Source organism: Bombina bombina, chromosome 5, assembly GCF_027579735.1.
Source record: "Bombina bombina isolate aBomBom1 chromosome 5, aBomBom1.pri, whole genome shotgun sequence".
NCBI lineage: Eukaryota > Metazoa > Chordata > Amphibia > Anura > Bombinatoridae > Bombina > Bombina bombina.
This window is the reverse complement of record NC_069503.1, coordinates 488,519,014-488,591,102: the sequence shown is the minus strand read 5'-3', so window position 1 is coordinate 488,591,102 and position 72,089 is coordinate 488,519,014.

Sequence of the window (72,089 nt, the reverse complement as noted above, 5' to 3'; positions counted from 1 at the left end):
AATAACAAAGACCCCCAAAATAAAAAATGCCCTACCCTATTCTAAATTACTAAAGTTCAAAGCTCTTTTACCTTACCAGCCCTAAACAGGGCCCTTTGCGGGGCATGCCCCAAAGAATTCAGCTCTTTTGCCTGTAAAAAAAACACATACAATACCCCCCCCCCCCCAACATTACAACCCACCACCCACATACCCCAAATCTAACCCAAACCACCCTTAAATAAACCTAACACTAAGCCCCTGAAGATCTTCCTACCTTATCTTCACCATACCAGGTTCACCGATCGATCCAGAAGAGCTCCTCCGATGTCTTGATCCAAGCCCAAGCGGGGGGCTGAAGATGTCCATGATCTGGCTGAAGTCTTCATCCAAGCGGGAGCTGAAGAGGTCCATGATCCGGCTGAAGTCTTCTATCAACGGCATCTTCAATCTTCTTTCTTCCGGATCCATCTTGCAGACCTCCGACGCGGAACATCCTGCTGGCCCGACGGACTACCGACGAATGAAGGCTCCTTTAAGGGACGTCATCCAAGATGGCGTCCCTCGAATTCCGATTGGCTGATAGGATTCTATCAGCCAATCGGAATTAAGGTAGGAAAATTCTGATTGGCTGATGGAATCAGCCAATCAGAATCAAGTTCAATCCAATTGGCCGATCCGATCAGCCAATCAGATTGAGCTCGAATTCTATTGGCTGATCGGAACAGCCAATAGAATGCAAGCTCAATATGATTGGCTGATCGGATCAGCCAATCGGATTGAACTTGATTCTGATTGGCTGATTCCATCAGCCAATCAGAATTTTCCTACCTTAATTCCGATTGGCTGATAGAATCCTATCAGCCAATCGGAATTCGAGGGACGCCATCTTGGATGACGTCCCTTAAAGGAGCCTTCATTCGTCGGTAGTCCGTCGGGCCAGCAGGATGTTCCGCGTCGGAGGTCTGCAAGATGGATCCGGAAGAAAGAAGATTGAAGATGCCGTTGATAGAAGACTTCAGCCGGATCATGGACCTATTCAGCTCCCGCTTGGATGAAGACTTCAGCCGGATCATGGACATCTTCAGCCCCCCGCTTGGGCTTGGATCAAGACATCGGAGGAGCTCTTCTGGATCGATCGGTGAACCTGGTATGGTGAAGATAAGGTACGAACATCTTCAGGGGCTTAGTGTTAGGTTTATTTAAGGGGGGTTTGGGTTAGATTAGGGGTATGTGGGTGGTGGGTTGTAATGTTGGGGGGGGTATTGTATGTGTTTTTTTTACAGGCAAAAGAGCTGAATTCTTTGGGGCATGCCCCGCAAAGGGCCCTGTTCAGGGCTGGTAAGGTAAAAGAGCTTTGAACTTTAGTAATTTAGAATAGGGTAGGGCATTTTTTTATTTTGGGGGTCTTTGTTATTTTATTAGGGGGCTTAGAGTAGGTGTAATTAGTTTAAAATTGTTGTAATATTTTTCTGATGTTTGTAAATATTTTTTTATTTTTTGTAACTTAGTTCTTTTTTATTTTTTGTACTTTAGTTAGTTTATTTCATTGTAGTTATTTGTAGATATTGTATTTAATTAATTTATTGATAGTGTAGTGTTAGGTTTAATTGTAGATAATTGTAGGTAGTTTATTTAATTGATTTATTGATAGTGTAGTGTTAGGTTTAATTGTAACTTAGGTTAGGATTTATTTTACAGGTAATTTTGTAATTATTTTAACTATTTTAGCTATTAAATAGTTCTTAACTATTTAATAGCTATTGTACCTGGTTAAAATAAATACAAAGTTACCTGTAAAATAAATATAAATCCTAAAATATCTATAATATAAATATAATTTATATTGTAGCTATATTAGGATTTATTTTACAGGTAATATTTAGCTTTAACTAGGAATAATTTATTTAATAAGAGTTAATTAATTTCGTTAGATTTAAATTATATTTAACTTAGGGGGGTGTTAGTGTTAGGGTTAGACTTAGCTTTAGGGGTTAATACATTTATTAGAATAGCGGTGAGCTCCAGTCAGCAGATTAGGGGTTAATGTTTGAAGTTAGGTGTCGGCGATGTTAGGGAGGGCAGATTAGGGGTTAATACTATTTATTATAGGGTTAGTGAGGCGGATTAGGGGTTAATAACTTTATTATAATAGCGGTGCGGTCTGCTCGGCAGATTAGGGGTTAATAAGTGTAGGCAGGTGGAGGCGACATTGTGGGGGGCAGATTAGGGGCTAATAAATATAATATAGGGGTCGGTGGTGTTAGGGGCAGCAGATTAGGGGTACATAGGGATAATGTAAGTAGCGGCGGTTTACGGAGCGGCAGATTAGGGGTTAAAAATAATATGCAGGGGTCCGCGATAGCGGGGGCGGCAGAATAGGGGTTAATAAGTGTAAGGTTAGGGATGTTTAGACTCGGGGTACATGTTAGGGTGTTAGGTGCAGACGTAGGAAGTGTTTCCCCATAGACAACAATGGGGCTGCGTTAGGAGCTGAACGCGGCTTTTTTGCAGGTGTTAGGTTTTTTTTCAGCTCAAACAGCCCCATTGTTTTCTATGGGGGAATCGTGCACGAGCACGTTTTTTAAGCTGGCCGCGTCCGTAAGCAACTTTGGTATAGAGAGTTGCAGTGGCGTTAAATTATGCTCTACGCTCCCTTTTTGGAGCCTAACGCAGCCATTTTATGAACTCTCAATACCAGAGGTATTTAAAAGGTGCGGCCAGAAAAAAGCCAGCGTTAGCTACGCGGGTCGTTACCGACAAAACTCTAAATTTAGGCCATAGATTTTCAAAAATTCGAATTCTCTCTACGTTTAAAGGAATATTTCAAAGGGGTTAATAATCATGAACAAATGTATCCTTTTACACAGAAGAGCAAGTTTTACCCACCCAACAATAATTCCAGCATCAAAAGCTTTTGCCATCTTGTAACACAGGATGTAAACAAAGTTAAAATGCAGACATTTCCTAATAATTTCTCTTCTGATGAACGAGTGGCCATAAAACTACTAGCAGGTGATTTGGATATAGTTATCCATCACGCTGATAAAGGAGTGGCCATCATTGTTATGAATTCTGCAACAACTAAAACACTGCATTCTAGCTATCGTGTTTACGCTCCTCGTGCTAATAATAGAACTCCACTTGTAATTGACGCCAAAGTTGGGCTCTCAATCTCTATCCTTGTGTAGGCAAAGCAGTTGAATATGTGTTGGAACTTTTGGATTTAAGTCTTTCACTTCATTATTTACATTTTGAACATCAATAACTACCAAGAAATAATGGGGACAGAGATGAGGTCAAATGTAGCCCCATCATCTGACAATCTTTTTATATAATTTTATCAGCTGAATATGATGCATATAATGGACAAACCTGAGGTTGCATTTCATTAACTTTATATTAACGATCTGTTCATTATTTGGACAGGTACCAATAACCTGTGTGTTTGGTTCAAACAGCTCAACTTCATCAACCACCCAGTAAGATTTAAGATGAAGTAAAGCAGCAAAATGATTGAGTTTATGGATCTTTGAATCTTTAAGAAAGGAAAACAAGTTGAGCACAACTTTTTGTTGTACACTACCAGCTGTCATAGAACATCACTCTTAAAGGCAATGTCAGAGTGCCAGGGATCAGACTGAGACTAGAAGTGCAAAAATAATAACACCTTTATTAATAACAAAAAATAATAAAAAGTCCACAAGTCAAATAACAAGCCAAGAGTCAAAGCCAGAGCTGGTAGTCAGATGAGTCGAGTCAGGAGCCAAAGCGAGTTGTCAGACGAACAAGGAGAACAGCAGAGTCAGGAACAAGCAAGGGATCAGGAACCAGGAGGGACGTCAGACAGCCAGGTAATACACAGGAACTGGAACTCACAAACAGGTCTGAGATAACGCAAGGGCAAAGCATCCTGAACAGAGGCCCTTTAAATAATAAGTGATGACATCACAATTCTGAGACTGCAACCTGTCTCACACGGATGATGTACACCAGTCTGGCCATAAGAGGGCATGCAGGAAATGAGCAGCATCACACACTCTGCACCAGACTCAGCAAGAGAGGTGAGTAAAATGGCTGCCAGCAGCACATGGCAAACAAAGCAGGGAAAAAACCCTGACAGTACCCTCCCCTCAACGACCCCTCTCCCACAGGAGGACAAAAGGCTTATTGGGGAAATGGGCATGGAAGGCACAGAGGGGGGCGGGAGAATGAACATCAGAGGAGGGAACCCATGAACGTTCCTATGGACCATAGCCCCTCTAGTGAACCAAATGCTGTATGTGGCCCCTGGACATACGAGAGTCAATAATGCTGCTGACCTCATATTCTTCATGGATGCCAACAGAGATAGGATGGGGATGAGGCAACACAGTGGTAAACTGATAACAAACCAATGGTTTCAAGAGGGTGACATGAAAAACATTGGAGATGCACATTGCAGGAGGAAGGTCAATAGTGTAGGCCGCAGACTGACCCGTCGGAGTACTCGAAAAAGGACCAACATTACAGGGAGCCAGTTTATTGGAAGGCACACAAAGGTTCAAGTTGCAGAAGGACAGCCAAACCCTCTCACCAACCTGGTAGGAAGGCACGGGCAGACGCCTACGATCAGCCTGGAACTTTTGGCACTGCATAGAACGATGAAAGCAATCCTGAATCTGCACCCACATAGAACAGAGTTGCCGGAGATGCTCATCAAAAGCTAGAATGCCTTGAGACATGAATGAATCGGGCAACAAGGATGGTTGAAACCCACAATTCACCATGAACGGGGATAACTGGGAGGAAGCATTAATAGCACTCTACCCAAGGTAACAGTCCAAAACAATTATTGTGGTGATCTGAGACATAGCAATGGAGGAACTGTTCCAGAGCTTGATTAGACCATTCCGCACCCCATTGGATTGAAGGTGATATGCCGAAGAGAAGGAAAGCTGGATCCCCATTTGAGCACAAAAGGAACGCCAAAATCTGGAGACAAACTGGCTACCCCAGTCCAACACTATCTCCTTGGGTAACCCATGTAAACAGAAGACCTCCCGGGCAAAAATTGAAGCAAGCTCCTGAGCAGTAGGCAGCTTCTTCAAGGGAATGCAATGGGACATTTTAGAAAAACGGTCAACCACAATAAGGATAACAGTATTGCCACTGGAAACAGGGAGTTCGACAATGAAGTCCATGAAAAGATGGGTCCAAGGGTGCTCACCATTAGCAATAGGTTGAAGAAGACCCACAGAAAGACGATGAGGAGTCTTATTCTGTGCAGGAGGCAACATACGCAACAACATCAGAACGAAGACCTGGCCACCAGAATTGTCGAGTGACAGACCAAATCATTTGGTTCTTGCCCGGTGACCTGTGGCTTTAGGATAGTTGTAAGTGTGCAAAAGTTTAGTTCAAAGATTCTCAGGAACAAAGCACTTACCACTAGGTTTCTCAGGAGGTGCATAGATTTGTGCAGCCAGGATCTCCTCCCCCAAGGGAGATGTCAAATTAGTACGTATGGTAGCCAAAATATGGTCAGGAGGTATAACTAGAGTAGGTACAGACTCCTCCTTGGCCAGAGGCGAAAATTGTCGAGAGAGGGCATCAGCCCTAATATTCTTACTACCAGGCAGGTAGGAGACCACAAAATTAAACTGAGACAAAAATAGCGCCCATCTGGCCTTTGTCGACAAACGTTTTGCTTCGGATAGATAAGTTAAATTCTTGTGGTCAGTAAGAATGAGCACTGGTACGCTAGTACCCTCGAGAAGATGCCTCCATTCCTTGAGTGCCAAAATTATGGCCAGTAATTCCCTGTCACCAATTTCATAATTGCATTCCACTGGAGACAATTTCTTAGAGAAGAAACCGCATGGATGCAAGGAACCGTCAGACGTAGGATGTCTCAGATGCATCGACCTCAAGAACGAAAGACAGGACAGGGTTAGGATGAGCCAGAACTGGAGCAGCAGCAAAGGCAGTCTTAAGACTATCAAAGGCCTTAATGGCAGTAGGTGACCAATGCAGTGGATCATTCTCTTTACGGGTCATGTCTGTGATAAGTTTAACCAAGGAAGAAAAGTTTTTAATAAACTTTCTATAGTAATTGGCGAAGCTCAAAAAACGTTGAATAGACCAAAGACCAACTGGGTGAGGCCACTGCAGAACTGCAGACAACTTGTTAGGATCCATGGAGAACCCTGCAACAGTGATAACATAACCTAGGAAGGTTACTTGAGTCTGATGGAACTCACATTTCTCGAGTTTACAAAACAGGCTGTTCTCACGTAGTCTCTGAAGAACCCGTGTAACATCAGAACGATGAGCCTCAAGTGTGGGTGAGTGTATGAGGATGTTGTCTAAGTACACCTCAACACACACTGTTGCAAAATATCTCATAGGACATCATTATTAAGTTCCTGGAAAACAGCAGGAGCATTACGTAGGCCAAAGGGCATTACAAGATATTCATAATGCCCGCTCCTGGTGTTAAATGCTGTTTTCCATTCGTGGCCCTCCTTGATCCTAACGAGATTGTACGTTCCTCTCAAATCAAGTTTAGAAAAGTAGCTCCCTTGAGGCGGTCAAAGAGTTCCGTAATGAGAGGAATAGGGTAAGCATTCTTAATGGTAAGACAATTAAGACCCCTATAATTGATGCATGGTCTTAACTCGCCACCCTTTTTCTTCACAATGAAGAAACCAGTCCCTGCAGGATTTGCAGATGATCCCCCACGACAGAGCATCGGCAACATAATCCTCCATAGCACAATTCTCCACAACAGACAGAGAGTAAACCCGACCCCGAGGAGGAATGGCTCCGGGTTGCAGGTCAATGGCACAATCGTAAGACCGGTGAGGAGGCAACATACCAGCACGCACCTTGTCAAAAACATCTAGGAACTTTCGGTACTCCTCTGGCAATTGAGATACTGAAGAAGTGCACAAGACCTTAACTAGTTTCTGAAGACAAGTGGAAATACATTGCGGAGACCATGAAAAAATTTCGAACCTGTGCCATTCGAGACTGGGATTGTGCTTTTGAAGCCAGGGATAACCCAGAACAACTGGAAAATGCAGAGAGTTTATCACCTGGAACTGGAGGGCTCCAACAGCCATGGATAACAGAGAGGTTTTGTGAGTAACGAGTGCGGGATGAAGGGGCCTGCCATCAATGGCTTCAATAGCAAGCGGAACAGACCGAGGCAAAACAGGAATGGAGTGCTTTGATACAAAAGCACTGTCAATGAAATAGTCCACAGCACCGGAGTCAACAAGAGCCTGGGTGACTATGGAGGAGTCCACTGCTTGTTAAATCTACCCCAGAGCTTTTTCTAGACATCAATGTGATATTTGATAAACAACAGGGAAACATAATAACTGAAACTGCAGGGAATACTTTTCTTAGAGCTGACTCACATAACCCAATACATTTAAAAAAAGGCAATCCCCAAAGGTCAGTTTATAAGATAAAAAATAAATTGCACAAATCATTCAATATATCAAAACCAGACAAATGAATTAGCACAAAGATTAGAAATTTGAGGATATGATACTAAGGATTTAACAACTGTGAAAAATTATATAGACAAAATGGATAGAAGTGTATTATTACAAGATAAAATAGCAGCCTAAGATGATTGAATCATCTCCTCTTACTTTTGTAACTACATAGAGCAAACAATTCAAATCCATTTGAAATATCATTCACAAATTTAGTTCTATCCTAGAGAGGGATCCTCTGTTAAGCAACATCATAAAAGAGAGAGGAATTAGAAGTGTATCCAGGAGATCCAAAACAATAGGATATTATGTAACTAGAGATTTCTCTAAATCTAATAAACAAACCTGGTTGGAACCTTAAAAGGATTCTATAAATGTTAGGGAAACCATATGTAAGAGCTGTGAATATGTAAATAAAGGAAACATGTTTAGATCAACAAATACACAAAAAGCATTTGATAGAAGAAATCATCTCACATGTAATTCTAGATATGTGATATATTTGACTACGTGTAGAGCATGCAAACACAATATGTAGGTCGCACTACTAGTGTTCTCAAAAATCAGTTTAGGGAGCATTTGCTATCTATTAAACCCCTGTGGCATGAAATTTTGCATTACATGGCCTATCACTTGATAAAAAAAACATTAAGATATGTATTTAGTTTCCAGGCTATTGATGCAGTTCCTATGAACTGTTTAGGTGGTGACAGATTGTCAGCATTAAACAAAAAGGAAGCTTTTTGGAAATGTATTTTACAGACAGGTACTCCAAAGGGCAGCAGTGAGGTATTTGACTTTTTGTTGGAGAATGATATATTTTTTGCACAATTTATTCCCCTACATGACTACTTCTCTCCCCTCTTTCTTCTCCTTTTTTCAACAGGTTTTCCTTGTTTTATAAAGAAACTTTTAACCTTGGTGGTATGGTTATTTCTTGGATTTGCTCCTGTTTTCATAAAATTAGCATCTTTTTCACAGATAACATTCATAAAGATTTTATTTACTCCCTACACAAACAAGTCATCATTCGTCATTTTTTATATATTTCTTTCCATGTTTTTATTTTTTTATTTTTTTATTCTTCATCTTTATTTTGGTCGCTTTGGAATGGTCAAATCAGCCTGCAGTTCAATTTTGAGTGGTTGTATTCACATTTTTAACAATAGTTGTAATGTTTTCAACATGAATAGAATATGCTGAGGCAACACATATTGCTACTGTGTTTAGACATAGCAGATTGTATCTATGTTTAATAGAACTTATAGATGTTTATATGATACAATATATTTATACTATGCTACAAATACGTTTGTTATATTTACAATATTGCCTGATTTACATGTAACATTTTATGATGTTATATTACTTTAAGACCTTCAGTTCTAAACAGAGATGTAACTTGGAATGTTGAGTACTTAGTATTTAAAAATAGGATGCAAGGTTCATACTGTGTCCCTGACAAAATGCCTCTGGGCAGAAAACATGTAGGACAGTTTCTACTGTCAGGCTATTTTGAGCCTGAGCCTGATAACCTTTAAGCGAGTTAGACCTGTCGCATTATCCGATGTCCTAACTTAGCACGCCTGAGTCTTTTGCTTGCACAATTACTTTTTATTTTCAACTTGCAATACCAGCACTAACCTGGGAGGGCTAATTGTATAATAAAACAAAATAAAGAAGAGGTGCATTATTCTGGCACTCTAACGCTACATAGCACAATAGTATATTCAGTACAATATGTGATTAGGAAGGAAGGAGAAGCCTATAGAAATTAAAACTTAACCTTTAATAACATCTTAAAAAAACACATGCTAAAACACCGTTAAAAACATATAAAGATGCCTGCCATTCCCCAGAAAAAAGAAAGAAGAAAAAAGATTACCAATATAAGGCAAGATTTTACAAGTGGAAAGTATAAAGAAACAGAAGCGCCACATGGCCCACTATTGTATGGATACGTGAGAAATGGTGTGTAGACTGTTTAAACTCACATTTAGTAGAGGACATCTCTTGGTGCAAATAGAGCAGGCTGGAATCAAACAGTCACCCAGCAGACTGGCCTCCGGTGTGGCTCAAATTACAGTGGATCAGGATACGATATCCAAAAGGTGGTACATCAAATATCAGGGTGTAAATTGGAATAAATGGTATGGCAGCAATTTGTAAGTGCAAAACTTACTTGATATATATGAAGTGTATATATTGGTTGCCATGACATGCGTAATTGGCTAACACACAACCCCTCCCCTCAGGTGATGTGTTTACCATATTGTGATGCATTTAAATTGTATATACTGGTTGCCATGACATTCTTAATTGGCTAACACACTCCCATTTCAGGTGTTGCTCAATGTAATAGGATTATTTGTATGGTATATATGGAAAGTTTGTTTTATACTTTTTTATTAAGCCTGATGAAACAGTCACTGGAAGACTGAGAAACGCGTTCCTTGTTTTTATCTGTTTTAAAATAAAGTACGTTTTGCACTTACTACTTGCTGCCATACCATTTATTCTGATTTACACCTTGATATTTAATGTACCACCTTTTGGATATTGTATCCTAAACCATTGGAGTTTGAGCCACACCGGAGGCCAGTCTGCTGGGTGACTGTTTGATTCTATCCTGCTCTATTTGCACCAAAAGGGGTGCTCTACTAAATGTGAGTGTAAACATTCTACACACCATTTCTTACATATCCATACAGTACTGGGCCATGTGTCGCTTCTGTTTCTTTATTCTTTTCACAGATTGACGATCCTGGATCTTGGCCTTGATCCACCCACATACAGCTGCTTGGACCTGGATCTGCCCCTGGGGTCCCTTTTCTAACACCTTGCTTTTGTTTTATGGAACTTTGTTACTTTTGATATATATTTTGGGACCTATTAATTGCATTCTGTTATATTATTTGGCCTATCATTAGATAGGTTATATCACTGTCTATTTTGTTAGATATATTCCATTTCTACAAATTAATTGTTTGCTCTGACCAGGGGTGCCCTCCATATTTTTTTTCTATTTAGCAAGATTACAAGTGGAGCACTAATTAACGCTCCCGCTACAGCATTAACTGCTATTGGGCTAACCCAAAGAGCGCAAAAACCCGAACTTAGAATATTGCGTGTGCGTTAACATATTCCCCCGTAGATGTCAATGGAGCAAAAAAAGTGGAACACAAACCTAACACCCTACTTGCTCGCAAACCCAATTGCATATTCTCATATGAGCTAAACCGACATAGAAATATGAATCTTTTACATTCCAATGTTCTTCACATATGTTCTAGTTATTCATAAATAAATATTTATATATATATATATATATATATATATTGTGGAAGAAATCAATGCTTCAACAATTGCCTTAAGTTTACTTTGGATTGTTCAACAAGTGTTATTTTCTAGACACAACTGTCTATAAAAAGATTCTGTACTTATCACTGATATTTGTAGAAAATCCACTGATCGCAACACGCTGTTACATTTCCAAAGTTTTCATCCACAAAAGGGTTTTTAATTTTATTCCGAAAATCCAGTTTTACGCAATGTAAAAGATACAGAATTGCAAGATGTTAGATTGAAATAAATGGCTGAAAAGTTCTTAGCTAGGGGTTACCCAAAGGAGAGTGTTACAAAATGTGAGATTGAAGTTAAGAGTAGATTAAGTAATGTAACTGTGAACCAAGACAAGGAAAATAGATTGATTTTTGCAACTGAATACAGTGACCAAAGTGATGAAATAACATCTATTATTAAGAAACATTTATACATTTTGAATAAATCTTATCCTAATGTGCAGGGATTTACGAAACCTCCTATTCAATCTTTTAGGAGAGTAAAAAATGTAAAAGACAGATTGGTTAGAGCTGATGTAGGTAGTAACAGAACCAATAAAGTTAATTATTTAACCACCCCAAATAAAGGGTCTTACCCCTGCTTAAAGTAAAGGTCCATTTTGATGAATTAGTGCCCGGTTTTTAGTAAACCGATTAAAAACAAGGGCACTTTAATTCATCAAAATTGACATTTCACTGTTTTCTTCAAAAACTTACCTTTCAATCTTGAATTCCGCTCCAGCGATTCCCCTGGCCGTCAGAAGTTTCTGCAGACGTCAAAAATGACGAATCAGGCTTCCTCCAATCACAGCTCCCCCTCCCGGGGGAATCTTGGCCTGATGCAATGCTGTGATTGAAGGAAGCCGGATTCGTGATTTTGGACCCGCGAAGACGGCTTGCAACAGGCGGAGGAAGTGCTCGAGTGGCTGCCAGGATTAAAAGGTTTTTGAAGAAAACAGTGAAATGTAAATTTTGATGGATTAAAGTGCCCTTATTTTTAATAGGTTTATTAAAAACCCGGCACTAATTCAGAGAACAGGGACCGCTCCCACCACCCCATAAAGAGGTTGTTGAAAGAGGGCGCAATTTTTGTGCCCATAGCAGTCCCCCTTCTCTGCACATAGAAAACCCCCTCAAACATAAATATAATTATATCATTCTCTGAATTGTACCCTAGAGGTACTTGGGTACGTAATTTATAGATCCCATAGATCTCTTGTTTGGATAACATATCTTATTTGTTTCCTCCACATTTTAATTGTTATTACATTATCAAGCTATCTAAAAGACACAACACATGTGTTAAATATAATTGAAGAGTTTGTTTGGAATGATAACTATAGTTGGCTGACTATTGGCTGACTACTGATATAACCTCTCTGTATTTATCTATACCTCATGAACTAGGCCTAAGAGCGATTGGATATTTTCTAGATTGTGAAAACTGTTACAGTGATGGCTTTAAAAAATATCTGCTAGAGGTCATACGCTTTTTGTTAGAAAACAACTACTTTTGTCATTAAAATAGCCTAAAAAGTATTACTTATAACCTAATACCAGAATATTTGTAAACTATGAATTATGTAAGGAACAAATTGTCAAAATAAAACTTTTACATCTCAAAATATTGTAATAATAAAATAGGATGCTCTAATATAATTGTATTGAAAGGTATTGATCTAGACCGATTTTGGTATATTTCATGCCACCATTTCCCTGCCAAATGCGATCAAATAAAAAAACATTAACTTTTTCACAAACTTTGGGATTCTTGCTGAAATTATTTACATACTGCATGTGCATTCATGGCAAAAAAAATTGTAAAAGCTTATCTGGGATCCCTTTTGTTCAGAAATAGAAGGCATATATGGCTTTGCTATTGCTTTTTGGTAATTAGAACGCTGCTAATTGCAGCTGCGCACCACACTTCTATTATTTGGCGGCAGTGAAGGCGTTAATAGGAAGCTTCTAAGGTTAATTTTAGCTTTAGTGTAGAGATTACCCTCCCACCTTACACTTCCCACCCCTGATCCCTCCCAAATAGCTCTCTCTCACCCCCCACTGGTCACCCCCATCTTTTTTTAATTACATGGTTTTTTTTTGTTTTCTGCAGTGCATGATCCTCCCTTACCCTCCAACCTCACTGATCACTCCCAAACAGCTCTCTAACCCTCCCCCTTTTAACTATTATCCTCCATCTTAGGTACTGGCAGCTGTCTGTCAGTACCTATAAAATGCTTTTTGTATTTTTTTTTTGTATTTTATTTTCTGTAGTGTAGTAGTCCCCCACCTCCCCCCATCTGCGATCATTAGTTAGGGCCCTTTACATCCCCACCCCACATTTTTTCTGTGGTGTAGCACCCTTTCCCTCCCATCCCTCTCCATTTATTTATATTTTTTTATTGTAGGGCCCTCCCACTCCCTCCCCACTCCGCTGCTGGACTGCCTACTCTCCTCCCTGATTCCCTCCCACACCTCCCACTGGCACCAGTAGATGATCATTACAGACAGTGACACAAACAGTGTCCCCGTTTGTAACGATCTGGAATCTGCCATCATATGCATTGATCATGCTCTAGTTCCATATGCGGGCAGATGCCTGGAGCAGGGGAACTCCAGATCTCTGTTGTAACTAAACAGCTGAGACTGCTGGAGCCTCCTGAAGCTCATACATATACACACACGTTGTGCGGTACGATAGCCAAAGTACTGCACGACGTATATATACGTCCATTTGGGTGAAGGGGTTAATATGAATATTGCATAAGTATGTTTTTTCATGTTTTTATCTACTTAACTGCAAAGGGCTCCAATGCACTTATTTATATGTCTATATATGTGTACATATGCATTTATGTGTTTATAAGTGTATATATGTCTGTAAATACACATATACACATATAAATACATAAATACATATGTACACATATATATAGACATGTATATATACATAGACATGCATCTTTAGAGATGTATATGTATGTATCTCTATGTTAAAGCCCTTTGGCTGCCTTTTTTTCTAACACCTGAGACCTCATATCTTTGAGTATTTATCACTTTTTTGTGTAGTGGTGTTATTATGTGTGTAACTGGGCTTTGTAATGTATTTTTGATGTGTTTTGAGGTAATCATTCAAGCGTAAATTGCGATTTTTCTCACGCATTCACATTACTTTAAACTAACAGTGCAGTTAAACTTGCGCACAAGCGAACGCAAAAACACGATTTTGCTTGTGTGCAAACTATAGCGCTCCGATAATAATCCGCCCCTAAATATTATTCCAAATAAGAGCAATCCGGAGATCAGCACAATGTGGGTGACTATCCCCATTACCAAGTGTACTACAAGTACAAAAGATCCCTTTGACTACCTAAATAGTGCCAAAATGACCCATCTGAACTATCACAGTACTCCTTGGTAATTTTTTACTAACGCTCGGTATCCCTGTGCTGTATCTCCTAAAAAAATAGCATAATGTAACAATAGATCGTGTCTATACCTCATATATTTGATAATCCAAAAATACAATTATAACAATTAAATTAAACTGCGGCAGTGCAAACGCCTGATCCTCGTTTATCCAATTCTTTGTCAAAGGTGACGCCGACCAACTTCCAACAGTTATAAAGGGACTGAGAGCCAATCAACATTAAGTAGGCGTGATTACGCCTTATGTAATAACCAATCACATCAACCGTCACCACGTAGGAACAGTCATAAGGACGGGCTTTAGTACAAGTCACAGATAACAACACAAATGTATCAAGTAAGAACAATGTATACATTTATAATACAACAATAATAATTGCTGTAATTGACCACGTTGTTACATATAAGGAGAATACCGCACATAACACATAAGCATTCTTTTAGTGCTAATGGTATACCATGAGTGATGTTAGTGCTCATGAGCGATAAAAATGTATTGCTCCACTTGTAATCTAGGCCATAGTCAGCCAAATGTCTGAAGCCACCAATCATCAGCTAGCTCTCAGTAGTACATTGCTGCTGTTGAGCATACCTAGTTATGCTTTTTATTAACTGATACCAAAAGAACCAAGTAAATTTGCTCATTGAAATCAGTTTGAAAAGAATATTAAAATTGCATGCCCTATCTCAAACGTAAAAGTTTAATTTCGACTTTCATATCCCTTTAAGCACAATTTGTATCTATCCTATTTATTTATTTTTAACTGAAAATGCGTTACTACACAGCTTATGCTACCATGGAAATGATAAAGGCGATTACCAAATGACAATAAACAAATGAAGTTAATTTAATAAACCGTAGAAAAATATTTTAATGAAATGAAATTTATTAATTAATTATATTTTATTTACATATGGTCTCCGGAGATGATATCTCAGGGTCTTTTTAAAGAGATTTTTTAAGAGTTTTGGGGGAAAAAAATCACTATCCTTAGTGATTCCATCAAAAAATCACATATCTATCTTAAATAATAAAAATAACTCAAGCACAGATATAAATATTAACCATATCTTTGGTGAATAAGTCTCTTTACATTCTTCTTTCTGCTCAGAATTATAGACCTGGCATACATATGACATTTACATCTATTTTACTAATATATCATTATATAATGCAGGTGATTAAGCATCTATTTTTGTGTTATTAGTATTCATTATACATTACTTTATCCTTTAATTTAAAAATTCTTATACACTTTTAGCTTCTATCTTGTCTAGACAATACTTTTCATTGCCATACAAATTAATAATATGCCAGAATTATCCTATGCTTAATGCAGCTGTGCTCTGTATTGACTCTGAAAATTAAATTTACTCTACTGGGCCATTGACAGCTGGGTCTTGGGCACATTTAATGGATTTGATATGGGTCTGCAGTTTGTGCCTGCAAGCAAAAAGATGATTATTATTTTCATAAAAATGGAGACATCTTTGTTTCAGACTAAATTAAAATGCTCAGTTTTTATGCAGAATCTTTGGAAAAAGATGCAAGATGAAGCATTTTTATAAGTATAAAAGAACAAAAACATTATTTTTTTCACAGACTGATGATATATATTTTTATTGGTTTATATAACACTCTTGTAATTCAGCATATATTTAAATAAATAAAAGCAATTTACTGTGCAATATAGACAAATGATTTAGGAAGGAAGATATCATGCTAGATCTATAAAATAGTCAAGCTCAGATGAGATTCATTTAGTTACAGCTAAATCAATAGATTGTACTATTTTACCACAAATATGTATATGAAGTCACATTTACATAATTTTGCTAGCAATATCTGTCATCTCAGATGACATAGAACAGTCTACTAAAGTGTCTCCATTTCAAAACTTTTATGCAAAATTGTATTTTGTAACATACTTTGTCTTCTTTAAAAGGAGACAGTTGCCAAGAACTCTATAAAACAGTACAATTATTATTTTATTTTTTAAAATCGCTCATCAGCTGATTTGATGTGATTTGATTATTATTGGCCAAACATATACTGCATTTGTATAGTCGGTATTTCACTTTGCATGACAATAAGACACAGAGGCCAATTTAACAAATGTCTTGCGGACCTGATCCGACAGTGCGGATCAGGTCCGCAAGACATCGCTGAATTCGGAGAGCAATACGCTCTCCGTATTCAGCATTGCACCAGCAGCTCACAATAGCTGCTGGTGCAACGCCGCCCCCTGCAGACTCGCGGCCAATGGGTCGCCAGCAGGGGGGTGTCAATCAACCCGATCGTACTCTATCGGGTTGTATTGTGGCGATTCCTCTCCGCCTCATCAGAGCAGGCGGACAGGGTTATGGAGCAGCGGTCTTTGTGAGGCTCGCCAGAAACACGGGCCATCAAGCTCCATTCGGAGCTTGATAGATAGGCCCCACAGTCTCAGTTTTACAACACTGTACAGGCATGTGTTGTCCCAAAATTATACAAACATACAAAATAAAGTTTATATAACTAATTTAAAGTGAAAGTAAAGTTGAATGAATGAGTGCCCGTTTTTTTAAAATACTATTAAAAACAGGGACACTTTCATTCATTAAACTTTTTAAATACTTACCTTTTCCTTTAGCAAACCTGGACCAGCGTTCCCCCGCTCGCTTCTCATTTGTACTTAGCACCTCAATGATTAAACCGGCTTTCTCCAATCATGATGTGGCCTCACGAGATCGACGCTCTGGGGTGCACGCCATGATTGGAGGAAGCCTGTTTGGTCAATGCTGAGGTAAATACAGAGGAGCTGTGGGGGGAGGATTGCCAGTCCGGGTTTGCTAAAGAAAAAAAGTGAGTATTTAAAAAAAAACAAAAAAAAACGATGCAATGTAAAGTTTAATGAATGAAAGTGCCCCTGTTTTTAACAGTATTTTTATAAACCAGGTACTCACTCATTCAATTTTACATTCACTTTAATAAAGATTTTTTTTTTTAACCCTATTGGATGCTGAAGTTACTTTGGACATTAAACAGCTTGGCTCAACTGCAATGAAATGGTTACTACCCATAGTCTTCCTGTATTTACTTCTGTGCATGAAACTCTCTTCAAAGTTGATCTCCCTGTAGAACACCTTAAATTAGACATGTGCATGGCGAAAAAATTCGGTTCGGCTCGGTTCGGATTGATTTAGATTTTTTCGAATTTCGGTTCGGAGCGATTCGAATTCGGAAGAATTTGAATCAATTGGTTCGGATTTGTTTCGGAATCATTCGGATTCGAATAAATTCGGTTCGGATTTGTTTCGGATTCGGTTCGATTCGGTTCGATTCGGTTTGATTCGGTTGGGTTCGGTTTGTAAATTCGGAATTTCGGTAAGTGTTAGGTGGGATATTAGACTAGTATTATCATATTATGTACTAAATTCGGCTGAATTCGGTTCGATTTGGTTCGGTTCAGAATTTCGGTAAGTGTTAGGTGGGATTAGACTTATACTGTACAATACTAGTGTAATCCATGGGCATCCGAATTTACCGAATAAATCCGAAGTAATTCGGATTTATTCGGTAAATTCGGCAGTATTTTAATTCGGAAATTCGGTTCGATCCGAATCGCCGAATTTTCAGAATTTTCCGAATTTCCGAATCGATCCGAAACGAATCGCACATATCTACCTTAAAGGTGTCAAATGCTGAAGCTGTGCCTCTTCATATGGGGTGTTGCCTTTTTGGAGCACATGCATTCTCACAATCTATGACAGAATTGGTGCAGATTCAAAGATCAATGATATTGCTGGCTTTTTGACAGTTTAACCATTTGCTTCGGGTTACTTTGCGTGACACAGAATGTGAGCTTCTCATTTTTGCATTTAACCGAGTTTGCAAAGTTGCAAAAAAATATATGAAAACATGAACTCAGGAATAATATAGAGCAATGTAGCAGCTGCAAAAATGTAATGTATTGTGCATAGTAACTTTAAGCGCATGATGCTTATTGTCAAAAATCTGTAAGTACGCACTGCTTTAATCACTGGGTGTGAGAATATCTCATTTACAAATGGCAGAACACTGTATAAAGAGTTGGAGCTTAAAGGGACACTGAACCCAATTTTTTTCTTTCGTGATTCAGATAGAGCATGCAATTTTAAACAACTTTCTAATTTACTCCTATTATCAATTTTTCTTCGTTCTCTTGCTTTCTTTATTTGAAAAAAAAGCATCTACACTATTTTTTTGGTTCAGAACCATGGAAAGCACTTGTTTATTGGTAGGTGAATTTACCCACCAATCAGCAAGAACAGCACAGTGTGTTCACCAAAAATGGGCCAGCATCTAAACTTACATTCTTGCATTTCATATAAAGATACCAAGAGAATGAAAAGAAATTGATAATATGAGTAAATTAGAAAGTTGCTTAAAATTGCATGCTCTATCTGAATCACGATAGAAAAAAATTGGGTTCAGTGTCCCTTTAAGCATCTGGAACCTTTAATGTGTTAAAAGGGAAATTGATTGATTGAATGACCCTAAGACATCGGACATGCTAGGTTTGGATAATTATGTTAACAGTTATAGAAAGTTGGGAGTTTTTGAACAAGGGGAACAATAATGAGCTCAGTTATACAGTAGAGAGATTTAGCTTAAGGTATTTAGAGGACATCCATGATGAAATATTAGATAGACAGTCAGTGACACAAGTTTGCAAGGAAGGGGCTAGGTCTGGTGCAGAGAGGTAGATTTTGGTGTCACCAGCACACAAATGGTATTGAAACCCATGGGACATTATTAAGGAACTTAAGAATTAAGTATAGATTGAGAAGAGAAGGGGATGCAGGACAGAGCAATATGGTATCCCAACAGAAAGGGGTAAAAGGGTGGAAGATGCTTTAGAGAATGCTACACTAAAGTTTATATTTATTTAAAAAGCAGGAATGTAATGAATAGGAGCCGGGCCATTTTTGGTTGAGAACCTGGGTTATGCTTGCTTATTGGTGAGGAAATGTAAGCCTCCAATAAGCAAGCGCTATCCATAGTGCTGAACCTAAAATGGGCTGGCTGCTAAGATTTACATTCCTGCTTTTAAAATAAAGATAGCAATAGAACAAAGAAACATTGATAATAGGATTAAAATGTCATTCTCTATCTGAATCATGAAAGAAAAAAATTGGGTTCAGTGTCCCTTTAATGATTGCTGTCTATGTGGAGAGTTGGGGCGAAATCTAGATTGAAATGCATCAAAGAGGTGTAATGCTCATGCGATATTTCTCTATCAGACCAAACTTGGCCAGTAGTCTTCTTATCCCGGCGTCAAGTGGAAGGAAAGGAAATATCCCAGAACAGAGTGAGTTTATGAAATGAGGTAAGGTATACCCACAGTAGACAGTTCAGGGGTATACCAATAGAATGGTCAGACAGGCAGAGTTCAGCAATGATAAAGCAATCCAGCAATACAAGGGTTAGGCAACCAGAGTGGTCAGACATGCAGGAGACCTCCCAGGTGTATGGGAAAGCGGCAATAGCAACATAGATCAATCCAGCACTCAACGACCTCTGCACGCTACTCCAGAGACCCACTCAGTGCTGACTGATGTTAATTTGAAAATTGGAGACCTTAAAAAAGTAATTGAAGAATGTAAGCGGTCTAAGTTTGCTAGAGATGAGAGTGATTATTTACAAAATTGGGTCTATAAATGGAAGTATGACCCGGAAGGCGCGGTATGTAGATCTACTTCCGGTTTCCCCAGACGCCGTAACTGCTATCAAGCAAGAAGAGGTAGTAGTTCTGGATCTTCGGATGTGTCCCAACCTCGGAAAGATGGACACAAGCACCTTGGTGACAAAGAGGAAACAACAGAGGCTGTTACGATCAGCAAGAGGCAAGCAAAAGTAGCCTTGAATGATGCCAACAAAGTTCCGGTAACAAATAATTTCTGAGGACACAATTTGGAGGACACTGTAGTTAACATTTCAAGTGTTGAACTTTCACAAAATGAACTGTATACTCTGAATAGAGGGATATCCTTTTGTCCTAGGAAGGACTGTGACTTTTTCCAATTAAATAAAAATCTGTTTAGATTCTTTAGAAATCTAAGATTAAAGAGCTTTATGCGTAACCCAACATATGGGGAAATTTCAAAAAGAGAATAAGCTGTTTTCAATCTAGCACAGTTAGGGTTAAAGAAAAAAAGCTCTTTTTTACCTCCACAAAGTAATCATAGTGTTGAGACATATATTAATTTGGTGAAAAATGATGTAGCTAAATTACAGGAGAAAGTCATTAAGGACAAGAATTGTAGGAGGGATATGACATTATGCAGAGAAAAAGATAATAAAATTAAGCATATAAAGAGTAACTTCTCCGTTAATGATGTAGCTGCTTTAAAATCTTTAAAGTCAAGAAATGATATTATTTTGAAGAGAGCAGACAAGTGTGGGGCTATTGTTGCTTTAGATAAAAGCTACTATGTAGAAGAAATCAAGCAACAATTAAATGTACCAAATGAGTATAAAAAAATTGCCTTTTAACCCTGTGTTCTCTATTCAAAAGGAATTGAAAAATATATGTCTAGGGGCTTTGAAATATGGTCTAATTGATAAGGATATGTATAATTTTTTGTATATAGATCATCCCTGTACTCCGGTGTTATACACCTTACCAAAAATTCACAAGAATTTGCATGCCCCTCCAGGACGCCCAATTGTTGCAAGTACTAACTCAGTTTTATCTAATGTGTCAATTTTTCTGGATCGTATTTTGAGACCCTATGTAGAAATGATAGTTAATTTGTAAAGGATACTGGAGATTTTCTAAGAAAGATTGACACATTGGGAATGGAAACAGAAAAGTATTTATTATTCAGTTTGGATGTAGAGAGCCTATACACCTCAATTACCCATGAAAGTGGATTGGGGGCTGTTGAAACTGTATTAAGTAATAACGAAAATCAACCCAAGGCTCAAATACATTTTTTATTACAACTGCTAGAACTGATTTTATATTGTGATTACTTTCTGTTTGAAGATGACTATTTTTTGCAGATACAAGGCACTGCCATTGGGTCCAATGTCGCCCCAAACTATGCAAATATATTTATGAATGTTTTTTAAGAAAAATTTGTCTTCACTAATCCTGGTTTTCATCAGTATGGCGCCTGTTGGTGGCGCTATATAGATGATATATTTGGGATATGGTTCGGCGACGTTGGATCCCTATTGGCCTTTGTGAATGAATTAAATGGGGCTAATTTCAAACTCACATGGAGTGAAAGCGATATTACATTCCTTGACACTAAAGTAATAAAAAAATGGAGGGGATTTAAAGGTAGATCTAGTTAGGAAAGACACAGATAGGAATAGTCTTCTTCATTTTGAGAGCGCTCATCCTCTACCTTTTCTTAAAGCCCTTCCCCGTAGTCAGTTTTTAAGAGCATGCAGAATTATTACTGATGATAATCTCCTGAGAGTGATATTTAAAGAAATGGCTGATAGATTTGTAAATAGAGGATACCCCCCTGCAGCCATTGATATAGAAATGAAGCATGCTTTATCCATTTCTAGAGAGACTCTGTTGAGTCCTATGAAGAAAAATAAAAAGGAGTGTTTAGTTTTTGTTTCTGAATTCAATTCACAATCTAATCAGATCCAACGTATCATTAAAAAACATTGGAAATTAAGGAGTTCCAAAATTTTCCTATCTCTGCATATAAACAAGGCTTGAATTTGAAACAACAATTGGTTAAAGCTGATGTTGGTTCTAATATAAAATCTAAACAAAATTATATTACTTTTAAAAATGAGGGGTGTTATCCTTGTCTTAATTGCTCATGTTGCAATAACATGATTAAAAGTCCAAACTTTTTCCACCCAATCACAGGAAACATTTTAAAATCAAAGGTTACCATACATGTTATACATCATTTGTGATTTATTTGATTAAATTTTCCTGTGGGCGGAGCTATGTAGGAGAAACAACAAGGGTCATAAAAGATAGGATAATTGAGCATAAAAGTAATATTAGAACTAAGAACATTAAAGCCCCTGTAACTCATCACTTTATTGAAATGGGTCACTCAATAGGTCAATTGAGGTTTCAGATAATAGAAAATGTTTTGATGCCACGTAGATTAGGGGATAGAGAGCTCCTGTTAAAGCAGCGTGAATGCTTTTGGATCTGGAAATTAGGAACGATGGAGCCTAATGGGTTAAATAAAGATTGGGATATGTCTGTATTTCTGTAAATGGCGTTATTTGATAAATAGATAGAAGAATGTAACTATTTAATCTTAGCCATAAAGAATTAATGACTGCTATCAAATATCTATGTAAGTAGGTTTTCAACTAGATTCTATTTTTCTATATGTTTTTCTATATGTTTTTAATTGTATATAGTAGTTCCCCTTTTAGGAGGGGGTATAAAGGGTTGATATGTTTTTGCACAAGTGTGCCACCTAGTGGTGGATAAGTATAAATAGAATCATTTCAGTATGGTGTTTAGCATGATTAAGGTAGCAATACCGAAACGTCGCTGCTGTATGTTGCTGTGTTAATATAATTAAAACACTTTTTTGCTGCTACTCGTGGATTTGTCTGTATGGGAAAGCGGCATCAGGAGAAAGAGACAGCGTGTGGCGATGACGTCATCGCTGCATGATTCACAACCACCACCAGATCTATGGCAACGGACATAGCAACAAGTCAACACTGCAGCATCTATGGCAACAGCCATAGCAAGCAGCGGTGCAGCGGCTGCATGACTTAGCCCCCTTCCTAAGGGTTACCTCCGGGAACCAAAATCGGCTTGGAGGGATGAGCAGCGTGAAACCTGGAGATCAAAGAAGGAGCATGCACATCACGGCAGGAATCCAGGAATGATCTGCCACAGAGTAACCCTTCCAGTGCACAAGGTACTGCGGTTGTTTGCACCTGTATCTGGAGTCCAGGATCTTAGCAACCTCATACTCAGGTTCACCATAAATTAAGAGCAGAGGAGGAGGAAGTCTGAGTCAAGTATATCTGTTCTTGATGTAGGACTTGAGTAGTGAGATATGGAAGACTGGGTTTATGCACAGGGTTATGGCCAAAGCCACTTTGTAGGCAACAGGAGTCTTTTAATGACTTTGTAATGGCTGATATACCTAGGCCCTAATTTATGACAGGGTTGACTTAGACGAATATGTCGAGTAGAGACCCAGACACGTTCACCTACCAAAAAAGGCATTACCTGTAGCTTGATGATGATCAGCAAGCCTCTTGTATATGGAGACAGCTGAATGTAACTGAGAGTGAATATGTTGCCAATAAGTAGTGAGGTCAGTAAAGTTTCAATCTGTATCAGGAACCCCTGTAGACTGAGCCGAAAGAGAAAAGACGAGAGTTTGATAGCCTGCTGTGGCTTGAAATGGAGAACATCGTACAGAAAATGCCAATGAGTGTTCTTTGCCAGTTTAGCTAGGGGTAACAATCCAGACCAATTGGTATGAAGAGAATTGACATAAGCTCTGAGATAGGCTTCAAGATCTTGATTCGCTCTTTCTGTTAGCCCATGTATTTGGCGATGGTAGCCAGAAGACAAGGTAACAATGGTCCCAATCAATTTGCAAAAAGCTTTCCAAAAGGTAGAGATGAATTGAGGTCCTCTGTCAGAAACAATATTCACGGGAATGCCATGTAGTCGTACCACATGTAACAGAAAAAGGGACAATAATTCTTGGGCATATGGTAGCTTGTTTAAGCGTATAAAATGACCAAGTCTGGAAAATCGATCCACCACAACCCAGATAACCATATTATGGTCAGAAGGAGGGAGGTCTGCAACAAAATCCATGGTTATGTGTGTCCAAGGTTGTTTGGGAATGGACAACGGTTGGAGTAAGCCATAAGGCAAGGATCGGGGAATAAGGATCTTATTGGCAGCACAAGTCATGCAGGCCTTTACATAATCCTGAGAGTCAGACTTCATGGTAGGCCACCATACAATGTTGGTAAAGAAGCTTATAGGTTCTTGTTAAACCAGGATGTCCTGATAGTTTGCTGTCATGAGCCCAGGATAGTACAGGGGTGCGAAGGTTCGGAGGTACAAAGAAGATCTCAGGAGCTGCTGGGGCTTCAGGAGGCTTTGCAGTCTTTGAAGTAGAGAGTTCAGTTGAGCAACTACACAGGAGGAGGGTATGATGTGTTCAATAGGAACTTCAGACGAGTCACTAGAGTGAGGAAACTGACAGGAAAGGGCATCAGCCTTTTTATTCCTGGTCCCAGGAAGATAAGAGACTGCAAAGTTAAAACGGGAAAAGAACAAGGCCCACCTGGCCTGTCGAGGATTGAGTCAATAAGCAGTCTCTAGGTACGTCAGATTCTTGTGGTCAGTGAAAATCTTAATGGGGTTGGTGGTACCCTCTAGCCAATGACGCCATTCAGTCAAGGCCATTTTAATGGCTAAGAGTTCATGATTACCCACATTGTAATTCCTCTCTGCAGTAGTAAAGCATTTGGAAATGAAGGCTACAGGGTGCAATTTAGAGATTAAAGGATGCCTTTGGGTTACGACTGCTCCAGCTCCTATCTTGGAGGTATAAACCTCTAAAGTGAACTGTCAAGATCAGGGTGGTGGAGCACAGGAGCAGAACAAAATACCTTTTTTAGATGAGAGAAAGCATCCACGGCTACAGGAGGCCAAATCTTACAGTCTCTGTTTTGTTTAGTTAGCTCAGTGAGTGGATCGATTATCTGGGAGAAGTTCTTTCTAAACTTGCAGTAATAGAGAGGAGAAGAAATAAGGTAGCCAGGCAGCAAAATTATCAAAAAATTGAGTTAGGGAGCCAGGAAGGTGATATTTAACCACAACAAATAGAGAGAGGGGAGAGAATAAGCAAATAATATGGGTTTATATGGAACAAAATGTGAGGGAAGAGATGGGATTGTATTTGTTGAAAGGTGCAATAAGAGAGAAGCAAAAAAGCTACACCACCTTCTAGAGAGAAGTAAAATAGCTACACCACTGTCTTGCCTGTTTCCAGGCCTAAAGATAAAGTGGCGACCCCATGTGACTTAAACCACAATTTAAATGATTAAAAAAATCAAATGTGCATGGAATATTTGCAAACTATTTAAGCACTGGTAGGATGTAACTGTTTGTGGTTCCTATAAACATATTGCCTTGAAATGCCATGATTACCACATGAGAGCAATCTATGGGCTCCATTTATCAAGCAGCATATGTAGTTTTTTGAGGCTCTTCGCTGCAGGTTCACATGAATGCATCCAATAGTTAGGAAGCATCACCTTCCAAAGTTTTATGCTAGCTTTTAACTGATCAAGTAAAATTCGCAAATGAGTGATTGGCAGCTCCTACTTGCATGTCATTGGGTTAGCATTATCATGGGCAGCGTATTGCTGCAGGCTTTCTGAGATCCTGGGAGGACAGTTTTGTGGAAGCAAACCTTATTTGTCCAGGCTTTATTAAATTACGGATACCCATTCTACTATAGCCCTGCTTACGTTGTCATCCCGGGTGAAGACTACCATGCCCCCCGACACTCACGCATCCACACGCTGAATGCCGAAGAGAGCAATTTGGATTATTGCCAATTCGTACGGATTGCCGTCTGTCCTTTTACTCTGCCTTTCCACAGGGACACCACCGCAGATGCGGATACGTTTGCATACGCCGAAGATAGGTTCCGGCTAGCACGCATTTTGGAGTTTCCCAGGTGGCTATTGGAGTTTCCTACACAAACGGACGGCTCACCCCCGGGTGGGTGAAGAGAATTAGCCTATCAGCTGAGCGGTGAGTGGGGGGCTTTTGGACTGAAGTCCCGGGACCAACATTTCTTTTCATATTTTATGAGATATTTCAACTCTTTATGTGAACTGTTACCTTTCTAGCATAGACACATATCCGCGAGTGTACAAACCCTCCCTCCTTACTACTTTATTAAATTGGGCCCATGTATCTCATCAAATGAAACTCTGAACTTCCAGGAAATGGGACAGAGCCCTACAAATATTGGACAAGGGAAATCAGCTGACAAACACCCTGGACAACTGAAAACTGCTGTCAAGAAAGTATATGCAGGCCAATGTGCTTGCCAATTCAGTTACAGCCCTACTAGGCTTGATCAATTATAACGTTCAACTGAAGCAAAACTTCCTTATTCAGTACTCAAGGTTCTCTGACCGAAAGGGAGAAAGGAACAAAACTGTAAATGCTTCAGAAATAAAGCTTCAGAATATATTAAGTCTACAAATGATTATCATTTCTCTCTCTCTCTATTACAAGGGCTGTGAGAAGGTTCCCATTTAGCTTTAAAGAACTTTAAAATAAGAAGGAATTCGTTAAATTAAAAACAAATTAGAAAACCTGATCAAGGTTTCAGATACAAATGTTCATGTTTAACCAAAATGAGCCTGATATATACAGTATATATATATATAGATATGTATGTATACAGATATATATATATATATATATATATATTTTCTTGAGATGCAAAAAGCATAGTTGCTTGAAACATTTGTTTTTAATGCGTTGTGTAGTTGCAACAAGTGCTTGAAACATTTCTTTACTCCACTATCACAATAACCCCAGGACGTTAACAAAAAATATTTCCTTTCTTTACTAGTTTGTTTTTACTTGTAGTGATAATAATTTTAATTCTATATCCGTAAATTGCGTGGGTATAAAATATGTCTTGTTATTGTCAGTTTTTTAGCAGCTAGCCAAGATGGCATTATGCAAGAGGAAGTGTGTGGGTTCTCTTATAATATTTGTGGACACTAAACCTTTGTTTTAATACATATAAAGTAATTATGTGTTTATTCCTGAAATGGTTCTAAAGTAGGTAATTATAATTGATTAAGTGGAAAAATAAGGAATCTGTGTGGGCTATCATTCTGAAACGAGTATGCATAGGGTCTACAAAACAAATTGTATTTTACATTGTCTTACCCAATATGCAATGCAACAGCTCTTGTGGTAGATGAAAGATTTTTTTTTTTTTTTTAAAGCCAGCGTGTTCTATAGAATTATGTTAATAAAACATGTATAAAAAACAAAGGGAAATACACTTCTAACAATCGCCTAGATTACGAGTTTTGCGGTAAGGTGAAAAAGCAGCGTTAACAGGTCCTAACGCTGCTTTTTCACGCCCCCTGCTATTACGAGTCTTGCAGGTTTAGGGGCACCGCACACTTTTTCGGCCTTACCGCGAACCAACTTACGCAAATTGCGTATAGTCTATTTTTCAATGGGACTTCCATAGCGCAGTTTGTCCTGGGAGGCCAAAAAGTGAGCGGTACACCCTATCCCGTCAAGATTCCTAACGCATTTTAAAGTCATTTTAAAGTGCTAAAAAGTACACTAACACCCATAAACTACCTATTAACCCCTAAACCGAGGCCCTCCCGCATCACAAACACTATAATAAAAATATTAACCCCTATTCTGCCACTCCGGACATCACCACCACTAGAATAAACATATTAACCCCTAAACCGCCACACTCCTGCCTCGCAAACACTAGTTAAATATTATTAACCCCTAATTTGCCACCCCTAAGATTGCCGTCACCTACCTACATTTATTAACCCCTAATCTGCCGCTCCGGACATCGCCGCCACCTACATTATACTTATTAACCCCTAATCTGCTGCCCCCAACATCGCCGACACCTACATTATATTTATTAATCCCTAATCTGCCGCCCCCAACGTCGCCGCCACTATTCTAAATTTATTATCCCCTAAACCTAAGTCTAACCCTAACCCCCCCTAACTTAAATATAATTAAAATAAATCTAAATAAATCATCAGCCAATAGGATTTTTTCAACCTTAATTCCGATTGGCTGATAGAATTCTATCAGCCAATCGGAATTTAAGGGACGCCATCTTGGATGACGTCACTTAAAGGTACCTTCATTCGTCGGGTAGTCATCATTGGAAGAGGATGCTCCGTGCCGGATGTCTTGAAGATGGACCCGCTCCGCATCGGAAGGATGAAGATAGAAGATGCCATCTGGATGAAGACTTCTGCCCATCTGGAGGACCACTTCTGCCCATCTGGAGGACCACTTCTGCCGGATTTGTTGAGGACATCTTGCCGCTTGGATGAAGACTTCTCCAGGTAAGTGGATCTTCGGGGGTTAGTGTTAGGATTTTTTAAGGGTGTATTGGGTGGGTTTTATTTTTAGGTTAGGGCTTTGGGCTGCAATAGAGCTAAATGCCCTTTTAAGGGCAATGCCCATCCAAATGCCCTTTTCAGGGAAATGAGGAGCTTAGGTTTTTTAGTTAGGGTTTTATTTGGGGGTTTGTTGTGTGGGTGGTGGATTTTACTGTTGGGGGGTTGTGTGTATTTTTTTTTACAGGTAAAAGAGCTGATTTATTGGGGGCAATGCCCCACAAAAGGCCCTTTTAAGGGCTATTGGTAGTTTAGGTTAGGCTAGGGTTTTTTATTTTGGGTGGGCTTTTTTATTTTGATAGGGCTATTAGATTAGGTGTAATTAGTTTAAAGAGCTTGTAATTTGTTTTTTATTTTCTGTAATTTAGTGGGGGGTTTTTGTAATTTAGCTAATTGTATTTATTTAATTATATTTCATTTAGGTAATTTATTTAATTGTAGTGTAGTGTTAGGTATTAGTGTCCATTACAGTTTGCTGTTCAAACTTTATATGCAACTTGTGATTTTTATCTTGCTTTTATTGCATTTCAATATACTAGGTGTGCTGTTTTTAATTAGATAAAGGGATTCAAAAGTATTGTTTTATTTATTGCATCTAAAAGAGGATATTTTAAAATGTATTATAGTTCTTGATGTTTTGGATAAAGCTTTGAAGCCCTTGCAGGGAAGGAAGGCTCTTGTAAGCCTGTAACTGTGCGCTAAGTAGCAATGGTTTTAAAACTATTAAATCTCTCTGCTGCCTTAATTCACCCCAAACTGATCCAACTGAGAAGATTGATAATCCCTGTTTTCTCATGGTTAGGAATTCTTGGGCAATCTAAACTTCCACTGGACGATTAGATGCTGGATCACTGGTGGTGAAGTTAGGGCACATTGCCTTTTTTATTTTTGCCTTTTTTTTAATGGATATTTCTGGACTGAGAAAAAAATACATTGTTATTCTTGTAGGAGTATATTTGTCTACCAATAGAATTTTGGGAGTTTTGTCAGTCAGCCAGTGATGTTCTTCACAGCAGACCAGTATTTCAGAAAATTCTCTTTCCATAAGAGCAGCATTTTACTTAACCTTTTAAATGCCAAAAATATGTTAAACATATTCACATAGTGCTCTTTTATTTACATAACAGACATTTTTGGAAATCAGTGTCCCTTTAGACAACTGAAAAATGTTTACAATATAACATGACAATCTAGTTTTCTTATACTAGTATTGGGTAAATAAAATAAAATAAAACTAAAAGAAACAGGGTTTTCAGGCTTTTCATGGGTATATACAGTATGGTGGTAAGCACAGCCGATAATGCTCAACATGTTACTACTTTGTCCGGTTGTCAGTTGCAATAATAGGATGGTGTTGCACTCTACTAATAGTGAGTCTGTCATGTAAGTTATGGGCACTAGTTATTGCTTCTTTTTTTCTATTGCCCAAGTAAATAAATTAGATGATATTATCCATTCAGAACCCAGGCACTGGGCAAATACCACTCTGAATGACCACAAGAAATGTATTAATAAGGTCAGCCTAGCATTCTGGGAGATGAAATCAGCTATATAGAGCAGTATAATAATGCAGGCACTAAAATAATGTTTTTGTGCATGTGTTTGGCTTGTGCTAATATATGTGTGTAGAGTATATAATGAGTGTGCATTTGTATGTACAGGTGCGTATTACTGCATGTTAACTTGTACTATCAAATGTATCTGCAAATAAGGATTACATAGGGATATTATTCTTAGGTTTTATGCAGACAGCAGCATAGTCTGCTCCTACAGTTATGTGTTCCAACACTGCTACCAACAGTCTACATAAAAATATTTGAGAATATGAATGTCAAATGCAATGTGGTACGGACATTTATTACAATTTTAAGTAAATGCAGGCTAAATACCTAGGAGCTAGAGAATCAGCAGTCATCTTTGTACCCTGGTATGCTCAAGGTTTTACATGGTCACACTAAGAAAAATAAAGAAGCAACCTAGCAAGGATCATATGCAAACATTTTGGACCTGAATCTGCAGCACCTTCCAGTCTTCTGGCTGAATATCTGCTGGACACTCTAACTTGGGCCAGTAGCAACTGCCACTACTTTGAACCTATACCCCCACTGCATACTCAATCCTGGGACCACACCACATCATGTCCCTGCAGCTGAACACTCACTGAACATTTTTCTTGGCCCACAACTCCCTATATCTTCTGCCTTCATCCTGCAAAATTCCAGTGGTGAGCTGCCAATAAAAGGAATTACACAACTAGACCACACTTGGAAATTGAATCTTCAGCATTTTGCAGGCGAACATTGAGGATTAGCTTGTAGATGCTGCACATCTTGCTGGGTATTATAGTTCCAACATGCAGCATAGTTAAATGGCTTGCTGCAATAGGTAACCAGCACCTGCCATAACCAATCCTAGTCCACCAGGCAAATGCAGAGTATGCTAAGTTGTCAGTCCAGGCTTTTTGGGCATTCTCAGTGTAGGTGTACATTTAAAGAAAGTTAAATACAGGCAGAAAGGCAAGCTTATAGATGTGTATGACTGACACTCAGATTACAAAGCCCATACTGCAGCAGTGTAGAGTGATAGAGCAAACCACAAATACTATAGTCACACTTTCAGGACACTCTCTGGTACGCAGATAATCACATTTAAACAAGCATTAACCAATCAGAAGTGAATTACATAATTTTTCAGCTAATTGTAAACATAAGATGTAATATTGTAGATGTGTACAAATAATCTATGATTTATCTCACCAGTGAGTGGTGTAAAATCTTTTTTGAATACGGCTGTTCCAATCAGCCAATAGAATGCGAGCTCAATCCTATTGCCTGATTGCATCAACCAATAGGATTGAACTTCAATCCTATTGGCTGATTGCATCAGCCAATAGGATTTTTTCTACATTAATTCCGATTGGCTGATAGAATTCTATCAGCCAATCGGAATCTAAGGGACGCCATCTTGGATGATGTCACTTAAAGGTACCTTCATTCAGCAAGAAGACGTTGGCCGAAGAGGATGCTCCGCGTTGGATGTCTTGAAGATGGAGCCGCTCCCGGATGGATGAAGATAGAAGATGCCGACTGGATGAAGACTTCTGCCCATCTGGAGGACCACTTCTGTCCATCTTGAGGACCACTTCTGCCGGATTCGTTGAGGACTTCTGCCCGATTGGGTGAAGACTTCTCCCAGTAAGGTGATCTTCAAGGGGTTAGTGTTAGGTTTGTTTAAGGGGGTATTGGGTGGGTTTTAGAGTAGGGTTGGTTGTGTGGGTGGTGAGTTTTAATGTTGGTGGGATTTGTAATTTTTTTACATGTAAAAGAGTGGATTACTTTGGGGCAATGCCCCGCAAAAGGCCCTTTTAAGGGCTATTTGTAATTTAGTGTAGGGTAGGGCTTTTTTATTTTGGGGGGGCTTTTTATTTTGTTCGGGGGATTAGATTAGGTGTAATTAGTTTAAAAATCTTGTAATTTGCTTATTATTTTCTGTAATTTAGTGGGGGGGTTTTGTACTTTAGATAATTTTATTTAATTGTATTTAATTGTATTTAATTTAGGGAATTAGTTTAATTATAGTGTAGTGTTAGGTGTTAGTGTAACATAGGTTAGGTTTTATTTTACAGGTATATTTGTATTTATTTTAACTAGGTAGTTATTAAATAGTTAATAACTATTTAATAACTATTCTATCTAGTTAAAATAAATACAAACTTGCCTGTAAAATAAAAATAAATCCTAAACTAGCTACAATGTAACTATTAGTTATATTGTAGCTAGCTTAGGGTTTATTTTACAGGTAAGTATTTAGTTTTAAATAGGAATAATTTATTTAATGATAGGAATATTTATTTAGATTTATTTAAATTATATTTAAGTTAGGGAGTATTAGGGTTAGGGTTAGACTTAGGTTTAGGGGTTAATAAATGTAATATAGGAGCGGCGGTTTAGGGGGGCAGATTAGGGGTTAATAAATATAATGTAGGTGGCGGCAGTTTAGGGGGCAGCAGATTAGGGGTTAATAAGTATAATGTAGGTGGCGGCGGTGTAGGGGCGGCAGATTAGGGGTTAATAAGTATAATGTAGGTGGCGGCGGTGTAGGGGTGGCAGATTAGGAGTTAATAAGTATAATGTAGGTGGCGGTGGGCTCCGGGAGCGGCGGTTTAGGGGTTAAGCACTTTATTTAGTTGCGGCGGGGTCCGTGAGCGGTGGTTTAGGGGTTAATACATTTATTAGAGTTGCGGTGGGCTCCGGGAGCGGCGGTATAGGGGTAAACAGTATAGTATAGTGTGGGTGTTTAGTGACAGTATGTACTTGGTGCGCAGCTTTTTGACAGCTTTTTTGGTAACTTTGGAGAACGTATTCAGGTCCGTGGCCACGCTGTTAGGTGATCTTAGGCGAGCGTATTGGTGCCGTCGAATGCAAGTAAGTTGACAGGTTGATAAGTAGATGCCAAAGTCTAACACTTTATTAAGTATGAATATTGCATAAATATGATTTTTCATGTTTTCATATATATGTATATATGTATACATATGTATTTATTAGTTTATATGTTATGCACACACATATATATATATATTTATTTAAATATACATTTACATCTTTAGACATGTGTATGCATGTATCTCAAAGTTAAAGTCATATAACACCTGAGACCTCTTATTTTTGAGCCCTTATAACTTTTTAATGCAATATATTTTTAAAACAATTTTACTAAATGGTGTTATAATGAGTGTAACTGTACATTAAAAAGTATTTTTTGATGTGTTTGGGGACACTTTTTTTTAACTTTTTTGATTTGTGTAACAGAGAAACAGAGCTCTGAGTTCACAGTAATAATTCTTTTGTAAATCACGATTGCGCTCACGCTTTTGAAATTACTTTCAACTTGTAAAAAGAGCAGAATTTAACTTGCATGCAAACGGCTTTGAAAACTCAATATTGCTCCAAGCGTAATCTAGCCCATAATGAACTCAAAGTTTATTATTTAAACTAATCTCACAAATTAAAAATACTTTCACGGCTTCATGCACAGGGTCTGCGGCGCATATGTTCCAATATTCACTTAAACAAGTGTAAAATGCCAACCCCTTCCCTCGTGCGACTGATCGCTTTAGAGAAAAGGGTCTGTCAATAACCCAGAGCAAGCGTAATCAGAGTCATTGTAATACGCCAACTCAGAGGTGGCAGATATTGTAAAAGTAAGCTGTCTGATTACCGCTGCTTCTAAAATTGTGGGAAGCAGGCTCACGTGTGCGAACCTGCCCTGCAAGGTCTCCAAAGCAGCCTCCGGTGCTTAGTACTGGGAGCCCACTGGGTACATTTAGATGCTTCTCCAAAAGTAGATATTAATGTTTACAGAATACAGAATAATTTGCTCTACTTAGGACAGTAACACAATCTAAAACTTTATAGAGATTTAATTAGATCTAATTGTGTTAACATTCAATGAGATTACTCACCTTACATTATAAAGGGATATCACAAGGTGCTAAGAGATAAGACTGTGAATGTTATAATCATATAGAAGAATTTCTGCTGTATAACCCATGATTTCTGCTGTATAACCCATGGGCCACTCTTTACACTGGACAAGCAAAATCTGCTTGCAGAAGTTTCATATTCAGCTCCTTTTATCACCTTTCCCTTCAAGTTTTCTAGGAGCTATCCTCTCTACTTTTATTATTTTTTACCCTTTACCAGTTTCAAGTTATTTATATTATTTTAGCCATATGTCTATGAGCTATCATGTCTCCTATGGCAATAGTATCAATTGTATGCTTTTTACACAATAACCATCTTGTTTTTTCATAATTGCATTTGTTTTGTTTTAGGATTAAAGGAACTAAAAATGTACAAAAAGATGGATGTTTAAGTAAATATACTTATTTAGGATGTGTGATTAGATTCCTTTTACAAGTTAATTACTGCATCATTAATCTACGGTTCTTTGAGCATTTATGTGTGCTAATTACAGGGTTGCTGCACCTATAACCAATAATGTAGTTTTTTTAATGCAGCAATGATAGTAATAATTTATAATTCTAATTAGCATATAAACACATTATCATAAACAATTTAAGCAAAGCCTCCCAAATTTAATCATAAGACCCAATGAAAATTGAAAGCTATACTTCTTCGAGCACAGGTAATTTAAACAGTGTGGTATAATAATTCAAGATTCAAATACTCCTTAGGCCATTGTTGGCAGCTAGTTTGAGTATACAATTAATTTATTCTTTAATTTAGATTTTTTAAATAGGTAAATATTAAAAATATGGCACATTATTCAGCATATATGTTTTTTGGCAGATTTGACTAATGTAGAGTAGGGCCCTATTAAGTATATTTTAATAATAGAATGCATAAATTGTTAGGTTATATATTTATTACTTATCCTTAATCGTGAGTGTTCAGTACTTTATTTGGTTCTTAAATATGATTTGAGAACCATTTACAATTGTTCTTAGAAGGTACTCAAGCGTATAAGTTTTATTAAGTCACTGTGGTTTAAAAAAGGTATTAAACTAATTTCCTGTTTGTCACTCTATTTCTTAATTGATACACATTTCCATTATAATACTTCAAGTGTCTCTTCCAAAAACTGGCTTGTTTATTCTTCTTACATGAAAGTGATAACCTGACATAGTAGTTAAATTGTATCCTTAGTATTGAACCAACATCTTCAGCTAATATGTCTCTGTAAAAATATCAATGAGTGTTTGTATAGCACGTTCAACCAAGAATTGGTTAGGTTCAACATATCTCTAAAAATATGGAGAGTTTCTAAGCACTGGTGAAAATTAAATCTAACAAGTGAAAACTTTCCCTTGCTATTGCTCCTCTAATACAAAAGTACCTGCGTTTACCATTACTAAATATAACTAAAGAACTGATACATGAACATCAAAACCATCAGTGTATGATAATTTTACAACAACAACAAAATGACAACAAAAAAACAGAATTCCAAGTTTAATCGCATTAAGTAACTAAATGCTGGGGCATAATGTTAATATGTATGGAAATGTATAAAGATGGGTGAGAGTGTGTTTAACACTGATTGTGGATATGATGCACTATATCATTTTAAGAAAGTGAGGGCAGAACGACTGGTATGTAATGAGTGACAAGTGGTAATAGTAACATCTGGCTTTGCAGTGGGCATGCATAGACGTAAAATGAAAATAGCGTTGCTTGTAAACATCTGGTTTTGTGATACATGCCATATGCACAATAGGAATAAGTAGGAAATAGACATTATTGATAGACATGTGCATGGCGAAAAAATTTGGTTCGGATCGATTCCGAGTTTTTTTCGAATTTCGGTTCGGAGCGATTCCAATTCGGAATAATTTGAATCAATTCGGTTCTGTTTTTTTTCAGATTCATTTGGATTCGAATAAATTCGGTTCGGATTTGTTTCGGATTCATTTGGATTCGAATAAATTCGGCTGGATTCGGTTCGATTCGGAAATTCAGAATTTCGGTAAGTGTTAGGTGGGATTAGACTAGTATTATGTACTGTATATTAGGTGTAACCCATAGCAGAGTGATATAACCTAATATACTGTACAATACAGTGTAATCCATGGCCATCCGAATCTACCGAATAAATCCGAATAAATCTGAATAAATCCGAAGTAATTCGGATTTATTCGGTAGATTCGGCACTATTTTAATTTGGAAATTCGGTTTGATCCGAATCGCCGAATTTACTGAATTTTCCGAATTTCCAAATCGAACCGAACCGAATCGCACATGTCTAATTATTGAGGCCGCAATGATTGTGATTGTTGTTTGCAGTAACATAGTGTAATTGTGTGTAATCATGTTTTTGAAATATTTGTCACAAATTAATATATTTTGGACACAAATGCATACCAGATGTAGGAGTAAAGTTCACTTCTGGTAACGCAGATAAATGTTACATAGTCATTGTTCCGGATATGATATTGTCTTGGCACCATTTTTGAAAAGGAGTTAACTAATTAACCAATTTTGTTTATACCATTTAAGCACTGTTTGAGCACTGTTTGTTTGTTCTGAAGAGGGGGAGTGTGTGTTCCCAGGAACATCAATAACTTTTGGCCCAAGTTTAATGAAAATCCTGTAATGCTGCTGTGACTCTTTGGATATATGGTTTCTAATAAAGCACTCAGGTGGTTCACTATTGGTGGGCAGATTCATAATATTTACTGTGTACATATATATATATATACTATAATTGCGTTTGTAATGTCCGTCACCGTCGGCAGTTGCGCACGCATCCTCAATGGAATGTTGGCAGCGCGAGGCAGTCAACAGAATGTTGGCTGCGTGCGCATCCAAAAGAATTCACCTGGATGCAGCGAAGCTGCATCCAGGATGATTCCAAAAATTGCACTCCCTGCCATTTTCGGAATCCACCGGGATGCAGCAAAGGCAAACGGAGCATTACAAAAAAAAAAAAAAGACCGCCCGCACGAAGTATAACAAAAAAAATCCCGAACCTCCCACACAAAGTATTAGCACATACACAGCAAACCCACACATCGCAAAATAATAAAGTAATTAACCCCTTAATCCTTTAACCGTCAACCACCCACATTGCAATAAACCTATTACCCTATTAACCCCAAAACCGCAAAACCCCCACATCGCAATAAACCTAATTACCCTATTAACTCCTAAACCACAAAACCCCCACATCTCAATAAACATAATTAACCTATTAACCCTTAAACCGCAAAACCCTCACATCGCAATTAACCTATTTACCCTATTAACCAGTAAACTGCAAAACCCCCACATCGCAATAAACCTATTAAACCCTTAAACAGCCAAAACCCACAACACAAATACCTAATTAAATTACTAAGCCCCCTAACCTAACATCCCCTAACCTAACACCCCCTAAATTAACACAAATTACCTAAACTAAAAAATACTAAGTTACAAAAAATAAAAAAAGCTAAAATTACAAAAAATAAAAAAGTCTAACATTACAGAACATAAAAAAAACAATTGCCAAAAGTTTACAAAATTAAACCTATTCCCTATGAAAATAAAAAAGCCCCCCTAAATAAAAACACCCCCTAATCTAAGAATAAACTGCCAGTAGCCCTTAAAAGGGCTTTTTGCAGGGCATTGCCCAAGGTAAACAGCTCTTTTTCAGAAGAAAAAAGTCGAAGTCCCCCCTAACAGTAAACCCCCTACCCACCAAACCCCCCAAAATAAAAGAACCTAACACTAAAAAACCTAAACTACCCATTGCCCTGAAAAGGACATTTGTTTGGGCATTGCCCTTAAAAGGCATTTAGCTCTTTTAGGAATTGCCCACCCTAATCTAAGTAACTCTCCCCCAAAAAATTAAGTCTAACCACCAGGTTGATACTCACCGTTCCTGAAGTCCGGCGGAGAAGGTCCTGTCCCATGCGGTGAAGTCTTCTTCCAAGCAGCAACCTCTTCTTTCTTCTTCCAGAAACATTCCAGAGCGGAGTGTAGGGCAGAGCTGAAGACCGATGACCGCGGAGCTGAAGACCGGCGACCCTGGAACTGAAGACCGGCGACCGCAGAGCCATAGAGAGTGGAGGATACTCTTCGTTTGATCGCCACGGTACACTGAATAGTGAATTCAAGGTACTCGATTAAAGATGACGTTCCTTGAATTCCTATTGGCTGATTTGATTCTTCAAATTCAAATCAGCCAATAGAATTTCAGTAGCTCTCATCCTATTGGCTGATTTAAACAGTCAAAAGGATTTGAGTAGCTCTCATCCTATTGGCTGATTTGAATTTGATGAATCAAATCAGCCAATAGGAATTTAAGGGACGTCATTTTTAATCGCGTCCCTTGAATTCACTATCCAGTGTACGGCGGCAATCGTACAAAGAGGATCCTCCACGGTCGCCGGTCTTCAGTTCCAGGGTCGCCGGTCTTCAGCTCCATGGTCACCGGTCTTCATCTCTGCCCTCCGCTCCACGCCGGATTGTTCCTGGAAGAAAAAAGAAGAGGTCGCCGCTTGGAAGAAGACTTCACAGCATGGGACAGAACCTTCTCCGCCGGACTTCAGGAATGGTGAGTATCAACCTGGGGGTTAGACTTAGTTTTTTTTTTATTTATTTAGTTTAGGGTGGGAACTTTGTAAAAGAGCTAAATGCCCTTTTAATGGGTAGTTTAGGTTTTTTAGTGTTAGGTTCTTTTATTTTGGGGGGTTTTATTGTTAGGGGGGACTTTGTTTATTTTTAGTGTAAAAGAGCTGATTTCTTTAGGGCAATGCCCTACAAAAAGCCCTTTTAAGGGCTATTGGTAGTTTAGCATTAGATTAGGGGGTGTTTTTTAGGGGGTGTTTTTATTTGGGGGGGGGGGGGGCTTTTTATTTTCATAGGGATTAGGATTATTTTTTTAAACTTTGGTAATTTTGTTTTTTTATTTTCGGTAATATTAGATTTTTTATTTTCTGTAACTTTAGCTTAATTTAAACTTATGTTTAAATTTTTAATATTGAGGGGTTAGACTTAGGTTTTTTTTTTTGTTTGTTTTTTTTAGATTAGGGATAGGTAGCAAAAGAGCTGAATGCCCTTTTAAGGGCAATGCCCATACAAATGCCCTTTTGAGGGCAATGGATAGTTTAGGTTTTTTAGTGTTTATTTTGGTAGGGTTTGGTGGGTTGGTGGGTTTTACTGTTAGGGTGGACTTAGAATTTTTTGTAACTGCAAGAGCTGTTTAACTTAGGGCAATGCCCTACAAAAAGCCCTTTTAAGGGCTATTGGTAGTTCAGCATTATCTTAGGGTTTTTTTTTGGGGGGGGGGGGCTTTTTAATTTTCATAGGGATTAGGTTTAATTGTTTTCTTTTTGATAATTTCTTAATTTTTTCTGTAGTTCAATTTTTTTATTGTAATAATAACACATAGACTGCCCTCTGGGCAGGCTTACCAACTAGTATATATCATAATAGAAATAACTTGAGACACTTTCTTTAGTATTATACCATGAGAAACAATCATTTCAGATTCTTTCATATGAAATCACAGAAACTAAAGGAGATAAAGGGAACACTAATATGATGAGGAAGGTGATTAAGGAAAAAAGTAACTAGGCTAAAATATATCCACTTGAGATAGGAGGGTACATACTCTATAGCTAACTTCTAGCCAGATCTAACATTCTGGTTAATATATCATCCTGAAATAATTGATTATTAACCAATTAAAGACCTACTTTAGGACTATAAATGTGGGAGGTCCCTAAAACTATTTCTCTCTCTTAACCAAAAATAAAAAACATACGTCCAGGACACCCATTATTGTAATGAGGAGAATCTTTAGATTATCAAGTAGACAATGTAAAAATAGCAATCCTTTAAACTATTCAATATCAGGTTTAGATTGAATAAAAGGGAGGCCAAGGAAACTGTGACATTTTCTTGGACAAGTTTAAAACTATACACCCATGAGATCACCCGTTTGAATAAAAAAAAAGAAGAAGACACTTTTTTTAAATGCAGGGTAACATAACAGATGTGTATGTAACAATAGTGACAACAATTATGAATACATAATCAACTAGATACCAAGTTCAGAGAAATAGGAATAGTGGACATGAAAACCGTGCCATGCATTCCCAAAAGTAAATACATACTTGAGATCTAGTATAAGAAGTAGAAAAAGTGTACCCAAAAGGTAGATATAACTATTTTCCAATACAACTTCAGATCATGTAGGAGGCAGACAAATTTCCCACTTATGGAACCTGTTTCTCCAAGTATGCTCTTGTTATTGCACTAACTGCCCCCTGCTCTTATAAACCCATCAGCTCAGACCAACACTCTTGGTGTGATTAAACTCTGCCACCTCTGAGGGTGTCAGGAGGTAAGAAAGCATGAGTCTTATGATTGCTTCTTAACTCAAACGAATGAGCCTGCAATACTAGGGCTTTAATGTGATAAATTGAGCCCTATGTGATTTTACTGTTTCCCCTGCAGCCAATAGTAATACTATGGACTCAAGTTCAAAACCAGTCTATAAAATCTTTGCATAGGTAAATTCTAGACTATAATTAGGACTAGATTAGATGTGAGGCGCAAGCGTTTTTGTGCTAGCATAATCGTGTTTTTGCAAGCCATTTTCATTTTGCTGATATTACAAGTGAAGCGAAATCGTGATAAACCGAGCTCAATTGCCCTTTAAGAAAAAAAAGGCAGGCAATTGGCTCTAACATTGAGACACATACATATACATACAAATGGCTCTAACATTGAGACACATACATATACATACAAATGGCTCTAACATTGAGACACATACATATACATACAAATGGCTCTAACATTGAGACACATACATATGCATACAAATGGCTCTAACATTGAGACACATACATATACATACAAATGGCTCTAACATTGAGACACATACATATGCATACAAATGGCTCTAACATTGAGACACATACATATACATACAAATGGCTCTAACATTGAGACACATACATATATATTGCAAAATATGTATTTGTATGTATGAATATATATTATATATGTACAGTATATATATATATATATATATATATATATATATATATATACAGTATAACAATATATATATATATATATATATATATATATATATATATATAGCATAGTCCAAACAAATGCACTCACCAATCCTGAATATTGAGTGCTGTGTAGAAAATAGCCAGGTTAGAATCTATTCATCCAGAACAGAAGCACTGCACTCACCGGATTTTTATTGAATAAAACGTCCTTTATTGATACAAAAAAAAAAATCCCCAAACGTTTCGGCACCCACTGGTGCCTTGTTCACTGGGAGCTAAAGTGCAAGAAAAAAAGTGTCTAGTGCTAACCACTACCCCCACCTGTATAAATACCCATAGTGCTCATTGTTGGGGCCAATCAATGAAGATCTTTTGATCCTGTTGGTATTATTCTTGAAACAATACATTATTTTCTCCCTAATAGGCTTCAATTGCCACCATCGTCACCCTGAATATCACATCAAGCGGTGACCAAAATATGGAAGATCATAGTGAGATAAGCCTCAATACTGTCACTACCTAAATTAAAAGAATTTGTATATCCATGTTAAAACTATGTTATCACATATACAGTGGGCGGCGAGACACACAATCGGGAGGACAACACGCCCCCTGTAAGCACATGGCTAATTATACCAATCAATTAACGTCAGCTACGTAGTCACTACATCACCGGTGTCTTCACATTCACGCCCACCTCAATGTAAACACATAGAAAAAACATTCAGCCTGTCACGGACAAATCCTTAGGCTGTTAAAGAATATATATATATATATATATATATATATATATATATATGTTTATATGTGTACATATATATTAATGTATTTATAAGTGTACCTTTTTTCATAGGCCTTGTTGACTCCTCTCCAAATGTAGTGTGTATGGTTGTGGCCAAAAAGCACAATTTTGGTCTCATCACTCCAAATGACTTTGCGCCAGAAGGTTTGAGGCTTGTCTCTGTGCTGTTTGGTGTATTGTAAGCAGGATACTTTGTGGCATTTGCATAGTAATGGCTTTCTTCTGGCGACTCAACCATGCAGCCCATCTTTCTTCAAGTGCCTCCTTATTGTGCATCTTGAAACAGCCACACCACATGTCCTGTATTTCACCTGAAGTTATTTGTGGGTTTCTCTTTGCATCCCGAACAATTTTCCTGGCAGTTGTGGCTGAAATTTTAGTTGGTCTACCTGACCGTGGTTTGGTTTCAACAGAACCCCTCATTTTCCACTTCTTTATTAGAGTTTGAACACTGCTAATTTGTATTCTCAATTCCTTGGATAGCTTTTTATATCCCTTTCCTGTTTTATACAGTTCAACTACCTTTTCTCGCAGATCCTTTGACAATTCTTTTGCTTTCCCCATGACTCAGAATCCAGAATCGTCAGTGCAGCACTGGATGAAAGATGCAAGGGTCTGTCAGGAGTCCAGAAACTCATTGACCTTTTATACACACACACTAATTGCAAACAAACAGATCACAGGTGAGGATGGTTACCTTTAATAGCCATTCAAACCCCTTTGTGTCAACTTGTGTGCATGTTATCAGGCCAAAATCACCAGGATATGTAAACTTTTGATCAGGGTCATTTGGGTAGTTTCTGTTGTCATTATGATTTAAAAAGAGTAAGCACAATTGATTGACAATAAATGGCTTCAGCCAAAACACTAACCATGAGTGAAAGAAAAGTTTTTGTGTTATCATTCATATTCTCTGAAAAATGGCCAAGAAATCATAAATTCTGCCAGGGTATGTAAACTTATGAGCACAACTGTATATAAGTGCATTATAGCCCTTTGCCATTAAGCAGATAAGAACATGATAAAACATATATATGCAATATTCATATTTAATAAAGATTGTAACTATGTATTTACTGTAAATATTTCACATTTATTAATGCAAATATGCTGTTTGCACGATGTGTGTTTATTTTTTTTCCAACATTTTTTTTTCATTGACTTATATAGGGAATGCGAAAATGTGATGGAGTTTGCGCGATCTCGGGTGTTTCCCCTTTTTTTTCCATTGATCTCTATGGGGGAATAAATGCACACGCATGCATAAAATTAATTAAGCTATTCGGGTTATCAACAGTGCAAAATGTGTTTTTTTGGAACTTGTAATACGAACGCAACCCAAAAAGCTGTATGCACATATAGGGGCCCATTTATCAAGCTCTGTATGGAGCTTAAAGGGCCGTGTTTCTGGCAAGCCTTCAGACTCACCAGAAACGCCAGTTATGAAGCAGCGGTCTAAAGACCGCTGCTCCATAACCTGTCCGTCTACTCTGAGAAAGCAGACAGAGATCACGTGAAATCAACCCGATCATATACGATCGGGTTGATTGACACCCCCTGCTAGTGGCTGATTGGCCGTGAATCTGCAGGGGGCGGTGTTGCACCAGCAGTTCACAAGAGCGATGTCCGTCGGACATGATCCGCTAATCAGATCATGTCGGACAGACATTTCATAAATAGGCCCCATAGTAATTGTGTATCTACATTTATATTATTATGGTCTGAACATTTTTAATTTTTGGACCTCTTCCTCATGCAGACACCTATGAATTAAACTTGTTTTATGCCTGATGGTCTAAAATTCATCTGGTGATAAACATCACATGATCCTCACATTAATGATCTAAGAAAAGGGGCTGAACCAGTAATTTCCTATGATTTGTGAGCTTACCTCCATAGAAAGTAATGAAGCCCAATTAAATGCAGATTGTCGCAGGGGAGAGTGAAAATTACATAGAGTACTTAGCACTAGGAGCAACATTATTTTAAAGCACATACAAATAAAATTACTCTATTTTCAGCTACTTACATTGCACATATTTCAAATTTCCCCAAAAAAATATTTTTCCCTCATTTACACAAGTACATTACATTTTTTGAAACAAATTCACCAGCTGCATTTGGCGAGAGGAAACTTTGAGACCTAGGGGCCTATTTATGAAAGGCCTGTCGGACATGATCCCACATTGCGGATCATGTCCGACAGACCTCACTGAATGCAGAGAGCAATACGCTTTCCGCATTCAGCATTGCACCAGCAGCTCTTGTGCGTATTCGATCGGGTTGAATTGCGGCGATGTCTATCCGCCTCATCAGAGCATGCGGACAGGTTATGGAGCAGTGGTCTTAAACTGGTGTTCCTGGCGAGCCTGAAGGCTTACCAGAAACACAGGGCTTCAAGCTCCATACGGAGCTTGATATATATGCCCCCTACTGGTGAAACATTCTTAGATCATTCCCATATAAATTGCAAAAACCTTCATAGGTACCCAATGAATGCTCTGTTCAGCCCACTTTCCAATGACGCAAGACTCTTTTTTACTTTTTTTAACTTATTTTGTAAAAAAACTGTGTAGTTTTACCATTTACATTAAATACAATTTTTTACACTTAATTTAAGGATGAATGATTTGTACGGCATAATGTAAATTTGCATCTTGCAGTTGACTTTTAACAGTTATGTGTATTGTTTAAATCCGTTTTTAAAGGAACAGTATACACCAGAATTGCTATTGTTTAAAAAGATAGAAAATCCCTTTATTACCCATTCCCCAGTTTTGCATAACCAACACAGTTATATTAATACACTTTTTACCTCTGTGATTACCTTGTATCTAAGCCTCTGCAGACTGCCCCCTTATCTCAGTGCTTTTGAAAGACATGCAGTTTAGTCAATCAGTTCAGACTCCTAAATAACTCCACGGGAGTGAGCACAATGTTATCTATATGACACACATGAACTAGTACTGTCTAACTGTAAAAAAACTTTCAAAATGCTCTGAGCTAAAGGGCGGTTTTCAACAGTTTAGAAATCAGTTTGAGCCTAGCTAGGCTTAGCTTTTCAAAAATACCACCAAGGGAACAAAGCAAATTTAATGATAAAAGTCAATTGTAAAGTTGCCCTATCTGAATCATGAAAGTTTTTTTTTGGACTTGACTGTCCCATTAAGGGTAATATGATTCTATTTTACATTGTAAATTCAATGTACGTTTGAAATCCTTATTTCATTCAGCACTATCCTCTATATATTTATCTCACGATCACATACAGAAACATAGGTTATGACCCTTATAAAACAGAAAACTGTAAAATGTTCCTTTAGATTATTCTATTCTGGACTTTATAACACTGACTGCTCTTTTCAGATCATTTTCCCTAAAAAGAAAGCTTTAGATCATCAGTCTCTTAAAGAGTTTAATAGGTTATACTACTATAGCAAATCACACTGGAACTAATACACAGTATGCATGTATCTATATTTACTTATGGGCAATATGCAAATGAATACCCAAGAGCAGCAAAAAGAACAACTAGCACTACCTGCTACAAATTACAGTAAATTATGCAAATACTTAAAATGATAAATTTACCTTGTTTGACAATACATTTTACTTAAAATGGAATTACCTTCATGTCTGATCTCTCTTCTTGTAATAAAATGTTTGTGTTTTTTTATTATAGCACATAAAATTATTTGCATATTAATACTCAAATCCAATACTGAAGAAAAATTGTCTTACATACCTCCCACAAATTTAGATAAAGCTATTTACCTAAGTGTTTTGTTAAATCTTCTAAAACAACTATAAAGTTATTTATTATGAATTTCCCTTGATGAATATGATGTTCAGCTAAAAAATGGAATGTATTTACATAATTACTCGTAACCCATAGTAATTAATAATTAACCATGCCATAAAAGGCTTAAACTTATATCTAAAACTCTGCATTATAAATACTAAATTAATTTCTATTCAGCATTAGATGTTGCTTGGCCTGAGGCTTGATTTTTTTGTATGATTGAATACATTTGCTTGTTAGAGATGGGTCACTTTGTAAAACACGAGTACAATCTCGAGGATGACATATGTAGAAATGTAACATAACAGAAAGTATTTTAATAATGAGGTATCTTTAAAAAAAAAATGTCATGGCTTTGTATACAATTTTTTTTACACCATTCATATGAAAATAAACATACACTTAACCATGATACGCATATATTTATATCTATTCAATTTTTGGAATTTTAATTATGGTGAGTTCAATTTTCTTTAAGTGTTTAATTTTCTTAAATGTTTCTTTTTCATTTCCTTTGTTAGTTTTATGTTTTAATTTAGCTAGTATTTTTATACAATTTTGCCTCAGATTTTTGTTGTATTTATATATATATATATTAAGGATCAGATTACAAGTGGAGCACTAAATATCGCTTTCTTGAAAGCAATATTAGCGCTCCACTTAGTAATACCAGCACACGCTAATGTGTATTACAAATTGAAAGCAATGCAAATGCAAGCTTGCGTTTGCATTGCTGGGAAGCATTGCGTTCACGAGAGCGCGCTTCCATAGGCTCAAATGGGACCCTCATTCTCATGTACTGAGACAAGGCATGAGAACTTGAGCAGCACATGGAGTAAGTAGCGCAGCGATGGCAGCAATTTGTAAATGTATGATTATATACATATATATTTATGTGTTAATATGTGTATATACACATATTAACACATATTAACACATAAATATATATGTATATAAGCATATACATATATATTTAAAAGGAGCAAACAGTTCCCTTAGACTGCAATGTAAAGGCACTTTTCAGTGGCATTTTGTCCGAACACCCCACACCCACCAATTTTAAAGCCCCAAAGCTGCCTGGGGCAGTTTTTGTGTTATTTAAAAAAAAAAAACTAATTTTTTTTAATAAAAAAAACTATTTTGAGGGGATTTGGGGCACTTTTAGAAAATTAACCGGAGAGCGAATCTCTGGTTCATTTTCAGAACGCTAATTGCTACCACTAGCTAACGGTAGCAATAACCAACCACTTGTAATTGCAAATTTGTCCATTTGCGGGCCTGCGAAAATCTAGCACTCCACTTATAATCTAGCCCTAAAATGTGCTGAAATTTTGTAGTTTTGTATCTGATATGTAAATATCAATCTAGGTACAATTGTAGTTATACTAAATGTGTCAAACCACAACTCACTGTTTTGAATATGTTTGAGTGCAAATGACTATGGCTCTGTAGCCAAAATGCATAAGCCAGTTTGTGCTACGCTGTGTGTGTGTGTGTGAACCTTTGGGTTGCAATTACCCATTTTACCCTGATTGAAAAAAAATTGGACTTTTAATGCAAGACGATGCAAGACGATACTTTTCTCTCTCTTTTCACATTGCCATATTTACCAGCATTATTGTCACTTGCGTTATAATTTGAAAGAGGCCGATCACGTGTCATTGACGTAGAGGAACGCCGAGTCTGTCTGTGTAGACGCAACCGCCAGTGGCCTTGTTTCTATTGAGTTGGTAAAATTTGGAAACTGGTGGTAACATTAAAAAAAAAATCTCCATAGAGTTTAATGGAGATAGATATTTTTATCACTGGTTTCCACAATTTACCACATCATTGGAAACTAGGCCAGAGTCGGAGGATCCGCTGGTGCTTGGAGAGTCAAGGAATCCACGCCCACGCCTGAGAGCGGTACTAGACCTTGGGAGAAAAAGCTATCAGATGAGGCAGTGTAAGGTAACTGTCAGAGACAAAGCATACAACTCAGCAACTCGCCAGGGAGTAACGCCAATATGCCATAGATTTTTCTTTACTCCTTTAATTTTTGAGACACCGGGTTTGCTTACCTCATAAATAGAGGAATTTGACCATATTGACTATACTAGGAATTCGGGTTCACTTCTTGCTAACTTTTTGAGTGCAAATAAGCCAGTGCCTGAAGTGACATTGCTATTCTGTTTGTTACATTAAGTTTGTGAATACGTTGGTTGGTTGGTTGGTTATCTATTATCCAACTGAGAGATGACTGGTTGGATTCACTACCATTTTGATGTTGGGGCTCCATGAGGAATAAAGGGAGGCCTGAGCTTTTATAACAATAAGTTGCCTGGCAAGACTTGAAGTCACTTGCATGAACTTAACATAATACCTCAGAAATTTTCCTTTCAGTACCTCAGAATTTTTCATTTCAGCATTTATGATACTGCCTCCAATATTTTTATAGTGTTTCTTACAGCATAATTATTATTTTATGACAGCATAATTACTATTTTTAACAAGTGTTCTTGTTCATTCAACATGGCTCCATGGAGAAAATGAAAATAAATAAAAACAACAAACAAAAAGGTTCACACTAAAGTTTTGTATTCAATAGTTAGTTATTGTATGGATTATTTCAGTTGTGGCTGCATCATTTCAAAAGCATAGTATAAAATAGGTCATCTCTTTTTCTGACTTTCATTTTCTTTATGGTGACCTTTCTAACTACTGATTTATAGCTATGCTGGTGAGCTTAAAGGGACATGAAACCCAAACTTTTTTTCATGATTCAGATAGAGAATACCATTTCAAACAACTTTCCAATTTACTTCTATTATTTAATGTGCTTATTTATCTTGTTATCCTTTGCTGAAATGTTTATCTAGGCAAGTTCATGTGCAGCAGAGAACCTAGATTCTAGCTGTTGATTGGTGGCTGCATATATAAACTGATTGTCATTGGCTCACCCATGTGTTCAGTTAGAAACCAGTAGTGCATTGCTGCTTCTTCAACAAATGATACCAAGAGAATAAAACAGATTAGATAATAGAAGTAAATTAGAAAGTTGTTTAAAATTGTATTCTCTATCTGAATCATGAAAGAAAATGTTTGTGTTTCAGGTCCCTTTAATCATAATAGTTAAAGCTAACATAAGAAGAAACCTTTGTAGCTACCTCATGCTTCATTTGGTGCGTTTTTAATGGTTCTTTTTGTAATCATATTTTTTAACAGTATGTGAGTAACGTTGTCTTAGAGTAGGAGTGAGTTTAGGTGTCATATGTAAGGGATGAGTTTAGGCTGGGTTGTTCTGGGGGATCCATGCAGGCAGTTTTTGGTAAGGGGTTAGCTGATTGTGTCTTACAATAGTGGTCAGTGGATTATACTGGAAGGGTCCATGGTGGGTAATCTTAGGTTAGGGATCATTTTTGATAGAGCGTCTTTGGTGAAGGGTCATTGGATTGAGGCTATTTTTGAAGGAGGCTCTCCATGTAGGGGCTATTTTAGGGGTGATTATCAGCAAGGAGGCTAATAGGGGTTTATTTTTGGAGGTTGTGGGGTGTTAAGGGTATAATTGGGAAGGGGGAGTTTTACCATTGTGTTTTGTGTCCATTGCAGGGTCTAGAGCAAAATAGGGATTTTTCAAATATGTGCTATATTGGATAGGGTTTAATGGAGGATTGTGAATTCTAGTGATGTGCACCCCTAAAAAAATGAGTTTAGTCTAAAAAATGTGTTTTGCATTTTTGCCAAAGCCACTTAGGCCCTGATATTCAAAGATTCTCCAGAATCTTTGATGTTCAGACATCACAAAGGCTGAACTCACTGAATTGTCAAAAGAAAAAGTGCAGAACACTATAGCACAGGAACATCTCTCTCATTTATGTAAGTGAAGTAGAGACAAGCCCAGTGCAATATAGCACACTGCATGATATGAGAGTTTTGTTACACTTACACTTTGTGCATTATATTTTATATGACTATGAATTTCAGTATTATTGCATTTAAGCTTTGCACTTTCTTATTTATATTTTAATACGTTTAAATTTTGATCTAGCAGTGATTTTACACATTGTAATTATACTTTGAATGTTTATGTGTTACTTTAATAACAGGATTATTCTTTTTTTGTGTATATTTTACAAATTACATTGCACTTTGTATTTTCTCCATTGTAAAATAAAAAACTGTTATAAAGTGGGAGAGACAGGGCAGTTCCCTGGACCAACCAGGGGGGCTCCCAGAGTATGTCTGAAGCTCTCTCACAAGTCTTGAGTATTTTGTAAGCATGTTAAACAAGCTGGTCTCATTAATGTGTCTCATCAGCTGTATGCAGATGAAGTTTGCACAAAATTCACAATACACTTATTTTAAATATTAGAAAAGTAATATATACTAAAATATAGACAAAAGCAAGTTAAGTTGTAGTGAAAAAATTACACTATTTGATGCAAATGGAGCCTTCATATCAGCCCCAGGGGTTCTCCAGTTACCTTCTCTCCAATGTAAAATTTTGTATATCAGAGAGCTTAATTACTTTCAATCTTTCTCTGGTATTTCCAAGTTCCTACCCTTTTCTTAGAAAATTCACGGCTAGATTTAGAGTTTTGTCGGTAAGGACCCGCTTAGCTAACGCTGGTTTTTTTCTGGCTGCACCATAAAAATAACTCTGGTATTGAGAGTCCACAGAAAGGCTGCGTTAGGCTCCAAAAACGGAGCGTAGAGCATATTTAACGCAACTGCAACTCTCGATACCAGAGTTGCTTACGGACGTGGCCAGCCTCAAAAACGTGCTCGTGCACGATTCCCCCATAGGAAACAATGAGGCTGTTTGAGCTGAAAAAAAACCTAACACCTGCAAAAAAGCGGCGTTCAGCTCCTAACACATCCCCATTGTTTGCTATGGGGAAACACTTCCTACGTCTGCACTTAACACTCTAACATGTACCCCGAGTCTAAACACCCCTAACCTTACACTTATTAACCCCTATTCTGCCGCCCCCACTATCGCTGACCCCTGTATATTATTTTTAACCCCTAATCTGCCGCTCCGTAAACCGCCGCTACTTACATTATCCCTATGTACCCCTAATCTGCTGCCCCTAACACCGCCGACACCTATATTATATTTATTAACCCCTAATCTGCCCCCCACAACGTCGCCTCCACCTGCCTACACTTATTAACCCCTAATCTGCCGACCGGACATGAGCGCTACTATAATAAAGTTATTAACCCCTAATCCGCCTCACTAACCCTATAATAAATAGTATTAACCCCTAATCTGCTCTCCCTAACATCGCCGACACCTAACTTCAATTATTAACCCCTAATCTGCCGACTGGAGCTCACCGCTATTCTAATAAATGTATTAACCCCTAAAGCTAAGTCTAACACTAACACCCCCCTAAGTTAAATATAATTTACATCTAACAAAATTAATTATCTCTTATTAAATAAATTATTCCTATTTAAAGCTAAATACTTACCTGTAAAATAAATCCTAATATAGCTACAATATAAATTATAATTATATTATAGCTATTTTAGGATTTATATTTATTTTACAGGTAACTTTGTATTTATCGGCTGTTCCGATCAGCCAATAGAATGCGAGCTCAATCTGATTGGCTGATTGGATCAGCCAATCGGATTGATCTTGATTCTGATTGGCTGATTCCATCAGCCAATCAGAATATTCCTACCTTAATTCCGATTGGCTGATAGAATCCTATCAGCCAATCCGAATTCGAGGGACGCCATCTTGGATGACATCCCTTAAAGGAACCGTCATTCTTCAGTTGGACGTCTTTGGATGAAGATGGGTCCGCGGTGGAGGTCTTCAGGATGGAGCCGGTCCTCATCGGATAAAGATAGAAGATGCCGCTTGGAAGATGATGGTTGCCGGTCCGGATCTACTCTTCTTCCCGGATAGGATGAAGACTTTGGAGCCTCTTCTGGACCTCTTCAGCCGCCGGATGATGGATCGCCAGCCCCCGCTTGGGTTGGATGAAGATTTTGGAGCCAGGACGGATCGGTGAACCTGGTATGGTGAAGACAAGGTAGGATGATCTTCAGGGGCTTAGTGTTAGGTTTATTTAAGGGGGGTTTGGGTTAGATTAGGGGTATGTGGGTGGTGGGTTGTAATGTTGGGGGGGGTATTGTATGTTTTTTTTTACAGGCAAAAGAGCTGAACTTCTTGGGGTATGCCCCGCAAAGGGCCCTGTTCAGGGCTGGTAAGGTAAAAGAGCTTTGAACTTTAGTAATTTAGAATAGGGTAGGGCATTTTTTATTTTGGGGGCTTTGTTATTTTATTAGGGGGCTTAGAGTAGGTATAATTAGTTTAAAATTGTTGTAAGATTTTCCTTATGTTTGTAAATATTTTTTTATTTTTTGTAACTTAGTTCTTTTTTATTTTTTGTACTTTAGTTAGTTTATTTCATTGTAGTTATTTGTAGGTATTGTATTTAATTAATGTATTGATAGTGTAGTGTTAGGTTTAATTGTAGGTAATAGTAGGTATTTTATTTAATTTATTTATTGATAGTGTAGTGTTAGGTTTAATTGTAACTTAGGTTAGGATTTATTTTACAGGTAATTTTGTAATTATTTTTACTATTTTAGCTATTAAATAGTTCTTAACTATTTAATAGCTATTGTACCTGGTTAAAATAAATACAAAGTTACCTGTAAAATAAATATTAATCCTAAAATAGCTATAATATAATTATAATTTATATTGTAGCTATATTAAGATTTATTTTACAGGTAAGTATTTAGCTTTAAATAGGAATAATTTATTTAATAAGAGTTAATTTATTTCTATTGGCTGTTCCGATCAGCCAATAGAATGTGAGCTCAATCTGATTGGCTGATTGGATCAGCCAATCGGATTGATCTTGATTCTGATTGGCTGATTCCATCAGCCAATCAGAATATTCCTACCTTAATTCCGATTGGCTGATAGAATCCTATCAGCCAATCCGAATTCGAGGGACGCCATCTTGGATGACGTCCCTTAAAGGAACCGTCATTCTTCAGTTGGACGTCTTTGGATGAAGATGGGTCCGCGGTGGAGGTCTTCAGGATGGAGCCGGTCCTCATCGGATGAAGATAGAAGATGCCGCTTGGAAGATGATGGTTGCCGGTCCGGATCTACTCTTCTTCCCGGATAGGATGAAGACTTTGGAGCCTCTTCTGGACCTCTTCAGCCGCCGGATGATGGATCGCCAGCCCCCGCTTGGGTTGGATGAAGATTTTGGAGCCAGGACGGATCGGTGAACCTGGTATGGTGAAGACAAGGTAGGATGATCTTCAGGGGCTTAGTGTTAGGTTTATTTAAGGGGGGTTTGGGTTAGATTAGGGGTATGTGGGTGGTGGGTTGTAATGTTGGGGGGGGGGGGTATTGTATGTTTTTTTTTACAGGCAAAAGAGCTGAACTTCTTGGGGCATGCCCCGCAAAGGGCCCTGTTCAGGGCTGGTAAGGTAAAAGAGCTTTGAACTTTAGTAATTTAGAATAGGGTAGGGCATTTTTTATTTTGGGGGGCTTTGTTATTTTATTAGGGGGCTTAGAGTAGGTGTAATTAGTTTAAAATTGTTGTAAGATTTTCCTTATGTTTGTAAATATTTTTTTATTTTTTGTAACTTAGTTCTTTTTTATTTTTTGTACTTTAGTTAGTTTATTTCATTGTAGTTATTTGTAGGTATTGTATTTAATTAATGTATTGATAGTGTAGTGTTAGGTTTAATTGTAGGTAATTGTAGGTATTTTATTTAATTTATTTATTGATAGTGTAGTGTTAGGTTTAATTGTAACTTAGGTTAGGATTTATTTTACAGGTAATTTTGTAATTATTTTAACTATTTTAGCTATTAAATAGTTCTTAACTATTTAATAGCTATTGTACCTGGTTAAAATAAATACAAAGTTACCTGTAAAATAAATATTAATCCTAAAATAGCTATAATATAATTATAATTTATATTGTAGCTATATTAAGATTTATTTTACAGGTAAGTATTTAGCTTTAAATAGGAATAATTTATTTAATAAGAGTTAATTTATTTCGTTAGATTTAAATTATATTTAAGTTAGGGGGGTGTTAGTGTTAGGGTTTGTAAGGATATGTTTAGTTGTTTTTTTTTTTTAGAGAACACTACAATTACAGCTCCTGCTTTATGCAGGACCACTCAGTCTCACACCTTACCTCGGATTCCCACAGATTTAACTTAAGGGAACCCTGATATGCTCATTGATCTGAGGGTCACTACAGCAGGGTTGCTGAGTGAAACCGGAACCTTCACGCAACAATAAATGCTTATAGCAGAAAAGAGAGTAAGTCTATAGGATTGACTTCAGCAGTAGTGAAAGAGTTAATTAGTGCAGGTGCCTTAATTCAAACAGAGTTGCAATGGAAATAGTTTATGCAGCAGGCTTTAGCAAACAAACTGAAATTAACACAGTACTTTGATAAGTGAATAAATCAACCTCTGGTCATTTTGTAAACCATACTTTGATAGTGAATATTAATAATTTCCAGAGTTGTTCAATCAGAGTAATATAAGTTGTGGTTAACTTGAGGAAACAGATATAGTTTAGTTAGAGCAAACAGTTCATTTCAAGCACAATAAAGGTTAATTGCGTAAAGTTTGAAATATGCTTATGCAGTCCGATAATGAATAATGGTAGCTTGTAATAATCTTTGTCACAGTTATTTGTTTGCAATTTGGTAAATAGCAGTAAAAGGTTTAGTGCATATTTGATATCTGAAGCGAATATGAAAATCCAGCAAATGAGCGTTCCACAATATATAGCAAATGAAGGAGAAATGAGGTTGCAGCAATACACACAGTTCATAAAATGCAATATATATAAACTAGTAATATTGGATATGATATTAGCACATAGCGATACAGTTACCACACAGCAACAAGTCCAAGGAGTATCGCAGAGAGCCTGGCAGAGATCCGCGGTGGGAGAATGTGGAGCGTGACGTCACACGCTGCAGGGAACAACCTCAATACAGGAGAGAGACTGAGAAATCTCTTAGTGAACAAACGGAGCAAATCTTCAAGCAAAAAAGAGAATCTGCAAGTTGATTCAAATAGGCAGATACTCCAGGTGAGCAATAAGTTGAGAATACAAAGTAGTATAAACGGCTAGGTCTCTTCTGATGCAGCTTCACACTGAGCAACAAATTACCAAGCAATGAGTTCTGTTGGGAGGAGACTTAAATAGGGGTAGTGAGTTGACATTCTTAAAGGCACAGTAGGAAAAGAGATAAATCCCTGACAGGACACCCCCCCCCCAAGGAGCCGCTCCGCGGATCAAGGACCAGGACGATCAGGATGTCTACGATGAAACAAGGAGACAAGACGTGGTGCAGAGACATTATTGGAAGGCTCCCAAGAGTCCTCCTCAGGACCAAATCCTTTCCAACTGACAAGATATTGAAGTTGATTACGATGGTAACGAGAGTCTAGGATAGACTCAATCTCATATTCCATGCCATCAATGACTGAAGGATCCACCGTCTCATTCTGAGACGAGTCTCTGATTGCACTGTAAGGTTTCAAAAGAGAAACGTGGAATGTGGGATGTATCTTCAGGGAATCTGGTAGTTTAAGTGTTACAGCATTAACATTGATGACCTTTTGTATCGGATAAGGCCCTAAATATAGGGAAGCCAGTTTTTTAGATGGAACTTGTAAGCGTAAATGTTTAGTGCTTAACCAAACTTTGTCACCAATCTTGTAATCTGGAGGCTTGGATCTACGTAGGTCGTAATGATGTTTCTGAACAGCCTGGGCTTCTAGTAAAACTTGTTTCAATGTTGTGAAATTGGTAGCAATGGTATTAACAAGATCATTAACTATAGGCATGTCGGAATTGTTGATCTGATTTGGATAGTATGAGGGATGAAATCCGTAATTGATGTAAAATGGTGTCATTTTAGTTGATGAATTTACAGCATTATTATGAGCAAATTCCGCAGTAGCAAGTAGAGAATGCCAGTTATCTTGTTGTTGAGTACAGCAGCAACGAAGGTACTGCTCTAATGTTTGATTTGTTCTTTCTGTTTGACCATTCGTTTGTGGATGATAAGCGGTACTCAAACGTTTAGTAATATTAAGAGAGGAACACAATTGATTCCAAAACCTCGAGGTGAATTGCGTACCTCTATCTGTGGTGATTGTTTCAGGTAGACCATGTAGTTTTACAATGTGATTCAAAAATAGTGAAGCAGTTTCTGAAGATGTAGGCAATCCTCTATGTGGTAGGAAATGAGCCATTTTAGAGAATAAGTCCACTACTACCAGTATGGTATTATAGTTAGCTGACGAAGGCAGATCAACAACAAAATCCATAGCAATCGCTGCCCAAGGTCTGTCTGGTACTGGTAAAGAGAGAAGGTAACCATAAGGACTCTTATGCTGATGTTTCTTAGTTGTACATATCATACAGGAATCAATATATTGTTTAATAGTATCATTCATCTTTGGCCACCAGTAATTCCTTTTAATCAAATGAGCAGTTCTATGAACTCCAGGATGACCAGCCAATAAAGAGTCGTGAGCAAAGGTAAGTATCTCATTCCTGAGAGAAGGAGGTATATACAATAGAGTGCCATGATAGTATAAGTTGTCGGAATGTTTTAGTACATCCAAATGACCCAAAGATGAATCATCCTTCAGATGTTCTTGTAAGATGGTTTTAAACTCGGTTGTTAAACAGATAATTCTATCCGGAGGTATGATAGAAGAAGGAGAAACCACATCATTAGGACGAGGGTCTTTTCTAGAAAGAGCATCAGCTTTCATATTTTTGGAACCTGGTCTGTAAGTAATGACGTAATCAAAACAAGAGAAGAACAAACTCCATCGAACCTGACGAGCAGTAAGGGTCTTGTTTGATTTTAAATATTCTAAATTACGGTGATCGGTATAGATGGTGATTGGATATGTTGCACCCTCTAGGAGGTGTCGCCAAAACTCCAAAGCTGATTTGATTGCAAGAAGTTCCTTATCACCGATTCCATAATTAATCTCTGCTGAACTCATAGTTCGAGAATAGTAGGAGACAGGATGTAAAGGTTCTTTTTCAGAACGTCTTTGAGATAAAACAGCCCCCACAGCAAACTCAGAAGCATCGACTTCTAGCGTAAATTGACATGTGGGATCTGGAAACTGTAAAATAGGGGCTGAAACAAATTTAGTTTTTAAAGTATTAAAGGAATGATCAGCATCTTGATTCCATACAAACTTAACTTGCTTACGTGTTAGCGTAGTGAGAGGTCTAACAATAAGTGAAAAGTCTTTAATGAACTTTCTATAAAAGTTCGCAAAGGCAAGGAATCTTTGAACATCTTTTTTATTACGAGGAATAGGCCAATTAGTGATAGCTTCTACTTTGCTTGACTCCATTGAAATTCCAGCTGGTGAGATGCAATAACCAAGGAATGATATGGTGTTTGTATTAAAAATACACTTTTCAAGCTTTGCATAAAGATGGTGTGCCCTTAAACATGTCAACACTTGTTTGACATGTACAATGTGAGCCTGTAGAGAATTTGAGTAAACCAAGATGTCATCCAAGTATACGACAATACAAATATCTAATAAATCATGAAAGACATCATTTATAAAACATTGAAAAGTCGCTGGGGCATTGCACAACCCAAAGGGCATTACAGTGTATTCATATAAACCGTATCTAGTACGAAATGCAGTTAACCATTCATCCCCTGCCCTCATCCAAATCAGATTGTAAGCACCTCTGAGGTCAAGTTTAGTAAAAACTGTGGCACCTTGTAAACGTTCAATAAGTTCAGGTATGAGGGGCAGGGGGTATCTGTTCTTTTTTGTGCATTTGTTCAACTGCCTATAATCAATGATGGGTCTAAGACTGCCATCCTTGTTTTTTACAAAGAACATTGCTGCAGCTGCAGAGGATGTGGAAGGTCTAATAAAGCCTTTTTTCAAGTTATCATCTAAATATTCTTTTAAATGATTTAATTCTGGCTGTGACAATGGATATATATGTCCATATGGTATGGAGCTTCCAGGTATAAGATCAATAGGACAGTCATAGTCTCTGTGTGGAGGTAAAGACTCAGCCTCCTTTTTATCGAAAACATCAGCAAATTCACTATAACATTCTGGTAACTTAAATGTACAGAGTGGTTCTGTGTGTGTAGCGCTCAACTCACCGCTCCCAATGCGATGACTGCAGGGGGTGGAGAGATCAGTCCTCCAGACGGCTCAAAGGAGAGTGGGTGTAATTTTAGAATGTCCCGTTATGCAGCCCCAAAAAATAAGTCTGCAAACTTACAAAGCAAGTGTAAAGATATCCAGTGTAGGGGCGCACCACAGAGACACTCAGTCCAACTTAAAAGTTACTATTCATTTATTTCGGCACAAATGTAAAAGCATATAGTCAGGCACGCAGGCCCAGCAGGCTCACAGGTAAAAACATAACACAGGTGTGTCAGATAGTCAAGCAGACATGTTTCGTGAGCATGCTCACTTGTTCACTGCATATTGGGCTAGTCTGACACACCTTTACTTATACCATGATTTTAAAGACACAGTGTGATTTAGAGTGATTTATATAATGGTATAATTATCTATGGACTCTAGACTGTATACTAAAGTTTATAAACACTATATATCAAACAGTAAATGAATGTAAGTCAAACAATTAGTTTAGAATATGTAAACCTATCACTCATGATAGTTAAATAATTCTGTTAAGTGTTTATAGAGGGAATATTTACTGATGTTTGCAGTTATAAAATTTATGTATACCTCTCCCGCTGTATGAATTTTTTTGTTTCACCAGTTATAACACATATCGAAAAAATTGTCCTAATTTAAACCTTTGAAATTTAGTGACAATAAGAGGAATATATAAATCCAATGCATAAAGGGGGGGAGGGGATATTTTGTAATGGTCTGTGATTACATGCAAAGAAGAAATGCAATTATTTAAGTAAATAAATCAAGGTCCCTCCTCATATTTAAACCTTGAGGGTTGCTTGTCTTAAGTGAAAAAATCCAATAGACCTCTCGTTTATTTAGTTTATCCTCCCTGTTGCCTCCTCTTCTCCAATGGGGTACATGATCAATTCCTTGTAAGGTTAAACTAGACATGTCTGAATCATGAAGACTTTTAAAATGTCTTGAAATTGGAGTGTCTGATTTCTCATCTTTCCCAGATCGTAAATGTTCTAAGAACCTATCTTTGATAGGGCGCTTCGTTTTACCTACATACTGACAATTGCAAATTGTGCATGTCAAAAGATAAACCACATGTGTGGTGTTACAGTTGATGAAAAAAATTATCTTGTGATCATTTTTTGTTGTACTAGAATGAAAAGTGTTACCCTCTAATGCATGTTCACAGGTTGTGCAATCTCTTCTTCTGCATTTATAAAAGCCTTTCTTTCCTTGGAGCCAGTTGGTATTAGTTTTATTCATTATATCAGAAGGTGATAGATGATTGGCTAAGGTTTTACCTCTCCTAGGTATAAAGTTTATTCCCTGCTGCACTATCTCCTTCAGGATGGGATCTGTGTACAAAATGGGAACACTTTCCCTTATTATATCACAGATCTTATAGTAGTCTGTACTGTAGGTAGTTATAAATTTAGGTGCAGTAGTCATGGCTTGCTTCTCTTTCTTTCTATATCTGAGGAGATGTTCTCTAGGGATGTCTTTTATACTCTCTTTCGCTTCATCTAGAATATCATCAGTGTAGCCTCTTTGTCTTAATCTATTGGTGATTATATTGCTATTTTCCTCATATTGTTCTTCATTAGTGCAATTTCTTCTTGCCCTAATGTACTCCCCCTTAGGGATGCCCTTAAGTACATGTTTGGGATGGCAAGATTTGAATGACAACAGAGTATTGCCTGCAGTGGGCTTTCTGTAAAGGCTGGTTTCAATTTTATTCTCTGTCATATTGGCAGAGATTTTTAAATCTAGGAAGTTAATGGTTTCTGCATTGTTCTCTCCTACAAGTCTGATTCCATCGTCATTGTGATTCATGAACTCACAAAAGGAATCTGCTTCAGATTCACTACCCTCAAATACAAAAAACAGGTCATCAATGTACCTATAAAAGTGCTTTATTTTATTCCTGAATGGATTTCTCTCTCCAAAGACGTGGCGCAGCTCCCACCACCCCATAAAGAGGTTGGCATAGGAGGGGGCAAACTTTGCCCCCATAGCTGTACCACGCCTCTGGAGAAAGAATTCAGTGCCAAACATAAAAAAATTATGCGTTAGGAGATACTCAATAGCTCTTAGAATAAAAGTCTTAGTAGCTGAGTCATATTCACTATATGAGTCAAGAAAAAATTCTATTGCAACCATACCTTTATTGTTTTGTATACAGGTATAGAGAGAGGTGACATCCACCACTAAAAATCTGAAACTGGATTCCCATCTTACTTTATCTAATTTTGTCAAGATAGCAGTTGTGTCTTGTATATGGGTTAAGAGTCCTTTGACTAGGGGTTGTAAAAAGGTGTCTATTAGATCACTGAGAGGTTCATTAAGAGAACCAATCCCTGCGATGATGGGACGCCCTGGAGGACACACAGGATCCTTATGTATTTTTGGAAAATAATGGAAGATGGGGGCAACTGGATGAGAGGGTATAAGTGCATCTTTAGTAGCAGCACTTATTATATTGTTATGTTTTGCAAACAAAACAATACCCACCAATTCATGTTTGTATAACTTCGTGGGATTATTCTGTAGTTTGCTATATACCTCTTTATCATCCAGTTGCCTCCTAGCCTCCATTATATAGTCTGTTTTATTCAGAATAACGACATTTCCCCCTTTGTCTGATGGTCTAATGAGGATTGATTCATTATCAGATAAACTTTTTAATGCATTTTTTTCACTGGCTGTTAAATTAGAGGAGTTATTTGGTTTCTTTAAGTTTTTCTCACTAAGCATAGTGAGTTTTTCCTCAATTGTTTTTTGAAAGATGTCCAAAGCTTTTGGACGGGCATGTACAGGGTAAAAAGAGCTTTTCTTCTTTACATGATCACATCTGGCCTCTAATTCTTTAGAAATATCACTATTGGATGTATCACCTTCCCCCATTAATTCATTTAAATCATTGATAGTGCACAATTCAGAAAAAGAAAACAGATTATCAGAAATTTCATTATTTGTTGTTTTTTTGGTCTCAGTTTTGTTAGACTCCTGCTCACTCATCCCATAAAAATGTTTCTGTAGAGTAAGCTTGCGCACATATCGATTCACATCTAACACAGTTTCAAATAGGTTAAAGTGTGCGGAGGGAACAAAATTGAGACCTTTGGATAAGAGAGAGATTTGAGTTTCATTTAAAGGAACAGTAGACAAATTTATGACATTTAAATTCAGGTCTGTTTTTTCTGTCCTTGTGATCTTGTCACATATTTCTTGTGGAAGGACTTGCCCCTGTATCCCTGTTTGACCTGACCGGACATCTTGGACTTTATTGTTGTTTTTCTTGTTGTTGCTTTTGCCTCTTCTTCCTCTATGTGTTTTTTTCTTGCTGTTCCTGCAATTGTACCTTCCCCGTTTTTTGACTTCTCACTAGTACCTTCTTCTGGCTCCATTTCCTGTAATGAGTGAAATACTGCTGTAGCACATTCTTCTGTGTTCTCATTATCTGATGAGTCTATCTCATATTCAGTGTCTGAGAATGTGACTGATTTTCCTTTTTGTTTGCCAGATCCCTTCTTGTTAGGATTCTGTCTGCCTGATTTATGTGACCTGAATTTATTCCTTGAGTATTCCTCATATGACCATTTGTATACTTGATTTAATTCGTAATCCTTTTTATCTCTTGACATTTTATTCGATTTAAAATGCCAAAGTTCCTGTCTGAAACTAATCATTGACTGTTCAAATTTTTTATCATATTCTTTGAATTCTTTTTCTTTTTGAAATTCTCGTAATTGTATTTGCACTTCTTTCATCTCTTGCAATAGATCCCTCCTTTGCTTTCTTTTGAAATCTATTAATAGGTCAATTAATGCAAAGGAGCAGGTGTCCAAAATGTTGTTCCATTTTTTAATGAAATCAGCGTCATATGTAATAAATGATGGAAATTTTTTGATTCTCAATCCCCTTGGAATACGTTTGTCATTCTTGTATATCAAAAAGGATTTAATGTCCAGATCTAATTTTATATCCTTTTTGTGCAGAGAATCAATTTCAAAGAATAGCGTATCAATAGTGTGTGCAACTTCCTCATAAATATCATTGGATTCCTCATTAAAGTCCCTTAGTACATAACATTCCATTTCTTCATTATCCATTTTAGTATGTGTTATTTGAAAATATTTGTATACAGCTTAAAAAGTCCAATACCTGTGAGCCTAAGATTTATGACAACGTAAGTGCCTATAGTGCAATGTTAGCAAATAACAACCCACCTCGTCTTCAGCCGAATTTGAAACAATGCAGAGAGTATGTGTCCCGGACCGGAACAGATATCAACGTGCAGGTCTATCTTTCAGCCTGCATGTCCGTCAATCGACAAAATAATGCTTATGAAAAACAGCTAGGAAAGAACAATATGCTGTAATCTCTTACCCGCCTTCACTTCTGCGGGAATTCCTCTGATTCCTTTCTCCGGACGGCAGCTTCCACACAGATAAGCAGAAATTAATCCAAATGTACAGAGTGGTTCTGTGTGTGTAGCGCTCAACTCACCGCTCCCAATGCGATGACTGCAGGGGGTGGTAACTTATGTTCAGTGATATGACAAAGTGTGTGTACCCCAAAACAGGATTGTTTGCAGTGGTTTGAATCAAAAACTACTGATGCTGTGGACCACGATATAGTGGGATTATGCTTTATTAACCAATTCAATCCAAGGATTAATGGATAAACAGAGGATGGAAGAACATCAAAACAAATAAGCTCTGTGTGTCCTGAAGGGGTAATGACTTTGAGTGGGATAGTGTGGTGAGTTATGGGACCAGAGCTAAAGAATGAACCGTCAACCAGACGAATAGCTAAAGCAACACTCTTCTTTATTAGTGGGATGTGATTATTAACAACAAAAGTGTTATCAGCAAAATTCCCAGAAGCCCCAGAGTCAATTATGGCCTGAACGTTTATCTTCTGATGGGACCACTGTAGGGAGACATAAATAGATAGATGAGATTTTATGCTGTCAACCAAATTAACAGTATGGTCATTGGATGAAGTCTTACCCTTCTTTTGTCGAATCAGAGAGGGACAATCCCTAACAGTATGGTTCTTTTCAGCACAGTATAGACATACGTTTAGTAGCTTACGCCTAGCTTTCTCCTCAGGTCTCAAGGGTCCCCTAATAACTGCAACATCCATGGGTTCTTCTATGGGTCTAGTGAATGCTGTGGAGGGTGTTGAGTGATGATAGTTGGGGTTTCTTCTGGGGGTAGTCTCTGAATAAGATCTCTCTGACTTCCTTTCCCTAAGTCAACAATCTATGCCAATAGAGAGAGTCATCAATTCATCCAAGTCCTCTGGAATCACACCCCTTGCCAATTCATCCTTAACTGCATCATTGAGTCCCAAACGGAACTGATTGCGTAGAGCAGGAATATTCCACAGGGTGTCAGGAGCCCATCTTTTAAATTCAGTAATGTAGTCTTCTACCATTCTTTTGCCCTGCCTTAGAGACCTAATGGCAGTTTCAGCAGTATTTTTTCTATTGTGATCTTCATATAAAAGAGACATTGCAGAAAAAAAATCTTCTAGTGAATTTAGGATAGGATCATTTTTTTCATAGAAAGCATTGGCCCAAGACCTGGCCTCACCTCTGAGAAATGAAATTACAGTTAGAACTCTAATCCTGTCAGTTGGGTATGACTTAGGTTTCAAAGTAAAAAGCAGAGTGCAGGAATTCCTGAAATCCCTAAACATAGCTCTGTCCCCAGAGAACTTTTCCAGTGGACTAACAATGGGTTCTGGACATGACTCAACATTAGTAGTTTTGTTTGCAAGATGATCATTAATAAAAAAATTTATACTCTGATTCTCTAGTTGTATATCCCTTAAGCCTTGAATCATGTGATCCATACTCTGAGCTAAAGAACCAACTCTCCTGGACAGTTCACTTACATCCATGATTTTAGCTGTTAGTAGTATTCCTTTTTTAAGGCTTGGTAATATGTAAGGATATGTTTAGTTGTTTTTTTTTTTTAGAGAACACTACAATTACAGCTCCTGCTTTATGCAGGACCACTCAGTCTCACACCTTACCTCGGATTCCCACAGATTTAACTTAAGGGAACCCTGATATGCTCATTGATCTGAGGGTCACTACAGCAGGGTTGCTGAGTGAAACCGGAACCTTCACGCAACAATAAATGCTTATAGCAGAAAAGAGAGTAAGTCTATAGGATTGACTTCAGCAGTAGTGAAAGAGTTAATTAGTGCAGGTGCCTTAATTCAAACAGAGTTGCAATGGAAATAGTTTATGCAGCAGGCTTTAGCAAACACACTGAAATTAACACAGTACTTTGATAAGTGAATAAATCAACCTCTGGTCATTTTGTAAACCATACTTTGATAGTGAATATTAATAATTTCCAGAGTTGTTCAATCAGAGTAATATAAGTTGTGGTTAACTTGAGGAAACAGATATAGTTTAGTTAGAGCAAACAGTTCATTTCAAGCACAATAAAGGTTAATTGCGTAAAGTTTGAAATATGCTTATGCAGTCCGATAATGAATAATGGTAGCTTGTAATAATCTTTGTCACAGTTATTTGTTTGCAATTTGGTAAATAGCAGTAAAAGGTTTAGTGCATATTTGATATCTGAAGCGAATATGAAAATCCAGCAAATGAGCGTTCCACAATATATAGCAAATGAAGGAGAAATGAGGTTGCAGCAATACACACAGTTCATAAAATGCAATATATATAAACTAGTAATATTGGATATGATATTAGCACATAGCGATACAGTTACCACACAGCAACAAGTCCAAGGAGTATCGCAGAGAGCCTGGCAGAGATCCGCGGCGGGAGAATGTGGAGCGTGACGTCACACGCTGCAGGGAACAACCTCAATACAGGAGAGAGACTGAGAAATCTCTTAGTGAACAAACGGAGCAAATCTTCAAGCAAAAAAGAGAATCTGCAAGTTGATTCAAATAGGCAGATACTCCAGGTGAGCAATAAGTTGAGAATACAAAGTAGTATAAACGGCTAGGTCTCTTCTGATGCAGCTTCACACTGAGCAACAAATTACCAAGCAATGAGTTCTGTTGGGAGGAGACTTAAATAGGGGTAGTGAGTTGACATTCTTAAAGGCACAGTAGGAAAAGAGATAAATCCCTGACAGGGTTAGACTTAGCTTTAGGGGTTAATACATTTATTAGAATAGCGGTGAGCTCCAGTCGGCAGATTAGGGGTTAATGTTTGAAGTTAGGTGTCGGCGATGTCAGGGAGGGCAGATTAGGGGTTAATACTATTTATTATAGGGTTAGTGAGGCGGATTAGGGGTTAATAACTTTATTATGATAGCGGTGCGGTCCGCTCGGCAGATTAGGGGTTAAAAAGTGTAGGCAGGTGGAGGCGACGTTGTGGGGGGCAGGTTAGGGGTTAATAAATATAATATAGGGGTCGGCGGTGTTAGGGGCAGCAGATTAGGGGTACATAAGGATAACGTAGGTGGCGGTCGGCAGATTAGGGGTTAAAAAAATTAAATCGAGTGGCGGCGATGTGGGGGGGCCTCGGTTTAGGGGTACATAGGTAGTTTATGGGTGTTAGTGTACTTTAGAGCACAGTAGTTAAGAGCTTTATAAACCGGCGTTAGCCCAGAAAGCTCTTAACTACTGACTTTTTTCTGTGGCTGGAGTTTTGTCGTTAGATTTCTAACGCTCACTTCAGACACGACTCTAAATACCGGAGTTAGAAAGATCCCATTGAAAAGATAGGATACGCAATTGACGTAAGGGGATCTGCAGTATGGAAAAGTCGCGGCTGAAAAGTGAGCGTTAGACCCTTTTTTGAGTGACTCCAAATACCAGAGGTAGCCTAAAACCAGCGTTAGGAGCCTCTAACGCTGGTTTTCACGGCTACTGCCAAACTCCAAATCTAGGCCTCAGTGAGTTGTGCCCCTGTGAGGTCAGCATTATAATCTCTCTCCAAACTAGAGAAATTTCTCTCCAAACTTTTTAATGCTAACATATTTAAAATTCTTATGATTGTTTGTTTAGCAATTTTTATTTTCAGTTATTTACTAATTGGCAGTTCTATTGCCATATGCATGGAATGTTTAGTTGTTATAAAATAAATATATATGTGTCTATATAAATATATATATATATATATATATATATACACAATATATATATATATATATATATATATATATATATTTATATTATAGTGAAATACATTCAAACATACATATTATTATTTTTTTTACAATATATATATATATATATATTTTATAGTGTAATACATTCATACATACATATTATTATTTTTTTTACAATATATATATATATATATATATATATATATATATTATAGTGTAATACATTCATACATACATATTATTATTTTTTTAATTGAGGTTTTCAAAACAAAAGATTGTTACAGACAATTGTAGGTAGAATGGGATAAGGACATACAAGAAAATAATATTCCATACAACACAGTATCCACTGTTTCAGGACTGAAGATAATGTCTGCAAAGTGAATGAACTAACCAAATGTAAAGTTATAAATTTTGTATGTTAAACACATAGTTAAAGAGTGAGTTTATCACAGTGAATTACTTTTTTCACAAGAAATTTGCACAAGGTTTTAGTTGTTTGCATATGTTTTTTTATGCTGCTTTTTGTTTTTGAAAAGTTGTTTGCACTTGGTTATTTTGTATAGTCATTCAGTAATCACCTGCATAACGGCGATTGGATTAATAGCCACTCGCTGAAAATACAAGTGTTTCTGTCATTATCAAAGACACTGTGCATAGGCTCTACTAATTCGGTTACATTTTATTTAAAAAAGTAACAAGTTCATTCAATAGCGATACCCGCTGAGCCATAGCGGTACCCGCTCAGATATTAGGAGTGTATGTAAACTATTATTGTGCAAAACTATATGAGATAAGTCGTTGTCTGAGTGTTTTTCAGCCTTGAATAGAGACAGTCAGTAATAGGAAAAAGCCTAGGGGTAATAAGAATCCCTGCATATCAAACTAGCAGGTGAGCTTAAGATCCTATTTTATTAAGAAAATAGGGGAAACCTCTATTTTATAGTGACTGTGAACATTTTAAATTTTAGATTGTGAACATGGATCCATGAGGGAATGTAAGGTTTATATTGACTTAAATGTGACATTTTACTTGATTTTTTACTTCGTTTTTTACCAAAATTGGAGAATCCACACAAAGGTGTTATATTTTAATCATTGTATTCACTTGGAGACTCCATGGTAGAAAAAAGTCAATTTTAACAGTTATTGATTTGCATTGCTATTTAATCTATGTACTATTTTTCCAGGAATGGAATGAACATTATAATAAATATTGTTAAGTGATTTATTTTAGATAAGACCCTGCCTCTTTTGTTGGCGCTCAGATATATCATTTTAATTCTGATTCTACCTTTATATTATATAGCTCTGGGCTAGTCTCTGGTGGTTAAACAGGTAAGGGGCATAACTTAGGTAATGAAGTACTGATGTTTAAGAAATAGGACATTGATTCAGTATATCAAAATGAAGAAACACAAAACAAAAATGAAAGCAATTGCTCTGTGAGAAAATGCCCCCCTATGTGCAAAGGTAATGCTCCCCTAGATAGTAGTGTAACAGCTTGCGTATGTGTAGTGGTATGAAGATACACTTTGGCATATTTTTGTATCCAGCAGTGTGGGCAATCTTGGGACATTGATGGCCGCCTAACATGTAATGATATATAAAAAACAAAAATTAATTTTTAGGGCTCATGGGATGTTTATACTGTATACATTTATTAAAATACAACTATATTCCACTTTCAAGACTATGAAAGTATATCATAAAATATGGATATTGGGGCATTGAGTTAAATATGCAGAATATAAGACTTATGGGGCCAATCAAGCATAGACTCCCAATGAGGAGTTAGGATTGCAAGTTTAGCAAGATCTAAGTGTGTTGTAAAATATATAGGTATTTCTCTTAGCATTGAGGCCCATTATTTAAAGACATATCATCATTAATGTACAGAGATAGGAGGTAGTTAGGTAGTGTTACTAGAATGTATATTTGTTATTTCCGGTTAGGGGCATAGACTAAGCTTAATAATTAAGTATAAGATGAGAGCTCATGTAGCCTTTAGAGTTGACTATTGGGTTGAGAATATGTCTCGATGCCCCAGCCGCTGAAAGCAAAACATCGGCAGCTCTCAGAAAATATCATTCTAACATAGTTTAAGATAGGCTATATAAAGACATTCTGAGATGAATGGACATAGTAGATAATATAAAGATTTAGTATAATAAGTAAACCATCATAAACAATGATTAATAAACACTACTTTATGTATCAAGGAAACATAACTGTGCATTGAACCTCACATATAATTTGAGCCTGTATAAATGTGCAGTGAAGTCCGGCAAGAGTTTAAGGTAAGAGGGAGATTGCCCTCCCTGTAGAGTATTGCCTAGTCCACTTCACCCCACTCCAATCTTGTAGGCAAGTAGAGAATAGGACTCATTTGCAATGGAAAACGAAAACGAAAAGATGTAGAGAAAGAACAGTATATCCCCTCCGCTCTGAGGAATATTTGCCCCATGCTGCGGCCTGACGCTCCAAATTATCTTGCAAATGAATCCTGGTGATATGCGTGGTGCATCTCCATAAGCAATAGTACGGCACTGATTACTAGGGCAAGCCACAGTTTCAGCATGTAGCCAGACATCCACTCCACTCTGGGATTTTCGGGTATTCTTGTCGTCGGGGCTACTATTGGCGTCCATAGAGGTGTATATGGTAAGCTCATCAGGGCCAGCTTTGACAACCGAGCCAGGTTGCAATCTGCTACCGGTAGCGTGACATTCCGGATGGTATGTTCTTGTAGGTCTATATTGGGCTTCAAGTTGGGCAAGCATTACAGAGAAATAGTAGAAACAATCAGAGAGTAGAGTTGTTCCTCAAAGCTCTTCATCAGAGTTTCAATAGCTAGCGATAAGTCCTCCATGGTTATATGGGATCTGTGGTGTATAATATATCTATTAAACCTGATCCACCATTGTACTGCATATGTTATGTATATCTGAGAGCTTCAGTTCAGCAAATACAGCTGCTTGATCTGATGTATCAGAAAATTAGGTGGGGTATATAAAGAACCAGGCCAGTAGAAGGTCTCAGTGGCACACTTTATCTATTCTGGACTGCCTGCCTGGGATATTATGTAAAATGTGCCACAATCTGATCCTCAAATATTTATCTGCACATCAACACTCAATAACAACTAGAATGCTTGGTCTAGCAGGTGATAAGCAACGGTTTACCAGCTCCCGAGCACAGAGCAGCCATATTGGTCGATGTTCGGACACGCCGCCCTAAATTTTATTTTTGTTTTATTTAATTTTACATTTTTAAAATATTTGTTCTGTAAACAGTGGCATTTTGTTCCCCAAGGAATTTACATTGTGACTAAGTATGGGTGAATGTGGCTACATTGAAATTCAAATGTTAGAATAAATATTCCTTTTGTATATTCATTTTACACAATCGAATATTGATGAGAACAAAATTTCTTTAAATTTAATGTTATTTCTGATTTTTGAATGTTGCTTTTAAATTTGAATATTGCTTTCAATTTCAAATGTTCATAATAGTTCAAATATACACATTCAAATTTCGAAAGTGTAAATTCAATATATTATGAAATATCGAAATCGAGTGTTGAAATTTCTCATCACATACATTAATTGGAATCGAAATCGAAGGTTGAAATTTTGAATCATATAAATTATTTTGAAATCGAATGTCTTAGCTAACAGAAAACATACATAAAATTTCAATAATTGAACGAATATTACCGTATGTTAATTCAATTTAAAAAAACAATATTTTAAATTAGAATGCTGGAATGAAGTAGAAGCAGCGGTTGTATTAGAGATGGCATTAACACTTAAAACCAAAGTGATTTCACATTTAACAAAGTTATCAAGATTAGAGTGCAACTCACCTGTAAACAGTGGCTTTTTGGTTTATGATACCTTCAGTTTATGAGCAGCAGTTGTCCCCAAATCCCCAAAAAGATAAAAAGAATGTCCTTAGCCCTATGCAAATCACTATAGGTGACATTTGAAAGGATTTGGGGGTGTACACTGTCTAGTCCGGCATATCTAAGTATAATGTAGTAGAAAAAACAGGCAGACATTCAATAAGATGAAGTCCACTAAGTACTTTACTTCATAGGCAGCAGTACAGGCAGAACAATGTTTCAGGGCTCACACCCCCTCCTCAGACTCATATAATATTTATTTAAAAATGTGCATTGCTGTGTAAGCTTCTGCTAGTATGTATGTTAATCAATGTATTTAGAAACAGAGAGACAGACAGAAAGGCTGAAAACATTTTAAATACAAAGTTGTATGGTGTTCATAACTCCCTAGTACAATACAACATTCATTTCAAATCATGCTAATCTTATCATGATTCACTGATAATCTTGCTATAGTTCTGATCAAATGAGGACAAATATCAAAGATGAAGCAGAAGTTAGATTGGCAAACACAAAATCCAAAATGTTAAAAAGAGAGTTAGATAATTATTCTAAGAATTATAAGATGTATATGATCCTTTATAAAAATAAAACCATGCACATCACAATTTTTAAATTTTTAGGTATTATTATTATTAATAATAATAATAATAATCTCTCTTGGGACACGTATAGCCATTTGATAGGCCTGCTATATCAATTTAGCCCTTAAGAGTACCGTCTTGACCATATTTGCTTTCCCATCAGCCAGAATAAAAGGTGTCTAAACATTATTGTATGCCTGCCGTGCATGCTGCTTTGCCATCATTGTTTTTAGGGAGGACAAAATATTGAAAGTGGCAGAGAGGACAGGTCAGTGCTACTTACTGCTGCTGCTTTGCTTGTGACTTGCAGTGGAAATGGTGCTACTATTACTGTAACCAGCAGTTGGAAAGGGAACCCTGCTAGTGGTGGTGGGAGCTAAAGACGAGGCAAAAGGAGTGGAAAAACATTGTCTGAGCTGTGGCCTGCTGCAGACCGCTAGATGTAGCACCAGATAGACTGTGTGGATTAGAAATACATAGAACAGAGTTTGGTTGTTGCTGGATTCCTCTAAAACCGTTGGGTCATATTCCAGTTCCTCCTCAGCTAGACCAAATGATCATTGAAAATTTGTGGTGAGGTAGGAATGAGGCTGGCATTTATATCAGTTCTGCCCATTGGGGAAAACAGAACTATAGACTTTTGCTTTTCTTCCCACAATTCTAGCCAGGTCTTGCTGCAAACTGCTACTAACACACTTTCTTCACTACTACTATAAAACAAAATGAGGGTTCTTGTCCTGACTGATACAATAGCGTCTGAGGCCGTAGAAGCGGAGACACTGGACACAGTTCTGCTGTTGCTCCTAGGGTCAATTGCACTGTGGGTAACAAAAAGTTTGCAGGACACTTTTGGCTCACATTTTGAACCAAACAATTTAAAATGACCAATAATCCTTCTAGTTTGACCCTGTGCCTGCAATTGCATTGGGGGTGAAACAAATTGACACTTTTTGTTGTGGGCTGCAACCACATTCACTATAACATCTGCTGCTACTACTATATACTAGGCCATTGCATACACAAATAGTAGTATCAGGATGGGACTGCTGCTTCATTTTTGTAGCAACAGCTGGTGGCACTGCTGCTGAAGTAGGTCTTCCTTTGGCAGGCTTCCTCTTGTACTAGGATTTAAGAAAGGGTTGCTCACTTTTTAAATGAGGGTAACTTTACAAAATAAAGTTTTCAACTTATTAAGTGTTGCATTAACTTCTTAGCTCTTCAACAAGGAACTTAAAGGGACATGAAACCCCATTTTTTTTCTTTTGAGATTTAGGCAGAAAATACAATTTTAAAAAAGTTTGCAATTTATTTCTATTATCAGATTACCTTTGTTACCATGTTATTATTCATTGTTGAAGAAAAGTTCTCTGTGAAAGGCACATGTTGAGCAAAAAGAGGCTGATTCTTGGGTGGTAACTAGCCATAGAACAAGCTATTATGCTATTGTTCGTTCCCAGGTTGAGCACTTCTCTCTTTTTATTTATGCAAATTATGACACATAGGGAAGTCTCCCTAAGTGTGATGCGGGAATCCAGACGTGGACCCGTTGCTCAGTGTGCTTAGAGGGATATGGCTGCACCTCACTAACGAGGCCCACAATAGGCTGAAATGTACGTCTGGGGTTTTGCCGTTTCTCTCATTCAGAGAGGGATTGCCTGGTATTTCGGGGCTGGACTGTACTGTGAAGTCAGGATCAGACTGATACATTACAGGAAAGTTCTTCTCTGTGAAAGGCACATGTTGAGCA